General features: G+C 33.4%; 2 protein-coding genes across 2 annotated transcripts; one reads left to right on the forward strand and one right to left on the reverse strand.

Moving 5' to 3' along the window:
• Window positions 1-13,798: 13,798 nt before the first annotated feature.
• On the reverse strand, window positions 13,799-22,490 carry LOC127711662 (uncharacterized). Its single transcript, XM_052217777.1, has 9 exons — window positions 22,433-22,490; window positions 21,365-21,457; window positions 18,935-19,081; window positions 18,204-18,392; window positions 17,168-17,314; window positions 16,120-16,181; window positions 15,804-15,900; window positions 14,414-14,752; window positions 13,799-13,886 (listed from the first exon to the last, which is right to left on the reverse strand). Exons 1-9 carry the CDS (start codon window positions 22,446-22,448, stop codon window positions 13,816-13,818), a joined length of 1,161 nt encoding a protein of 386 aa, XP_052073737.1. The 5' UTR covers window positions 22,449-22,490; the 3' UTR covers window positions 13,799-13,815.
• A 3,431-nt stretch (window positions 22,491-25,921) lies between these two features.
• On the forward strand, window positions 25,922-42,762 carry LOC127711664 (ketohexokinase-like). The gene is made up of 8 exons (XM_052217779.1): window positions 25,922-26,048; window positions 28,674-28,786; window positions 29,713-29,829; window positions 34,377-34,514; window positions 35,368-35,440; window positions 39,253-39,379; window positions 40,347-40,461; window positions 41,552-42,762. The coding sequence occupies exons 2-8, from the start codon at window positions 28,698-28,700 to the stop codon at window positions 41,817-41,819; spliced, it is 927 nt and encodes a 308-aa protein (XP_052073739.1). The 5' UTR covers window positions 25,922-26,048; window positions 28,674-28,697; the 3' UTR covers window positions 41,820-42,762.
• Window positions 42,763-65,233: the final 22,471 nt, after the last annotated feature.

The following is a 65,233-nucleotide window of genomic DNA, read 5'->3' on the forward strand; positions in this document are numbered from 1 at the left end:
AAAGTCAAATGTTTTAATACTATTGCAAGATGAGAGAGTCTTAGATTGTATGTACTCTAAAAGATCTTTGGAATTTTTTAGTATCCACATCTGATTCACGCCACCTCTAGAATAGGCAGTTTCACAATAACTTTGGAGCCCGGCTTTGATTGCTGATAAAATAGATGTTAATAATTTAGAAAGAGGTTTCGTGGAGCACTTGGAAGACCCAGCAATATACCGTTGTTTGTAAGGACACTTATGTAGTTTAGGTATCCAATACAGTGATGGAAGATCCAGTTCTTCATCTTTGGTTGAAATTCCAAAGGAACATAGAACAGACCTATGACTATCCAGGATTTCATCTTTGGTAATTGTCGTGAGGGTATATGTTGAGTTTCCAAATGAATTGTCAATACCTAATTCATTTATCAAGCAGTTTATGTAATGATATTTACACACAAAAACGATGTTGTTTGGGGCTTTATCTGCGGGGACAACAACATATTTGTCATGGAGGTAGGACACGTGTTTTGCAACATTTCGGTCTTTAAAAATTGACGTAGCGTGGGTATTGGTAGACCCATTTAGTTTCTTAATTCGGATTTGTATCAACGACCTCACAGCCTTAATCCATTCCGAAAGAGTATCTACGTCTTCTTTCTCGCGTTTAGCCCATTGCCTGGCATAATCCTCGACTGAATCCATCAGTATTTTGAAGTTGTATTTCCAATTGATGGATTTAGGCTCACGATATTTCGAACCTTTGGATAACAAATTTCGCAGGGAAGTGTTATTGACAATGTTGAGGTCTCCGGTAATAACGTGGCCAGCCGGATTATATGTGAATTGGGAACTAGCACAGGTGCAATCAGGAGGTTTAGACTTGAAGTCGTCCATGTTGAGATCCTGCAAAACGTGTTTGTAATTGAAAATTTTAGTTGCAATTGGTTTGGTATAGGTATAAGAAATTATTGGTACAGACTCATCTTTAAAAATAAGTAGGTATTTTCGACTGAACTAATTTATGATGTCAGAAGGATATTGCCTTAGTTGACGCCATCGAGACCTTTGTAACTGTTAATGTAATTTAAAGGACCAATGAAAACACTTCATTTATCTAATCATCCAAGGAAGTTTTTTTTTTACATTCCAGACAAATCTAATTCGATTATTTGTGTAAACTTTATTATAAAATTTAATGATAAGTTCTTCAACAGTTATCACGGACGCAACTATTCAAAAAGATGGAAATATTAGTTACAACAATATTGTATTTGTATTGCCGACCGGTACGAACACATAACGAGTTCTCTATTAAACGAGTTCTGAAAGTTTATTTTTTAACCCTAGAAAAATGGTAGTAATTTCAAAGTTAATTATTTTCGTAATGAAATATGAGTACATTGGCATTAATATTATGCATTCATTTGTTGAAATTAGAATCAAGTGAATTCATTAATTTATTAAAATGAAAAATGTGATAAGTTTAATTAGATTTATCCCGTTTATAATAGAATGACAGAGCAATAGAATGACAGAGCATATATCCTACGAATTCATTTTCGATGGTAGGCGATCTTTTAGTCCTTTTTTATTACCCAAACAGCCTATTCATTTCTACCAGTCATTGTTAGAAAATTTTCTGTCAAGGCATTTCAAGATTTTGGGAACAAAATTTGATACAAAAAAATAGGGGATTACCGACTTCGTTTCGTCACTATAGCAACCTCAGTTGCGGGTTTTCCCGAAAAATAAACTTCAAATAGTCCAATAATATAGAACCAACAACCACAATTCTGTTTCCACATTAAACATAAGATTTGAATCTTTCAATCAAACAATCTAGAGTGTAAGTTCGTAAGAGTTGTGAGATTAAATTTATAGTAAGATTTATTTCATTCCTGCCACAAATCTATTCTATTAATATTAATTATATACCATTAAATTTGTAGTCCAAAATTTTTTATCCGGTTTGTCTCCGAGCCGACGATCGTCTGAAGTATTATAGAATAATAAATAGTTAGTGTATGTAATGTACTTTATAACTTCATATAGTTATTGCTTTAATTAGCGTAGCTTAATTAATTAAACCCCAAATAAAGTCCCGTAGCTGGTTCCTTACCGTCTACGTTTTGAAAGCAGGCGGAAATGGTTTTGTAAATTGTATGCAATTTGCAGGTGGATAAAAGGTCCGCTGATGTAGGACCTCAGGTAATAGCTACCCCAGGTAACCGGGGGAATTTGTCATCGATTAATTCGCACGAAAATATAGTTCCCTATTTGGATCGATGTTAATACCAAATTTTAATGTGACCAAATACCAGAGATGTTAACCAACTTGCCAGGTGATTTAATTATTTTCATACCTAATGCACCGAGCATTCATCTTATGTGTGCGTGTTGACTGGGGGTGGATGGTAAAATTAAATCTGATTTTCAGGAAAAATAAAATTGTTAAAATGACCTGACCGATTAGGTAATGCAGTGGTGACCTGAGGTAACCTGACCATGTACAGTAATAGAGTGGTGACAGTGGCGGATCCAGAACTGTCAGCTTTAGTGATTCCCAATATGATCAACCAAATTTTTCCCACGAAAGGGGGTGCCCGGGCCCCCCTGAATCCGCCTATGGGTGACCTGAGGTAACCTGACCATGTACAGTAATGCAATGGTGACCTGGGTTAACCTGACCATGCACCGTAAAACAATGCTGACCTGAGGTAACCTGAAAATATTAGTGTTTTTGTAAAGCTGACCTGGTGTATTATGACTATGTTCAGTAATACAGTGGTGACCTGAGGTAACCTGACCATGTACAGTAATGCAATGGTGACCTGAGGTAACCTGAAAACATATGTGTTTTTGTAAAGCTGACCTGGGGTAACATGACTATGTACAGTAATACAATTATTTTTCATACCTAAGGCATCGATCATTCATCTTATGTGTGCGTATTGGATGGGGTGGATGGTCAAATTTAAATCTGATTTTCCGGAATAATAAAATAATTATTGTTAAAATGACTTTACCGTGTAAGGTAATGCAGTGGTGACCTGAGGTAACCTGACCATGTAAAGTAATACAATGGTGACCTGAGGTAACCTGACCATGCACCGTAACACAATGCTGACCTGAGGTAACCTGACCATGCGGATCCAGAACAGTCATGCTTTAGTGATTCCCAATATGATCAGCCAAATTTTTCCCACGAAAGGGGGGTGCCCGGGCCCCCCTGAATCCGCCTATGGGTGACCTGAGGTAACCTGACCATGTACAGTAATGCAATGGTGACCTGGGTTAACCTGACCATGCACCGTAATACAATGCTGACCTGAGGTAACCTGAAAATATTAGTGTTTTTTGTAAAGCTGACCTGGTGTATTATGACTATGTTCAGTAATACAGTGGTGACCTGAGGTAACCTGACCATGTACAGTAATGCAATGGTGACCTGAGGTAACTTGAAAACATATGTGTTTTTGTAAAGCTGACCTGGGGTAACATGACTATGTACAGAAATACAATTATTTTTCATACCTAAGGCATCGAACATTCATCTTATGTGTGCGTATTGGATGGGGTGGATGGTCAAATTTAAATCTGATTTTCCGGAAAAATAAAATAATTATTGTTAAAATGACTTTACCGTGTAAGGTAATGCAGTGGTGACCTGAGTTAACCTGATCATGCAGTAATACAGTGGTGACCTGAGGTAACCTGACCATGTAAAGTAATACAATGGTGACCTGAGGTAACCTGACCATGCACCGTAACACAATGCTGACCTGAGGTAACCTGACCATGCGGATCCAGAACAGTCATGCTTTAGTGATTCCCAATATGATCAGTCAAATTTTTCCCACGAAAGGGGGGGGGGGGTGCCCGGGCCCCCCTGAATCCGCCTATGGGTGACCAGAGGTAACCTGACCATGTACAGTAATACAATGGTGACCTGAGGTAACCTGACCATGCACAGTAATGCAATGGTGACCTGAGATAACCTGACCATGCACCGTAATACAATGCTTACCTGAGGTAACCTGAAAGTATTAGTGTTTTGTAAAGCTGACCTGGTGTATTTTGACTATGTACAGTAATGCAGTGGTGACCTGAGGTAACCTGACCATGTACAGTAATGCAATGGTGACCTGAGGTAACCTGACCATGTACAGTAATACAGTGGTGACCTGAGGTAACCTGAAATTATTTGTGTTTTGTAAAGCTGACCTGGGGTTACATGACCATGTACAGTATTGTAGTGGTGACCTGAGGTAACATGAACATTTACAGTAATGCAATATTGACCTGAGGTAATCTGAAAAAGTTAGTGTTTTGTAAAGCTGACCTGGGGTATCATGACCATGTACAGTAATACGAAGGTGACCTGAGGTAACCTGACCATGTTTAGTCATACAGAGGTGGCATGAGGTAACCTGTCCATGTACAGTAATACAGAGGTGACTTGAGGTTAGCTGGAAATGTCAATGCTTTGTAAAGCTGACCTAGGGTAACCTGAGCATGTATGGTATTGCTGATTTGCAGTAGTGACCTGGGGTAACATGAATATATATGTGTATTCAGATTACAAAATGTTACCTTAGCAATACGCATATATATTCAGGTTACCCCAGGCCATCACTGCAATACCATACATGCTCAGGTTACCCCAGGTCATCACTGCAATACCATACATGGTCAGGTTACCACAGGTCATCACTGCAATACCATACATGGTCAGGTAACCCCAGATCAGCTTTACAAAGCATAGATATTTCCAGCTATTTCCACCATTGCAATACTGTACATTGTTAGGTTACCTTAGGTCACCATTGCAATACTGTACATGGTCAGGTTACCTCAGGTCACCACTACAATACTGTACACGGTCATGTTACCCCAGGTCAGCTTTACAAAACACAAATATTTTCAGGTTACCTCAGGTCACCATTGTATTACTGTACATAGTCATGTTACGCCAGGTCAGCTTTACAAACACTAATATTTTTAGGTTACCTCAGGTCCCCATTACATTACTGTACATGGTCATCTTACCTCAGGTCACCACTGTATTACTGAACATGGTCATAATATCCCAGGTCAGCTTTACAAAACACAAATATTTTCAGGTTACCCCAGGTCACCATTGTATTACTGTACATGGTCATGTTACCATTGTATTAATGTACATGGTCAGGTTACCTCAGGTCACCATTGTATTAAGGCCGAGAAAAAAATCTGTGTTTCCGGTAACCCGACCGACCCTGTTTTTTAGCCCCGACCCTAATTTTTTTATTGGATCTTCGAAAAAAAAAGGTATCAACCGACCCTGTTTTTGACACAGGCTTCTGTTAATCGACATAATTATTTATCTAACTTGCTTCTACTAGCACAGAAAGCCAGTAAAACATTTTATTTATGTCAAAAGGTATTCCAAATAGGTTAAAAGAAATTTGCACAGCAGGTGCTTCAAAAACATTGCAAATGGCCGCACTTCCGGTATTTGAAACTAATTACGGACCCGGACTTGGAAAAACCATGATAATTTTCCGGATTTCATTTACAATGTCAAAAAAAAAAAAAAAAAAAAAAAAATCCTACCTACCGACCCTATTTTTCAAAATGATGTTACCGGAAACACAGATTTTTTTTTTAGGCCTAATGTACATGGTCAGGTTACCTCAGGTCACCACTGTGTTACTGTACATAGTCATGTTACCCCAGGTCAGCTTTACAAAACACTAATATGTTCAGGTTACCTCAGGTCACACTTATATTACTGTACATAGTCAGGTTACCTTAGGTCATAACTGTTTTACTGTACATAGTCATGTTACCCCAGGTTAGCTTTACAAAACACTAATATTTTCAGGTTACCCCAGGTCAGTATTGCATTACTGTACATGGTCAGGATACCTCAGGTCAGCTTTGTATTACTGTGCATGGTCAGATCACCTCAGGTCACCATTGTTTTACTGTACATGGTCAGGTTACCTCAGGTCACCCATGGGCGGACCCCCCCCCCCTTTCGTGGGAAAAATTTGGTTGATTATATTGGGAATCACTGAAGCATGACTGTAGCGGGCCTCTTATGGAAGTCAGTCGGCCCCCCTTTTCTACACTTTACACAAGTATTCCCCATTCCAAACTAAAAGACAAATTGAAAGAGTTGGTATTACTTAGTTTCATTAAAAAGAATGGCGAACGTAGATACAAGTATCTTGTCTTGGGGAGGGATAAATCCTACTTTTTAAAGAATCACTCTGATTCAAACAAAAAATTCTCTGAAACTGACATTATCAAGATGCTTGATTTCTTGATTGACAACATATTTGTTACGTTTGGAGGACGTGTTTTTCAACAGACTGTCGGAATTCCAATGGGAACCAATTGTGCCCCTCTTCTTGCCGACTTGTTTCTTTATTATTATGAGGCTGACTTCATACAGGAACTTCTTAGGAAGAAAGATAAGAAGTTAGCAATATCCTTTAACTTTACGTTCCGCTATATAGATGATGTTCTCTCACTAAATAATACAAAATTTGGTGACTATGTTGAACGAATCTATCCCATCGAACTAGAGATAAAGGATACTACAGATACAGTTAAGTCTGCCTCATATCTTGACTTACATCTAGAAATTGACAATGAGGGTCGGTTGAAAACAAAACTGTACGACAAAAGAGATGATTCCAGCTTCCCAATTGTGAACTTTCCATTTCTATGTAGCAACATTCCAGCAGCGCCTGCATACGGAGTATATATCTCCCAATTGATACGATATTCCCGGGCTTGTATTTCCTATCATGATTTCCTTGATAGAGGATTGCTGCTCACAAGGAAGCTATTAAACCAAGAGTTCCAAATGGTGAAGTTGAAATCATTCTTTTCGTAAATTTTACGGACGCCATCACGAGTTGGTTGACCGTTATCACTACAAAAGTCTAAAAGTCTGAAAAGACCAGTTTTTGTCTTAATTTGCATGAACTTTTACTCGACATTCTCCAAAAGTATGACTTGTGTCTTAATTTTCTTGACAAATTCTCATTTATATTAAATTTGTATGAAATTTACTCGACATATTCTCGACATTCTGAATATGGTCTTAAAATTTCTTGACAAATTCTTGACATTTGAATACTGTCTTGAAATTTCTCGACATATTCTCGACATTCTTATTTTTTCTCAGTATGGCTTGATATATTCTGAACATTTTGAATCGTGTCTTAAATTTACTTGACAGTTCTGAGTTTTACAAATCATGACCAATATTCATGATATAACTTTAATCTTTATTTCTCTTTATATGATATACTGTTGTTTCAAGTTACACTTCTTTACAACAAAAATAAAAGTTGGGCATGTGAAATAATTGAAAATTTGGGTATATAAATATTTTTACAAATGCAAATATGGCTATGAAATCTAAAGTATAAAATAATTCAAATGTGGGTGTGTTGATATAAAACAATTTCAATGTGGGTTTTTAAATAATTACAAATTTTGATTCTTAAATCTTATAAATTAAATGATTCAAACCAATCATACTGTAGACATATTTCATTCTACATTCATAATATTCAATGTTGATATGGTAAATAATTATTATACCAAAATGTGGTTTATATAAATAGCAAATTATGATGATATACAAATCATTCATTTAACAGAAGAAAAATTTGTGTAATGTCATCTGTTGGAATATATTAAGTATTACACATGGACAGGATGTTCCCCATAAAATTAAGGTATTCCACACCCCAGAGTACACGCAACTTTCAAATAGAAGTTATTGCTTTACCTGTAATCAGCCATATAACTTATCAGTTGACCGACCATGCCACTACAATTTAAAAAGTTTGTTGATAGATGAAAATGAAAATCATCATTTTGATGAAAAAAAATTGAATTGAAATGGATTTTCTTCATCAAAATTATGAAGTTAATTATTTTAACATAAAAACAAATTGAATAATTCCCAAAGATTAAAAGAAAATTATTATCTACTCCAGGAATAATTTTGATGAAAAATTATAAAATTCAACACTCAAATTTGAATAAAAAATGTTTTTGGGTTGTTCTAAAAAATGAATAAGGTTTTTGAATCAAGATGAGAACAAATTCTTTGACCTTAACGTGTGCCCCCCCCCCCCCCCCTCTTTTTTTAGCCACACAAACCCAAAAGATGAACTGTGGGGTCCAAAAGAGATACAAGACACCTATTTTAGTAAAGCAAATTTGACTGGCAGTTTTGCGAACGGCAAAAATCTAAATGCAGTTTGTCAATACCTTCGACTTATATTCCAAGTGAAAACAATTACTTAAATGTTTAATAAAAATAAATCAAAATTAAACTACATGGGGGATTATTCAGGGTATTCCAACTTTGTTGCACCAAAAGGGTATCTTACTATACCAAATTAATCCTTGATTCTTCAAAGTTTAGTTAAGCCATAATAAAAAGGAGTATATAACAGCAATAGAATGTCATAAACAGTGCAGAATAAGTCTGTTCACATTTCAGGCCAAATTTATACTGTTGAGATAGTGTCAAGACATATTTAAGACTGTCAAGAATGTGTCGAGACATATTCAGACATTATTTAGAATGTCAAGAATATGTCGAGACATATTTAGACATTATTAAGAATGTCAAGAATATGTCAAGACAGATCGAGACATATTTAGACATTATTAAGAATGTCAAGAATATGTCAAGACAGATCGAGACAAATTTAAGACAGTCAAGAATTGGTCGAGACTAATCCAGACTCTTATCAGATGATACAGGAAGTGTCGAGAAATTTTAAGACAATGTTCATACTGTCAAGACACTTGTCAAGAAAAATCAAGAACCTAATTAGACAAATTCATACTATGTCAAGAATTTTTAAAAATTATTCAGACAAATTAAGAATGTCGAGTAAAAATTCATGCAAATTCAGACAAAAACTGGTCTTTTCAGACTTTTTGACTTTTGTAGTGTATGGAATAACCGTTTCACAGATGATATCGGATATGTTCCTTATGTCGTAACTACAATACCCTTTCCTTTTCACGAATGTGACCTACCGAATTAGACTATTTACCGGATTTGTAATAACATACGCAACACGACGGGTGCCACATGTGGAGCAGGATCTGCTTACCCTTCCGGAGCACCTGAGATCACCCCCAGTTTTTGGTGGGGTTCGTGTTGCTTAGACTTTAGTTTTCTATGTTGTGTCATCTGTACTATTATTTGTCTGTTTGTCTTTTTATTTTCGTCATTGCGTTGTCAGTTTGTTTTCGATCTATGAGTTTGAATGTCCCTCTGGTATCTTTCGTCCCTTTTTTATAAAAAATTCTGGATCCGCCACTGTCACCACTATATTACTGTACATGGTCAGGTTACCTCAGGTCACCACTGCATTACCTAAACGGCGGTCAGGTCATTTTAACAATTTTATTTTTCCTGAAAATCAGATTTAATTTGACCATCCACCCCCAGTCAACACGCACACATAAGATGAATGATCGGTGGTTTAGGTATGAAAATAATTAAATCACCTGGCAATTTGGTTAACATCTTTGGTATTTATTCACATTAAAATTTGGTATTAAGATCGATCCAAATAGGGGACTATATTAGCGTGCGAATTAATCGATGACAAATTCCCCCGGTTACCTGGGGTAGCTATTACTTGAGGTCCCACATCAGCGGACCTTTTATCCACCTTCATTCAATTTGATTTGAATTTATGACAACTCATCCCATGGCCAACTCGCACCACTCAAATACTCTCACTAATTATTACAACTTGCATCATTTTTAGTCTAAATTTATCAAACTCGCACCACTCAAAAAAAGAAATATAACAAACTCGGAAGAAATGTGTTTAAACATTAGATTGTTTTCTTCTTCTCTTAGTAAATTCCTCCTTTCTTGGAGCACCCGTGTCACACAGAGACAGAACTCGCCCCACTCAAAAAAAAAAAAAAAAAATACTACAAATTCGCACCACATCATCAGAGAGTTCTAGATTGTCTTCTCTTAGTTATTGCCTCCGTTCTTGGAGCACCAGTATCACACAGAGACAGAACTTGGCTCGCACCTTTCGAAAAAAAAAAAAGAAATACTAAAAACTAGCACTACTGAGAAATGTTTTAATCATCACTGTTCTAGGTTGTCTTCTTCTTCTCTGAATAATTTACTCCGTTCTAGGAGCTCCTGTGTAACACCGAGACAGAAGCTACTAATTGGACATTCAAACTCCTATGGAAGAAGAACTGACAAAGTAATCAAAACTACAACATAATGCATCAGTGCATAAAACAGTTTGAGAAACACGAACCCAAGCTGTGTATCACCATAAACATTTCAAGAAGGCTTCAAGACGCGCTCGTGCGGGTTTTTTCTAGTAATATATAAGAATGAAAAACTTTTCCAGTATTACAAACATCTACTAGTGATTTCTCCACAAGGTAAGTGCTCTGTGTATTCAGGCAAATATAGCCAAAAAGTACATTACAACGCATGTATCGCAAATTGGACTTTTGAAACACACATTCAAAGTTTCAATTAAAACAACAATATACCTCTACCGTGTTACTTTTATGTAATAGTTATACACCGAGGGATAGGTCCAGACACGCCTATCCAGACACGCCGTATCCCGAAGTGTATAACTAAGTTACACCCGATGCTAAACTCTATATTTGTTTACAATGAATATTAAATGAAAAGGAACGGATAGCATTTTTATTGACAAAATCAAACCATGATCAATAAGAATTTATTTTTATATGAAACCCCACTAGTAACCTTACTTTGACGATCTTCATTCAAATGTCAAAGTTGCCATTTGCATATTCCCGTTAAATCCATGTCCTAATATGGATCAGCAGGTCAAGGTTGACCTTATCGTGCATTCTTATTACAAAATAACTACATCATGCCCCTTGTGTGCAGTTGTCAATATGGACGGGTATAAGACAGACGACATTTTGAGTCTGGCATTTTATTATTTGGTAGAAGAGACTATAAAGATAAAGGCAATATTAATAACCCAAAGTACTTACATGTATCAGTTTAATGAAGGTAATCAAAAATGTATTTTATATGTTACGGATTTATAAAAAAAAAAAAAAAGCCCCCCCCCCCCTCTTCTCAACATTAAACAAACATTCATATTCGAACATACTGAGGGATAGGTGTGTTTGGGTTAGAAACCCGACGACCGGACACGCTTGACATACAAAAATACAGATAGCATATTTAGGAACCCCCCTTTTTTACGATCAATGCTTTAGAATAGAGACATATGACTGGCGTAACAATAGATCTATTCAATTTATTCAATTTACACTTGTTTCAGAAATAGAAACTATGAAGTATAACAATAGAATTTGGGTTAATATTCTATAATAAATACATTTGTATTGTATGTGTCGAGTATTGTCACAAAATTAGCCTTTGGCTACACCATTGAATATAGAATTGATCGAATTAACCTACTACTCCGCTTTAAAAAGAAAATTTGTTTTGCTCCCCCTTCCCCCTTCATCTTCCCCAACTCTTTGGCAAAATTATTTAAAAAAAAAACGATAAAGAAAGGGGACACTGACTAAACTAACCTATAATTAGAATACAGATGTGTGTTTGTCCTGTTCGTCACTTACAGGATTTAAAAAAAAGGAAGATGTGAATGCGCTTAAAGGACGGACATTTTATATGTTGGGTCAGTAAGAGGATGTCGGGTAAGGGGATGGAAATTCATGTATTTCTACTAGGTAGCTTCACTGACTATATAAAAGGTAGAAGACTCAAGTTTTAACTTTTATAGGATACAAGAGACCTTTATAATATCTACCATAACCCGACAACAGGTTCACGTGTTTTGTCCAAGTCAGAAATCTGAATTGTCTTTAGTAATTGTCTGGGTAATAACCTAATGTTTTGTCCATTAAGAAATTGGGTGTTGATAATTCTTGATAAGTTGATTCACAACGTTCTATATAAAGTTTGACTTTATACTTTATTGACACTTTACTATTGTAAAAGAATGTACGTTGACTTCTTTGCAAGGGAGGGGGAGGGGGGCGCTGGCGGGACCGCCCCCCTTTTGTGGGAATAATTTGGTTGATTATATAGGGAATCACTGAAGGATGACTGGAGCGGGGCCCCCTTAGGTCAGTCAGCTGGGCCCCCTTATTAAAAGTTCTGGATCCGCCACTGACAGATATGTATATCTTATTTTGCTAATCGCGGGATTGCTAATCGCGGGATTACTAATCGCAGTTGCCAGTGCCCAGGCGGGGACTACCAGGCGGAGCAGATTAATCATAATGAATCATACATGAACACATTTCCTATAGATGCAAAAAAAGAAATTTTTATTTTTCTTGATAACAATAATAATGAAAATACTACTGATGATATCCCCGACCACAAAAAAGAAGCAAGACATTTGAAGTGTTTGTATCGTCGACAGTGGGCCGTTGGCGTTGCAAACGTGATTACCCTAAAGTGTTACAAGTATACAAATATAAAAATGAGAGAAAGAAGAAAAGAAAAAGCAAACAACTTAATTGTAAATCCTTCAGTGGATCTGCTAGGACCCTAATGCCCATGTAGAACTTACGTACAGATTAGTTACAGCTGCTGGCTGCTGCAAAAGGCAGACGACTAAGTTCCAGGTGCTCTCTATCGCGTCCGCTTCGTTTGATAAAGGTAAAATATGTCCAACAAAATTTCGATATAATTTAGCCATATTAGTATTTGAAAATATTTGAAAATGATCTCAAATCTAAACTTGGCAGAGTACGCCACGAACTCAAAACTGATAGATGAACTTAAAAATGTATAGGGGTCAAAAGAATCGTTTTGCTGTCTAAAAAGTTTTAGCAGAGACATATAATATCGGACCTACTCATTTGTTGGTGTTCAAGATTGCCTTTGCTAGTCTTGTATTTTTTTTAATTTTAGTTCATTTATATGTTTCAGAGTTTAGTGTGAAGTCCATTTTTACTCTGAACTAGTACACATGTGTGTTTAGGGGCCAGCTGAAGCCCGCTTCCGGGTGCGGGATTTTCTCGCTGTGTTGAAGACCCATTGGTGGCCTTGGGCTGTTTTCTGCTCTTTTGGTCGGGTTGTTGTCTCTTTGACACATTCCCCATTTCCATTCTCAATTTTAAGATATGTTTCAACTAATTGCAATTTGTATTTTGTGTCACCTTGGTATATAAATCTGACTTTCAACTTACTATTAAATCCACCGCCGTGTGATCCCAGCTGTACACTGTTGATGGCAACGTGTATAGACCTGAATGTTTTGAACCTAAATTAAGTCATTGAAATGTGTAAAATAAGGCAACCGTGGTTTCCCGATGTTCAAATCTGGTAAACCGATTAGGAAGGGACATATCAGGGTAACAAACAGAAGCTGAGGGAACTGCATGTACATAAAAATAAGCGAGACCGGGTGCGTCGACAGGGTAAGCGTCTCCTGCAGTGCATGCATCACCCGCCATGCGAATTCACACTCGGTAAAAATGTCACAATCGGGAATAGAACCCAATCGGTAAAATTACAGATCAGACGACTATACTGGCATATAAAGATATAAGACCGCGAAACATGTCACTAGTGAGTTGAGATAGCGACACATCGCATCGCTCAACCAATTCGTGATGATGGTCGTAAAACTTCTGTACGTAGTACTTAGTGTCGATTTCACCCCATTCGCACACTAACATTGAGTTTGTTCGTCAGTATCACCAATATTCTTTCATGTAAATCAGTAAAATAAAAGTAGTAATGTAGAGGGAGTAAATATTACAAATTTATTATAAAAATCATGAAGATTCAAACATATCACTCATTGAAGAGGTATAACTGCAAAACTGTGACGTAACTGTTGTTGTATCTGAAAACAAAACCATATACAAATATAAGGTTCGACAATATCTTAAAAAGGAAACATGGTACACACGAAAAAATACCATAACTTGCTGCAATGTTAATGTCACGATTCGATTTTTTAGAGATAAAGTATGATATGAACAATTTAATAAAAAGAGTCAATACGTGGGCGTGACCACAAGAAAATTTTAATAGACGGAAAACTTTCTCATGTTTAACTCATTTTTTCATCCTTTAATATGCTTAAAAGAGGCGAAAGATACCAAAGGAACATTCAAACTCATAAGTCGAAAATAACCTGACAACGCCATGGCAAAAAACGAAAAAGACCAAAAGACAAACAACATTATACAAAACGCAAAACAGAAAACTAAAGACTGACCAACACGAGCCCCACCAGAAACCGTGGGTGATCTCAGGTGACCCGGAAGGGTAAGCAGATCATGTTCCACATGTGGTAACCGTCGTGTTGCTCACGTAAGTACATGTACAGAGGATAAATCCCATGAGGTATGTTTTAAGTGGTTTTACCTGAGGCCGTTGTTGTATTTGAAGGTGATGTACTTGGTTCAGTATCGATGTCTGGAATTATAACTGCTGACCAGTTCTCATCTAGGTATGCTACCATACTGATATCCTGTCCCAAACTAAATGACTTGTCGTGTTGTTTTACTTTGTCTACCAGCTTCTCTATCAGTTTGTCTCGGCGATACAGCTGAAGTTCTAATTGTAAGACTTTCGTCTTCTGGTGCTCGAGCTCGCGTTTGTCCCAGTCAGTAACATTATTTGCTTTAGGAAAGGTTCCATTGTTTAACATCGTTGGTTGCTGTGGTGCTGCAGTGATAGACAATTTTCCACTAGGTTCTTTATCTAAATAGATGAAAATTTAATTACAGGCTACTTCCGTATGTGTTGTTAGACCTCCATCTCTTAAATCGTGATCAATTTCCCAAAGAAACTGTGAAAATCTTCAACCCTTTTTACACCCATGAAGGCTTGGAAAATAGGTAATAATTACATTTGAACCACCTGACCGGTGTATTTTGCCTATTCAGACAACCAGGGGGTTAAAATGGAAGTCTCTCTAAATGATATTTATTCAATTGTAAAAGGGGTCTGGATGAAAACATTAATTTCAATTTTTGCCTAGACTTCTTTTATACGCACCTTGCACATGCCTTATACATGTTATAAACACCATGAAAGTTAGTCAGATGATTTAGGTTTAAAACAGAACAACCACACACGACTGTTTACGCCATCTGTTGTCCGTAATTAATGAACAGGTGTATTATCGCGAATCAATTTTGACGTTCATAACATGTGCTTTTCTGTAGAAAATATATCCGAAAAGATAAAAGAAACGCATTCATTCTTATGGGGAAGAAAGTTGCTAAAAGTACAATGTTGGAGGGTCTAGATTGGGCCTTCAATTCTGTATTCCTTAATTTTTTAACCAACTTTTCTCTCTTCATCATAATTTTGGCCCATTATTCTCTATTCTTTATATTTTAACACCCCATTATTTTCTATTATTTTTGGGGGTCCATTTGTCTCTTTTCAATTCTTTTTGTCCTTATTTTCTGCACTCTTTGTCCATTATTCTTTATTCTTTAAACACCATCTAGACCCTCATGTTGTTTTCTATACTCTATTATAAACACTCATTGGGAAATGTAGACCTCATGTATGTGACTGTATGTAATTTGTCGTGTACTTTTGAACCTTTCAGTTTTAAGAGCTTTTGCTGTTTTGTTTATTTGTTGTTGTTTGATTATTATTAGGATTTGTTTTTGTGTTTGTTTGTTTTTGTTTCGTTTATTTTTCTGCTTTGCTCTGTTTGTTTGTGCATTTTTTTTGTTTTTGTTTTGGGAGGTGGTTGTATGTTTTTTTTTAAATTATTTACGGGTATTATTTCTACCTTTAATTTGATCCCTTTCCTTCTTTAGACCATTAATATGTAAAAAGCAGATCTTGAGTTTGTCTTCGTATACTTGTGATTTATATCGTATATGTTCCTAATCAAATAAAAGACAGATACATAACCTATAACTTTTAAAAATACACGTCAGACATTTGAATTATCAAAACCTATATTTAAACATCAATTCATATACACCATTTAACCGACATTTAATTCATATATTTAGTCTTTAGCTAATCTTGTTTGACTACCCAAATCGTACATAATTTGAAGTTTGAATTAAATGATTTTAAAGTGTTAGAATATTTATTACCAAAAGATGTGCCCGTTCTTCTTTCATATTCTCGATCCTGTTTTCTCCATCTTCAATTTCACCTAAGAAAAAATAATTGTGTAACTACAGCAACCGAATGAGGATCTTCGTGACTTTTAAGATCGTGTATAGATTGCTGATTTATATTAAAATTGTTTGCTTTCCAAATTTTTGGTCACGAGGGAACATGATGAAGATAATTCCAAAGACACGTGTTGTGCATGCGCAAGGAATTCATGTTTTTTTTTACGACGATGCATTTGTTACATTCACATATTTTTTTAAAAAAATGGGCTTCAGTAAAACCAATTTTACTCTTTCAGAAAGGCCTCGAAACCAAAAACTAATAAAAGGCTTAGTGAAAAAAAAAACAAACTTTGAAGTCAATATTGGAATTACTCAATACTGCATACTGCTGATCATGCATTTTAAGAAACTTGTATAATCTTATCATGGTACAAGTAGATAATTGAATACAAAATTATATCAACTCAAACATACAAATACGTCGGCAAGTATGTTACTTAAAAGATATGAAATTTTGATTTATGATATTGTTTATTTCCATATTTACCAAAGCTATTAATGCTAAATTTTGCCGTTATTTCGTAGTGCATTTCTTTTAGACAATACATTCAAATTTAAAAAATCGCACCTGCTCTATCTCAAAAAGATTTCTACAGTGTAGTGTACTACTTTTGGGACAAATAACTTATAGAAAAGTCTACCAGCTCTAACTCAAAATATGGACAATGCTATGTTGAGGGGGTCTATTATTCAGTTTGACAGCTTCAGACATACTAATTTTTGACCTTTTTTAACTGGACTAAATCACAGTAAGGCACTACTTCTCACAAAAATTCAGCATCCGAATTTTTTTAACATATAATTTCATCCCCATACTTAATATTTCATGCATAGAAAATAAAGAAATGAATTTGGAAAGTATGAAAAAAATATGCAAGTTATACACTGTCCACACTAGGGGCTATATGTATGTCCTCGGACCATATAAAATCGTATCAATGTGTCCATAAAATGATGATACCTTGAAGACCAGTTATTTTTTCCTTTAATAGTTGCACGTCGACAGATAATTCTCGGATGACATCTTCTTGTCTCTGTATCTCTAGATGTAAATCCATTTTTCCATCCTTCATGTTGTTAATGTTGTTCTTAGACTTAATCAGTAGATCTGAAATGTAATTTTAGATTGGTCACTTAAAATGTTTTGCTAGTATTCAAAACTGAAGACTTTCTATCAATTACATTGGCTGGTCCCATGTTCGAGGAAAAGGGTGTAAAATTCGGAAAAATTTAAAATAGGAGCAATCACAGCGATCATTTCAAATTGACGATTTCATTCCAAAACAAGAATGTGTCCATAGTACACGGATGCCCTACTCGCAGTATTATTTTCTATGTTCAGTGGAACGTGAAATTGGGTTCAAAACACTCATTTGGCATTAAAAGTAGAAATCATACCATAGGGAACATGTGTACTAAGTTACAAGTTGATTGGACTTCAACTTCATCAAAAACTACCTAGACCAAAAACTTTAACCTGAAGCGGGACAGACGGACGGTCGGACGGACGAACGGACGGACGCACAGACCGAAAAGCATACTGCCCCTCTACTATCGTAGGTGAGGAATAAAAATATTATTTTCCGATCGATGGGGTAGGTTCGGGTGCCCCCTACGATCCCGGTTGAATACACCGCTGACTAAAATCCCGATCTAAATTCTCCATTTTAGCACTGTATTAGTCCCAGATTACCAAATGATTCCAGAGATCCTCAAATTTGCATTGTCATAACTGAATATAAAAATAAGGAGATGAGGTATGATTGCCAATGAGACAACTATCCACCAAAGTTCAAATAAAGTGGATGTAAGCAATTATAGGCAACCGTACGGCCTTTAACAATGAGAAAAACCCATACCGTATAGTCGGCTATAACAGTCTAGTTTTGAATACCTGAAAGGTATGAGGTAATTTGAAATCATAAAGATGTATGCACACATCTTATTATGACGATAAAAACGATAAAAACGATAAAAAAAACATACAAATTATATACCTTCGGCTCTGTCTAGTTTTCTATTTGCTTGCTCTAAATCCGATGTCATTTTCTGAGTGTGAGCTTGAAACTTGCATAGTTCTAGCTCGACGGTCTGTTTTTCTTTGTACGTCTGTTTTAGTTCATCTGCCAGTGCAGTTTGTTCTTTTCGTCCATCACTAAGCTGCCGCTTCAAATCCTCGTCGAATTCTGTAAATGTATACTTAATTAGCATTTGATGACATACACACTTCCCTTACTTTCTCTTTTATTGTATTATTAATTGTTGAGTTTTTTGTTTTTGTTTTTTTGTTTTATTTATATTCCTTTTTTTTACCTTTAGTCTTCTTTCTTTCTTTGTTATGTTTGTTTGGTTGGTTGGTTGTTTAGTTTATTTTATATATTAACGAGGTTTTTTATCACAAGAAACACAACCACAATCTATGCATAAAATAATCAAATATGCAAAATATTTGCAGAAACACATCAGTCATGGTATTTTTTCAAGTTTTCCTCCGGAAGTATCTGTATTTCTTTTTCAATGTAAACAGTGTCAACTTTCGCCCACCAGACAGCACAACAGGATGTTAAGATTTTCGAGTGGCATATGCGCCTTCTTGCACCCAGCAGAATGCCCCCCTCCCACCCCCAGCACAAGTCATTATCAAAATTTGCCTAATCAGACAATGTCTGTGGCTTCACTTGTAATAATAACAAATTTAAAGGTGTACATTTTACTTTTATATTTCTACCTTTTCTAAAATCGCTTATAGAAACAAGATCAGCGATATTTCTTGTCAAATCAGCTATGCATTTATTTGTAACACCGAGCTCCTCGAGTACACCTTTTCTGTCATCTGTGAGCGATGTTATTTTACTACTGAGGACCTCTTGTTTCTCTGTTGTAAAAAATAAAATCAGTGTAATGGTTGAGCGTTAGTACATTAGGAAATATGTGTTTGTGTCATTCATTCTTTCAATGCGGATTCTTTTTCATATAGATCATATAATTTCGAGTGTGATACATATATATGAAGTTAGTATATCGATGCCGTTGAAGGATTATTTTTTTAAAAGTATTAGTCATTTTTTGTTAAAGTTTTGATTTTTTTACTCATCAAACTGTAATGATTTTCATCCTCAACTGTATTACAGGATGAACGTACATAGTCGTTTTTCTCCAGAAATTTTTATAAATAGCTTCCTTTTTCTATCAATATTCATTGTGACCGCTAATTTTCATTTTCGTAATACTACATCTTTTTTTAAACAGTTATAACTTAAGTAATTTTCCATTTATAATTTTTGCTTACTTTACATGTACAACGCCTCACATAATTTTAAGAGGCCTTTGTTCTGCCATATCAGGTGGCAAAATTGTTATTAGTCGAAACAAAGTACTGAAGACTGAACATCGGATGACCGCAAGTTCTGGTGGATGGTCTCAGAGAAAAAAAATCATATCTCTATACCTGAAAGTTAGGTTATGGTACATAGATATATTTTTTTCTGAGACAAGTTCCTGTGTGGATGATGAATAAATGACAGGGAATTTAACCTCTCTGTGATAATTATTATATTGTAGCGATATAATCATTTGTTATCAGTATAATCTGGTTTGTTGTTATATATTATATGAATAATTGTATAACAGTTATATATATAGCAGATCATCTCTCGAGATATTCTTTTATATGCGTTAACACAAATTTTCGGTATTCATGATTTGTTACTGATATATATATTTCTCACGACAAAACATTTTCATATCATTTATCTATGTTCTTAAAAAATATTTGCATGAGTATTCATTGAACAAATGAATTTATAACAAGCGATAAGGAATGTTATTTTGCACTCGATAATATCCGCGTATTTATACGAAATACGTTCGGTTATCAGCCAAAAGCGCAAGGGACGTGTGCAGACATTTCTGCGGCAACATAACACCGATATGACCTCTCAAGTTCACATCCGATGTAAAAATGATCTACGACTGATATGAAGATGGACTTGTTTGAGAAATTAAACATTTATTTGTGTAGTCTAAGCTTTGACATGACTGAAAGGAATAATAAATGAAGTGTTTTCACAAAACTACTACATGTACATTTCACTTTTGAAAATAAACCCCTGCATTAACCCTTAACCCTGAAACACATATGAATTTGATACTTACATTGTTAAAAATATACTCTCCGTTTTCCTTTTTTCTTTGTTATTTTTTAACTTTGGATTTTTTTTTATTGAGATGATCTCTTTTCTCTTTTCTTTCAATGAAAAATTATTTTTCTGCTGGCGTCAGTGAAATAATTTCTTCATGCATATTGTATAAGTTAATACAAAAATCAATAAATAATACTTTACTTGGATTTATTTGCATGCATCGAATGCTAAATAAATATATATATAATTTGTTTAAATATACTTTTTCACTTTTTTGGTCTTTTGGAAAATGTTGTTTGTGTTGTATTTAGACCCCTCTACCACGAAATTTGTTTTTGCATGCACACGTATAAAAATTGCGGTTTTTATCCAACGCAATCATAGGTTTGAACGTTGTTTTCAATTTAGACTTATTTATATTTTTTCGTTTGGGCTTGTATTATATTTGCCTTCGGGTTTATATGATCCGTTCATCCTATCTCGACTCTTCAAAATTCAAGAGTCTACCCGAAATTGAGGTAAATTATATGGCCTTCCAAATACCGTTTCGATTCCTAACATCACTGAAGAGACATTAATTGTCGAAATCCGGATATGGTGTACAAATTTTTGCACCTCATGTTAGCGGTATACCATCTTTTCCGCAAGTTTATTGTTTTCTGTTTGGTATTAAATTAATAGTAAAGATCCATTTTGTTACACCGTGTGATCCGTTTATTTGGCAATCGCCAATGGCAGTCAGCAAGGTTTAAGAACATCCGTTGTTCGACCTGTTAGTCAAATGAGTTTTGTTTAAATATACTTTTACACTTTTTTGGTCTTTTGGAAAAATTGTTTAATGTTGTTTGTGCTGTATTTAGACCCCTCTACCACGAAATTTGTTTTGCATGCACACGTATAAAAATTGCGGTTTTTATCCAACGCAATCATAGGTTTGAACGTTGTTTTCAATTTAGACTTTTATATATATAAATTAGTTGCATCGTCTTAACTTCGTTTTTTAAAGGTGAACAAACCAAGAATATTTTTGATAAGTTTCTTCTTTCCGCTTGGTCCACGCTTTAGACTAAACCATTTTCGTCTTCCTGGTGCATCCCCTACGTGACTATCTAAAAAAATATATAAAAAATTTACTAAATATGTATATTGAAAATCGGAATGAATATTTTTGGCCGTGATTCAGAATCGTACAAATGCGATTCAATTACTATCACAGACAATACGGTGTAATTTAAGTAGCCTAAGACATATATGCATGGAACAGAGCGACTCTCGACCATCTACCCTAAACGATGTCATCGATGTTTTATTTTAACCACATGCTTTACTTGATGCTTTGATCCTTGGGTATATAATTTTGAGGATTGTGCATGTACATCACTATTTAAAGGTTTGTTAAAGTTCAATATTAGGCACTATTACAATGAATAATAGACAAATGAAATAAGGAATAGACTAAGAGGAAAATAGAGTTTGAAAATATAAAGAAAAGAGAATAATGGGTAAAATATTAATTGATATAGAATAATCGCCTGAAAAATTGAAACAATGGAAAAGTTAGATACCCCCACCCCACCCCCCGGTTTCCATCCAAAAAGGCCTTATAGACATCGCATGTAATTGTCCTGAAAGTAGGCTGCCAAAAAAATTGGGGCGGAAGATACAAAGGTGACATTTAAAACTCATAAACGAAGAAAAACTGACAATGAACGCAATCTAAAGAACAACAAAAACGGAATCGATGAAACACCAACATGTCTATCCGCAAAACACTACAGAGAAAACTAAAGACTATCCAACACGAACCCCACAAAAAAAAGGTGGTGATTTCTGGTGCTCCGGAAGGGTAAGAAAAAACTGCTCCACATGTGGTAACAATCATGTTGCAGCCACGAATGCCATAAAATCTGGATAAGACTATCTCCTTCTTGTGTACCAAGTCAGCTTTTAAAAATCTTCCTATAATGACGCATATTTACAATAAGGCTGAAACTTGCTACATAGAAGAAACTGTGCCCTGAAATACAAACAATCCGGTTACACGACCTCAGTCTGACTATTCATATAATTGTTACAATACTAACCATCTAACGAGCCCATATCTGTGATGTTCGTCGTTTACTCAGTGAAGACTTACGTGACGTAATTAATCGGCGGGAAGAGGTTAATGTCCAACTGGTACACTTTTTTTTCCAGAATGTGGTAACGTTGTTGTAATTTACGATTTTCTCACCCAAATACCACCCACATAGCGAAGAATTAAAAAAAGACCTACCACAGATTTACCGAACAGATATAATTACTTCTTTAAGAGTAAGTTTTATAGACCACTCTTTATAGTTTACAGTTATACTTATACATGGTAATTCGCGTTTTATTTTTTTCTGATTTGCTTTGAATGGATTTCCCCCATTAATTTTGTATTTTATGATATAAAACATAATGAGGTGCAAAACGACGAAGGCTCATCATGCATCTTTTCAATTTTTATAACATAAATTTAAAGGATTTGTGCTGTAGCTGAAAATAACGTTTTTTAAACTATAATTATTATTATCAGGAACAAACTTAAAGTAAAATATAATGGACGAGACTTGGCGAATGTAGGGTTACATTGGAGAGTGGCTGATAAGGAAAGAATGGTTGCATTATCGCTTGTTCTAGTTACAGTTATCATATTTATGAAGATAAACATAATATATATTATATAAAAACTGGGACCAATAGAGAAATGTTTTAGTCCCAAATCAAAAATAAAAACAAAGAGAAAAGAGTGATGTCCTTTTTTTTGTGGCCTTTAGTAAATGACTTTTTTCATTAGTCGTATAGGAGATATATGAACACTGTAACGTGATCGAGTGAAGAACGACTACGACACAGATAGACGGACATAACCATACTATGACTCGACAATGTATCCTGTAATAAATTCCATTAACTAAATAATACGGATTAATTTTAACATGTTTATTCACAGATGTACATTACGTCGGACTTATGGACAAAGTTAGCCTTACAATGTTGTATATGCAATTCCTCCAAAATATTTATCGATTCAAGACTTAAGGTGGTATGGGAGTATAAACGAAAAACGATAGATTTTTTTCATACTTTGCCAAAATGTAGTATATGTTGTGGTATGCTAAAAAAATATGATAAAAATGATAGGCCACCGAGCTTTTTTCCAAACTGCAGGATTTGAAAAATGTGTAAGGATTATACATAAAAAAAACATTATTATGTGAATAAAAGGCAAACTAGGTGATAGTATTGTAAAATAAAATACGCGATGATATCTCATAAAAAATGTTTTGAGAATATCAAAACAAAAGATAGGGTCTACGTACGTTTTTTCCCCTGCTATAACCTGGGAATATCAGGGGCGGATCCAGGATTTTAGGTTAAAGGGGCGCAAACTTAATTTTTTTTTAGGTAAAATTATCGAAATATTCTTTATTAAGCTGAGGAAAACCAATGCTTTGCAAATTTAAGGGGAGCGCACGCCCGCCACTCCCCCGCCTGAATCCGCCCCTGACTGTTATACTTACGTCAATATATTATGTCCCAGCTATAACATAAAATAGAAAAAAATCATTCATGTAATCTTCTTTAGAAATTATACTATTTCAGAGTTACCTTTCCTTATTCCGCTAATTTATGAAAATTGAAATCAAGCCAAAATAATCTACGTTTTTCAAAATACTAGTTATTATAAGTTGAAATCTCATGATTTGATCATCTAACTGAAAATTCACATGAGTAAATTGAATTCCTACATCAAATTTTGCTGACTTGATTGAAAATCAGTTGTGCTAGCTATTTTAAAATCCAATAAAGCAGGCGAAAGACACCCATACTACCTTAAACAAGGAAATTCACATCCTTGTAGTATCACAGGTGATACACGGACTGACTATAGAATAGAATAGAATAGAATAGAATATTTTATTTCCCAAATTACAGGGCCCATAAAGGGCATAAAATCAGATACAATTGATTTACATAATTGGTAACAACAACAATAATAGTCACTTGAAAATATATATTTAGTATATTAGCATTGGTCAGAATCAGAGCCAAAAACCACATATATATTGTGAATAAAAGAATAAAATTACATTATATGCATTCATTCTCAAATCATTTACTTGACTTAGTGTCAATATGCATACCTGATCTCCTTAATTCAAAACAGTCACAAATATAACAGCCCAGTTTTTCCATAAGAGTTACATTTTCTTGAGTCAAGAGCCATAAAAATTTAGAAGATTTATTTAAATTTTTAAAATTATAACAATTGTCAGATATGTATTGAAAAAGTCTTCCCTTTGAGTATCATAAAGAGGACATTCTAACAAAAAATGAAGCTCATCTTCAACTTTACCAAGTGAGCAATTTGAACAAAGACGCTCAGATCTTTCTATATATTTTTTTGAATATCTGTCTGTCTCAATTTTTAAAGAGTGAGCACTTATTCTTAATTTACAAATTGACTGTCTTTTTTTAAAATCCTGTAGTTCTGAATATTTTTCTTTTTTAAAACAATTTTTTATAGAAAAATGAGTACCAAGCTTCCCTTTTTCAGAGTTAATTGTTTGATACTTCAGTCTATTCCATATATATAGCTACCAGTTTATTTTGAGCAGCTGACCTTATTCGGACCTTCACTGCAGACTAAACATGTATTAAGAATATAACTAAATTGTATTACCCTACTGTACACCTGAGACTACTCTCAGTGTACACCAATGACTTCCGAATCGATTATATGTTTTAATTACATTTGACATTTCAACTTTATGTGCAGATAATAAAAAAGCATTTCTCAAATAAGCCTTGCGTCATTATTTTATCTGTGCAAAAATACACGAAGTTATAGCCATCATACCGCCACAAAATAGCCATTAGTGCTGACTGGGCAGGGGCGGAACCAGCCATTTTTAAAAGGGGGGTTCCCAACCCAGGATAAAGGGGGGGGGGGGGGGGGGTTGGAATTCTAGTCAAATCGGCACCTGGTCAAATCGGCACCCGGTATAGTCAAATCGGTACCTGGTTAAATCGGCACCTAATGTAGTAATTTCGGCACCCATGTAAAATATGTGGAATATGCCTATTTTTTTCAGTAAAATGACTTTTTCTTTAGGTGCCGATTTGACCGGGTGCCGATTTGACTTGTACCCGGGGGTTGGGTTCCGACAACTATATGTCCCCATTCAAATGCATTGACCGTCAAGAAAAATGGGGGGGGGGGGTTCCAACCCCCGGAACCCCCCCCCCCCCCCCCCCTCTGGATCCGCCACTGCTGGGACTATTATACTATAAAAGTCCCAGGTGCTGAAAGTGGTTCTAAAACTCCAATCACTCAATCAATCAACATTGATCAATAAGATGTGACTGTCAATATTTACTAAACATTAAAATATACAATAATTTTGTATTATATGCCTCTTATCGTACTTAAAAATCAAAGAATAGTATTACAAAATGGATAAAACTGAGCAGGAAATAATACGACATAAAAGTACAGACGACCTTTTTTGATATCGGGACCGTTACAACTAATTTATCTTCAAGGGACACAACACTGCTGGGAAAAGAAACAGCTGCAAAGTTTTCATCGTCAAAACTTGCGATAAGAAGCTCTTTGCTTACATTTTAGTGTACTACTAAATCTTGAATATTATAATTGCTAATATAAATGTATGTATAATATTTAATCGTTATGACAATACAAAATAATTGAGCCAGACGCGGAAAGGAAAAAAGGTGGAGGGGTGTTTCTCCCACATATTGTTGCCAAGTTACACATCAATAACCTGTAGAATACTGTTTAATCCTTCTAATTCTCAACCCAAACGATTTCATTTTTTATTTACAATTATGTTATTGGCATCTATTACAGTCTAATCCGCAGTTGATATGTTGTAATAAGGAATTAACTGCCCTATTGACCTTCTGAAATCCTAGTCCAAATAATTATGACGTCTTGAAAGGCTATTATATTTTTTTTCTTTGACGCCTTACGTAAGGCGTCAAAGAAATAAAATATAATAGCCTTTCAAGACGTCATAATTATTTGGACTACTGAAATCCATATTAAATGTTCGATTAATACAGTACAATCGTTTAAAAAAACAGCACTTCTTCAAAAACTCCATTGTTATGCGATATTATCAGAGTTTGAAGCGTTCAAGTAAAGTAACTGTCATGGAATAGAAGTTTCTTCATAATATAAGTTCCAAATGGAAGAAATATTCTGTAATATTATTTCCACTGGAATAAATATTACAGTATATGTTCCTAACGGAATAAATGGTATAGAATATTTGTTTCATCAGGAACAGATATTATGACATTGTTTATGACAAAGTTTCCAGTGGAACTTCTGTTAGGTGGAACAAATAGACGTTGACATAACAACCTTCAGCTTGAGCGTGTGACATTTGTATGACGTCATGTTTCGCCATGACATAAATGCTCCAAGATCATTCATGAAATTTCACAGAATTTTATTTAAATTTTATACATTTTTCCAAACTCTATTGGTCGAGAACCTGTTACTGTCAGAAATTCACAGCTTTTCTCAAATACTTTTTTACAGGAACTCTGGGAAATTTTATATTCTTAACATTCAAAGTGTTACCAAAAGTTAGGGCTAACACTATAGATTCCGACTTTTATTTGTTATAAACAAAGAAAAGCCAGGTTACTACTTTGCCGATTTTTGCATGAAATTTTATAGGTACCATGACCAGTATATTTTGAATCTTGTCATTAAATGATAGAATTTACATTTAATTGGGACATTAATTATGTATTTTGCTTTCGTGTAGCAAGAAGAGAAAAGGGTGCATCAATTAAACCAGATACATCACCATTCTGACCATTAATTTATAAAATTTTGAAGGTCCTCTTCCTGTTCAGAATATATTAACTTTTTGTCACTTGAAATCAACGAATTACACTGTATTAAAGAGACTTATAAGACTTCAATTATGTAATTTTCAAATCTTTTCAAATTCTTTTGAAAGCTGGTGTTTACTATAAAGCAAGGTTAGATTTATTGGTTTGTCTTAAAAACAGTAAATGTTCCGATATCGAGGACATCATAAAGGGATAACGTTATGTCCCAACATGCGTCGTCTCTTCCTAAGACACGTTCAATTTACACAAAATTCAGTAATATCCTATCTAAATCAGATCAATCAAAACCAAGCTTTTACAAATGAAGTAAAAATATTTTTCTGAAGGCATCAGCAGTATGGTATTTTTATACAATGCCCCCATTAGTGAATAATAAGGCAGGTGACAGTAACTGGTAAATGACGATAAGTTGTCCTCGACAAGCAATGTATTATTTCTTTTTGTTATGCATTAGATTAGGAAAAACAATTCTCTGTAGTTTTTTTCTACAATTTCAATTTTTTGGAACCCCAGGATCCCATGCATGTGTATCACAGTTTAAATATGTTATGAAAATAGTGCTCTATCGAAGTGTAAACCTAGGGAAAATATTTTAATGCACCAATTCCCTTCAAGTATTTTTAAGTATGTAAATCATACATTTGTACAATGTCATAAAAGAATTATTTGGAAATAAAAACATATAAGTATATAATATGAATATTTAACCTCAGGTAGTTAATGCAGTCAACAATCATGGCAATATAGATGATCTATCTTACTAAAAAATACATCAGTCATGTCAAAGACGATTTTTTAACTCGAGATATCTTTTTTATTTTTTTTCAATATGCAAGCCTTAGCAAACTTGTGGAAATACTAAATTTAACTATGAAACCAGGAGATTCATTTTGTTACTCAAGAGAGAAAGGAATAACCTTTCTCGGAGGCGGTTTAGGGGGGGGGGGGGCAGGGTACCCGTTGATTATTTTGGGAATCACTGAAGCATGACTAAGTGGGCCCCCCTTATGAAAATTTCTGGATCCGCCACTGTTTCTTCTATATGTTTTGCAGTATTTCTTTATATGTATAACCTCATGGTTGTATGAATATGACAAATATAGCACTGTCCCAAAGAAGCTACTTATAATGTGACATCATAATGAATGATTAGCTCCTTGCTGTACAAATTTATTTTATAAAATACAGTAAGGTAAGAATGAATTATTTAAATGCCAAAAAAGGTGAAAGCCAGGGCTGACTATGTGAGACCCTCATGGGTATAGTCAAGGTCGTTAAACACTCCTGTAGAATAATTAGCTGACAATACAAATCACAACACACCAAAATACATCAACATTTTATCATTACACAAATTGTAAAAATATTCTATTAAAATAATTTACTTTTTACTTTTTTCAGTGACAGTAAAATGGAATAAAGAATATGAGTAAGAGAATCCTGGTAGTTGGTTTGGCATGTGCTGATATTATCAGTGTAGTTCAAGATTATCCAGAGGAGGATAGTGATCAGAGGTTCATACATCATATGAACTGTGGTGGATAGTTTTCTCAATTAGCAATCGTACCTTATCTCCTAATTTTTATGTAGTATACAATTACAGTTTCTGATAGCAGTAGACTGAAGTTTTTATGGATGTATTTAAATCAGTATTGACAGAGCCCAATTTATTTTGTGGATAATGACTCCTAAAGCATTGACCGAATAAGTTACTTTCATAATTTTATTTATTCCTAAATAAGTATACTGTGGATTCATTTATTTTCGTGGGTACCAATTTTCGTGGTTTGAAGAAAACTTGCATATTCGTGGACATTGAATTTCGTGGTTTGGCAAAGTCTGCATACATTCCTTTAGAAAATTTGCAATTCGTTGAACATTTAAATTCGTGGTTCCCCTGTACCCACGAAATCCACGAAAATTGGTATCCAACGAATATTTATGAACCCACACTATGTGATTTAAAAGTGAAAAGGAATCATTTTCAGATTTAAATACATTGTAACATAACATGTAACATAAAGTCCTGACTAAAAAAAATGCTATGTATAAATTTATGTTCGTTTATACTAACTTCTATGGAATGGGAGGAAATTGAATTTCTATGAGTACTTGATTTCATATAGTTTAAACAAATTCTGCAGGTATTGTATTTAGTTGAACACTTTAAAAATTTGGTGTTCACCTATGCCCACAATTTCACAGAGGGTAGGATATGTACAAAATAAAAATAGAAATCTGTATAGCTGTTTAAAAACTTGATCAAACAATTTAGTATAAAATCACTTGGTGTTTTGTGAAAACTATTTTAGATCTTTAACCCACATTAAATGCAACACATTAGGTCAACATCTATAAGGGCCTAATTATAATTAACAAAGTTCTTCCAGTTGAAAGTCAGAGGTTGTCAAATATGATTCATTCTTTACATTTTTTTCAGAGTGCTTGATTATTACTGGCAAAGGGGAGGTAATGCTGCCAATACAAGCTGTGTGCTCTCACTACTTGGAGCCAGGTCAGAGTTCCTTGGCACATTTGCTACTGACAGAGAGGCAGAGTAAGTCAGGTACTAGTCTATATATAAATGGTTTTTGGAAATGTTGATGAAGTTATAAAAACTCAATGTATTGTAAATTATATTCCTAAAAGGAAAGAAGAAGTTTAAATGTTGTATAATTACTAGTATTACTTTGGTATTACAGTTCACTTCAGTTTCCTGTATTGTCCTCCATTAATCGTGGAGCACTAGCATAGGGTATAGTTTTGGAGATTTGGATACTATTTAGGAAGCAGGACAAATCGCCCCACTGGCAAATCGCCCCACACCAAATCACCCCACTTTTTCACCAACTCGCCCCACTTTTAAAAAAATCGCCCCAAACTGGTTTACCAACTCGCCCCACTTTTTAAAAAATCGCCCCACTTGTGAAAAGGGTTAAATCCCGTTTATTTTTCTCCTGCTTACTCGCCCCACTTAATGAAAAAAGGTAAAATCTAGATGAATATATAATTTTCAGGTCTGCCAACTCGCCCCACTTAAATGAAAACTAATCTACACAGAATACAAAAAAAACGAAAATTTATTAAATTATTAATATTGAAATTAAATGATGTTTCACTTTCTTAAAATATAATTGTAAGTACATTATTTATTATCATGTAATTTTCGTATTATTGGAGAATACATTTATTCTTGTAAGCTTAGGAATCTGATTACAGTAGTTGTCGTCTGTTTATGTAGTTCATACGTGTTTCTCGTTTCTCGTTTTTATATAGATTAGACCTTTGGTTTTCCTGTTTGAATGGTTTTACACTAGTAATTTTTGGGGCCCTTTATAGCTTGCTGTTCGGTGTGAGCCAATGCTCCGTGTTGAAGGCCATACCTTGACCTATAACAGGGCTTCCAAAATTTTGTTGAGCCAGCCGGACATTTCATATCTTATCCCGATTTTAAATCCCCTTAGACTTAGTAAATTAGGCAACTATGATAATCAGTTGGCCATCATATATGAGGGGGGGTAGGAGGGGTCCTGATCCCGAAATCCCGGGCTTAAAAACATGGAATCCTGAGGTCCCGAATTTAAAAAAAATTAAATCCCGACATCCCGAAATTCGAAAAAGAATTCCCGGATCCCGAAAGGATCAATCCCGAAATCCCGAGCTTAAAAACACCCGATCCCGGAGTCCCGATAAAGGTCTTACCCCCCCCCCCCCCCTCATATATGATATAACCAATGATTGACATTAAAATGATGTTAAACTTTACTTTGATATAAATTCGATGTTCTGACGTAAAGTGTTAAATTGAAAGTGCAGCATTCGAAGTGTGCAACATCAGCGTACTAATTCCGCTTTAGACTCTTTATTTGTGCAAAATAACGCTGTCAAAAGCTTTACTTTTGTTTTTAAAATCACATTTTCCTTATGCCGGATGTTGACTTGACAATGGTAAATCATTGATCAGAGACGGATACGTAATATCCGTGTAAGTTTACGATTGAGTTAAGTAGCCTTTTCAAGTTATTTCTTCAAGAAAATACTCGAAATGAACGTTAGATAAAGGAATCAATGATAATTTTAGCATTATTGAAGAATTAGGATGCATAATTAAATTTCCCACCAGCGGACAATAGACACATGCGCACACGTGTACTAGTTCAAACAACGTGGTTCTGACGATTATTCGTTTAAAACCTTTTCAAATTTTTCATCAAATCATATTTATTAACGTATTTCTTATAATTTCAATCTTTTAGACTAAATTAATACCCTTTAGCGTACCCAAGTATTTAACACGATGTACAGTGTTTTTAAATATAATACTGAATATCATACATATTCGAATTCATTTATAAATATTCTTATTTGAAGAATTATTTTAAAATCTAAGGAAATTTTTTTAAAACTGAATGGTCATTTACAATAATATCTACAAAGCGTAATTAAATAGGATGTTGTTCCATACACGCTTACATGTTTGACCTCGTTTACCTGATCACCTTTATGTTCATTGTTATGCATCATCAATTCTATTGATTAAGACAAGCTAAGGTCTCTCATCAAAGATAATGACCTGTAATCAGTGAATGATTTATGGCTTCAATATTACTTATTGAAGGGATAATTGTTTGACAGCTTGTTGTTTTTTAAATAAAAGAACAAATTTTTTTTCCTACTTTTTATTGATGTACCAAGCCGTGCATTTGTGTACCCAGAGAATTAGACTAACTGAGACACTTCAAAGTATGAAATATGCTGCATCTGTTTAATAAAACCCAAATATGACAGAAATATCTTTGTGAAATAGATTGCCACAATTATAAACTATAATGCCCAAACGGACATTTTTACCGATCGATAGTTGGTAAAAAATGTGAAATGACCGTTTTATGAAAATGCCTTGAATAACAAAAAGTGGCAAACCTATGATATTTGACCGTTTGAGGCTGAGAGCAGCCGGACTTTTTATATAAATTTCGGTCAAGTCCGGAATATATGACCGTTTTGGAAGCCATGACCTATAATGGTTTACTTTTATAAATTGTTACTTGGATGGAGAGTTGTCTCATTGGCACTCATACCATATCTTCCTATATCTAATTAGTTATTTGCATAACAATTGAAAAGAAACCTGTTAATTGTATCGTAATCCGATATTTTATCATAACAATTGAAGGATTTCAATTAACAGCAATTTGTTTTTATAGCACTAAATGGATTGGTTACTTTTGTCTAATTAAACACTAACGAGCAATCAGTGAAAGGCAAATGTTACTTTCAAGTAAATATCAAAGAGAATGTCCATTCATTCTAGTCAAAGCAGGTTTTGTTGTTGTTGAAAAATTGGTTGGTAAGTTTTGTTTATGGTTTGAAAACAATAAAAATTGAGAAATTTATGGCTTGGTTTCAAAATTATAAAAATTAAAGTGGCCTTTGTCATGCATTTACTATGTCTACTGTGTATCCTTGTGCTGTATTGCAGTGGTTTATTCTCCCTTTTATTCTTCTAAGCATTATGTAAGCACTCTTTTAGCACATCAAACTCAAACTAACATTCTCAACCACTACGGTTGTATATTGTATTAGATTTTTCAAATATATAAGGGACTGGCCAGTTCACACCAATCTGAGTGTTGAGAAAGAAAAAAAAAAGTGCTGTATTGCAGGCAGCATATCTTCCATATGCCATATATGTGTATTCATGTTCATGTTTCTAGTACTGACATATAATACTTCGTTTTATGTTATCATGCCAGTGCTTGTCATAGTTGATTTAATGTATGTTTGTTTAAAATGATATTGTTATGCATACTTATGTAGATGTGCAAACCTGTCATCTGAGAGTAAAATTATGTAAACACACATGATTCTTGACTTATCATATGAAACATTGAATATATTTACCAGTAAAAAAACGTCACAGAAATGCTGATGCTTACTTCTTTCTGCTTTATTTCAACCAAAAGAAAATAACAAAAAAAACCTGATGCATTTCTAATGTTTTCACAAGTGGGGCGAATAGGCCTAAATTCATTACAGTTTAATTCTTTTATTCATAAGTGGGGCTAGTTGGTAGGCTTTAATTCTGTACATACTTTTATTTATCAGTGGGGTGAGTTGGCAGACATAAATTCAACGGCATTACTTCCTTTTTCATAAGAGGAGCGAGTTGGCATGACTCAATTCATCAGGATTTTTCTATTTTTCATAAGTGGGACTAGTTGGCATGACTCAATTCATCAGGATTTTTCTATTTTTCACAAGTGGGGCTAGTTGGCATACAAGTCGCAGAAATACTGATACTCAATTCTTTCTGCTTTATTTCAACAAAAAGAAAAGAACTACAAAAACATGTTTATCTAAGGTTTTTATAGGTATTGATTTTATTTATAAGTGGGGCAGGAACATAGATATACAACGGGATTGCATCTTTTTTCATAAGTGGGGCGAGTTGGCATTACTGAATTCATTGTGGTTTATCTATTTGTCATGAGTGGGGCGAGTTGGCAGACCTTATTTCAGCGGGATTTTCACCCTTTTCATAAGTGGGGCAAGTTATCCAACCTATTTTCAATGGGATTTTACCCTTTTTCATAAGTGGGGCGAGTTGGTGAAAAAGTGGGACGATTAGGTGTGGGGCGATTTGCCAGTGGGGCAATTTGTCATGGATTCTACTATTTACACCTGTTAAATATAATAGTAACAATAAAAATTCCAGAACCCAAATATACTTTAAAAGTTCAAATTGTGTCTAATGTTACAAAAATGTTGCATGATACACAAAAAAAAAAATGTGTACATGTATTACTTAATATTTTAAAATTAACTGTACAAGTTTGTATTTTACAGATTTTGAGAAGGAATAACATTTCTACAGCAATATATAATTAAAAATTGAAATAAATTAGTATTTAATCTGTTATATTCAAAAAACATTAACTGAAATATTAAGGAGTCTTCTTCAGAGTTGGAAACCAATCAGTTGAATATTTAATTAACTTTTAAAAGTTCTATAGATTTCCTTTTCTATTTTGAATAGTTCTTTCTTTTTATATTTAATTAAATTGTAATAGAATAGATATATATTATGCATTAATTTTACAGATTTCTGAAAGAAGTATTCCAGAAGTTCAATGTGATTACAGAAAATTGTGTTACTTGTACAGATGGTGTCAAAACACCAACATCCATTGTCATAACCAACAGCAAGAATGGATCCAGGACTATACTGCATCATGGGAAGTATGTAATACTATAATTTGTTATGGTTTCTTGTGTAAATGCGACAGCTGCTTGCCACTCCAATCTAGATAGACTAGGACTGCCAGTTTTCCTGCAGTAGGGTGTTAGATTCCTCCGGGCACTCTGGCTACCTCCACCAATAAAAACTGACCGCCACAATATAACCAATAGTGTATAAAGTGGCATTAAACATCAACAATCAATTAACCAATCAATGTAAACTTGGCAATTTATTAGAGTATGACAAATGGTATTCACTGGAATAATGTTATGCAGAAATATACAAAATTTTAGCAGCCATGGGTTACTGGGACATCAGAATTTCCATCTCTATATAAACATTTCTGTTAGATTCGTATGTTTCAATCTAGATATCTTATTTTTTTGCATGTTAGCATGGTTAGTGACCTTTTTGATTTATTATCTTCTAGTCCAAAAAATAAAATTTGGGATCCATTGACTTCAAGTTTTATTGCATGTTGATTTTCAGGGTTTATTTAATTTGATATGATGCATAAGTTAATAAATTTATAAGTATTAGAGCATTTTAGTTACAGAGTTTGACTTTTAAGAAATTGTCTAGTTGTAAGAATTGATTTTTCAAAATCCTCCACAACCAACATAAATTCTATGGGTAATTTTGCATACATCAAATGTACGTACAACAACAAATGAACAACAGTACAAGTCCAAAAATAGAACTCCCTTTCCCACCTTCCCACTTTCATTTTAAAGGAACAGCTCTAATTGATTATATTACAAAATCAGAAGAATTATTCTGTTCTGAGTGTTTTATTTGTGTCCAAGGTATATATCCAATTTAAACTCTCTAAATTTCAATAAATTATTTCAGAAATTGGCCAGAAATAAAACCAGAACATTTTAAAAATCTAGATCTGACTCAGTATAAATGGATTCACTTTGAGGTTAGTGTATTTTTTTTGTATAAATTAAATGGAGATGTACATCAATAGTGATCGAGACAGCTACTAAACAAAGCAAAAACTCAAACAACGTCTAGATGTGAAATTGCCGTTGTTAAAATACCTACACACAATGCACAATATGTGAAGCTCTTTTAACCCCTACTCTAGAAAAGTTAATAACTTTAAATAAAAAATATCACAAACTGCCATGTAACTACGAAATTACCCAAAGGAAAAAAAAATAAAGATAAAGACAACTAATGACAAGTTGTCCGACTTGGGACGGCCACATGAACATGAAACAGTTTTAAAACAACCCAGCTTCAGAGTAAGAGGGTACACTGGTTTACCTATGTTCATCCCTCACTCTGTTAATGTGTAACCATGATAACACTTGTCAGTTGCATTTTTTTCAACAAGTTTTTTTGAATGTTGGTGTGACTGATTGAGTTGATGCAAACCCAGTATATGTACTACAAATTATTATCAGCAACGGCAATAATTAACTTTTAATTATGATTTAAGAATATATTTGGATTGTAGAAATGCAGTTTTGATTAAAAGGGCCTTAAGGTCAAGTTACAGTAAATGGGCTATGTCACAGATTTTCCTAAAATTTTGCATACACCTTTGGCTCATTTAACTGTATCTGAAAATCGAAAAAATTATGCCTTTATCTCTTTTTTTCCCTTAAATATTACTGATTGAATTCTTTCAAAATAGGTGCCCATTTGTATAGAAAGCACATAAAATCAGCGAAAAAACGTTCTTAAATTTGTCTTTAAATCATCAAATTTCCAATTTTTACTCCATAGATTTTCTTAAAAAACTATATGTTCTTGATACAGAAATTTCAGTTTTATTGATGTAAAATAATAATAGGGTCACCAACTTCGTTTTTACGGAATACATCAAGCAAAGTGGTGTACTTGGTGAAAAAATACACAAAATGGTCAAAATAATCTTAAGGGCATCCGATACAGTTTCAAGGGAGTTAACTCTTGGCGCGACGTGAAGCGATTGAATTCCCGCAAAATGTCACTTTCTACGGGACATTATGCATGTAATTTTCCGTAATAAGAACAATATTTTGTATAATCAATGCTCCAATTTATGTTTCTCACACATGTTAACTTCTACACCATTAAGATTAGTGCATTTGATTCTAACAGGATAAAAGTCTAATAAAATTATAAGAAATTAAACACATATTACTGCTTCTGCTGTTCCTCGTTTTCAAGCTTCTGTGAGATCTTCAACAAAATATCGTATAGTGAGCAATCACAAGACAAGTGACCCTTTTGGTGTTACTAATATAATGCATGTTAATTATCATTTTTATTATCATTCATCATCCATGATCAAATTTTGATTTGGATCTGATTTTTCTGACATTTTATTACAGCACAGAAAAGCAAAGTTTTTTTTTAAATCTAATACCGAAATTTAGGTACATGAAGAAGTAAATTTCCTAACAGAACATTTTATTCCATTTATTTATGTGAAATAAAGGGCAATAACCAAAAACTTTAATTTTTTTTACAATTATCTTAGAGAAATGACAGATTGACAGCAAATACATTGCAATTTTCATTATAATTAATATTTTCAAGGGGCATAACACTTTTGAAAAATAGTTGATAGGCACTGATTTTCAAACGTGTCCATACGATATAAGTTTTATAATAAAAATCCGGCAAGAATTGTACACTTGAAAATCTAATAAAGCGGATGGACAGACAGAGGAACGGACGTGAGATATTTCTATGTACCCAGCAACGCATGGCGCGGGGGACAAAAATATATATAGTTATTTACCAATAAAATCACGCTTTAAGAGAAGTATTTGGATTTTAATCGCACCTTTACCCTCCCCCCATTAAAAAAACCTGCATTAAATACCGAGGAGAAAGTATGCGTCTGAACGTATACTACCAAGATTATAAATGCTCTAAGAAGTTACTTGCTTTAAAATCGTAATTTGGGACGATATATGTTGAAATTTTAGAGAGGAATTAAAAGGAACAAAAACAAAACCAAAGTTATGGGGGATGTATAGGTAACATGTACAGTCTTCTAGATATTAATTCAATCGTTTTTTGCCAAATCAAAAACTATGAAAAATTTCTAAATTTTGGTATAGTTTCTCTGTCTGGTAAAAGCCTCCTTTTACAAATTGAAGATTCTGCTTTATAAGATTTTTTTTGTTTTCTGACAAGTTCCGTTGGCAAGAAAAGACCTCATGTATAACTAACCTTTGTGATGACAGATGTGATCCAATGGAAATAAGTATATACAAGTGAACTTTAAAAACTGGATAAAACATTAGGACCCTCCAAGTTTTATTCAACTGTAATCATTGACCCGAATAACAGTTTGATTTTATGAATAAATGTGAAATTCTTAAAAGAGAATAAAATGTGAATAAAAGGATTTTAAGGTATATTGTAATGAAACTACAGCCCACCAACCAAAACAAAAAAAAGCATCAAGAGGTCAACATATGGTCTCAGACAATACATGAGTGTGTACTGTACCGGCATGTCTAGCTCTAAATTGCCACAAGTCTTTAGATTAAGCCGTAAAAAATACCAGCAGTCCACAATAACTATGCTTGATATGTTTCTCACTTGAGAAGTATTTATGATACACATGATTTTATTTCCGAAAACAATATTACCAATTTATAGGTAGCTCTTTATAAGCAATATTTATACATCTGAAAAATGTCGCCAATAACTTGCGGAGATAATTGGCAGGAGACGTTGAAATTGTCTGCCAGCGACGTCGTGCATTTTCGCGCTTACGTTGAGGTTATCAAGGGGGGGACGCAATTTTTTTTGTGGAATCCAACACGGTGACATATATTTTTTATTTCCTATATTGAGGAAGCATGACAAAAGGCAGTTAATGTAGAAAAATGAGAAAAATGACAATATGAGAACCTCTCGATTTCCACATTTTAAGGTAAAAAAATATCCTTCTTTGAGCATCTTATCCGTAATTTTAAGCATGGCTTAAATAACTAACTAGTCATTCTTGTAGGGATCTATTTTTCCCCTTATTTTAACTAATCACAGCATCAGATTGAATCCAATCTTATCAATTTATGACGAAGAATATATACTCCAAAATTTTTATAACTTTGCTTAACATTTTAACAAAAGTGCAAAATACCCCAATTTTCAACCTCAATTTTCTCGAAAACAAGCATGGTAACCTATGTTTTATTTGGTGATTTCTTTTATAACTCGCCCAGGCCTACAACATATTTCAAAATTATAAAAATGACAATATAACGTGAAACTGTATCGGATGCCATTTACGTCATCGCGTTGTAGACCCTAAATTGTCGATTTTTGACGTTTTTTACTACAGACAAGGTAATGGATTTGTTAATACACGAAAAACGAAGTCGGTGACCATATGATTATTTTATATCATTAAAACGGAAATGTATGTATCAACAACATATAGTTTTTTAAGAAAAATCTTTGGAGTAAAAATATAAAATTTGTTGATTTTAAGGTAAATTTATGAACTTTTTTCGTCGATTTCATGTGCTTCCTATACAAATAAATGTTCACCTATTTTGAACGAATTCAATCAGTTATATTTCAGAAAATAAAAGAAACAAATGTATTATTTTTTCGATTTTCAGATATAATTCAACGAGCCCAACTGATATGCAAAATTTTACCAAAATCTGTGACATAGCCCATTTACTGTTCCTTGACCTTAAGTGTCCAAATGTTAGGGGATGCATGTAGTTGTGATTATTATAAATTTAAATTTTTTCAAATATTTTTAAGGGAAGACCATCATGTGATGACATTAAAGACATGTTATCGTGGATAGATGAATACAATAAAACTGTCGATAAAGATGCAAGGATTCGTACATCATTAGAGATAGAAAAAACCACTAGAATTGGTCTAGGTAATTTAAAAACTCAATGTTTTTGTCATAAATTTTGTCACAGAAAGCATGTTGGCCAAAGCATATTTTGTGTATGACACTTAAAAGGAGGAGAGCATTGATTTGAAAATTTATTCCTGATCAGATGACCAAATCTTTAACAGCTACTAGTAACAGCAAAAAAAAACAAAACAAAAACAAACAAAAACAAATACTCCCCCACTTGAAATATTGTGCTTTTGAAGAGCAATTGTTTTTTCTTAAGTTTGTTTAAAAATTCTGAGGTTTATACAGAGGTCATAAGAGGTTCAAATTTGTTTTAAAGAAATAAAGGCAGAGGACTATGTGAATTTTCAAGTGATAGGCCCTCCCTGAGAAAGTCAAAAACCCTGTATAAAGCATCAGTGCAAACGATGGGTACTGGACTTTCTAATTAAAAATTAAAGGTTCCCACCCAAAAACACAGGTCTCGAACCTTGGACTTGCACTTATATTGTCTAATTTGAACCTCATACCTATATTTTAGTCTTTTTAAATTCATAAGGCCAGATATGGTACAGATTCCCGAAGTTTCCTAAACACTGACATGGTCACTGATGAAATTGATTAAAGGGGTTCTTTATATAATTAATAGATGTCAATGAATGGACTGTAATTGTTGTTATTACATTGTTTGCAATGAATTACATTGATTTCCTAGTGAAATAAAAATCAATAATTTCACGTGAAATAAACATGGTTTTGTTGTCAAGACGTCGATAACATCGGATCAAAACAAATTGTGAATGCGTAGAAAAAGATATAGTTCTTTACATTTTCTACATAAATTTCATGAAAAAAGTCATTTACCAATGTAATAAAAAGAATAACTACGCGCATTCATGAATTAATGTGGTGTTCGGTCACTCATTGAATATTTTTCTCTATTTGAATTCTTCGATTAGTTATTCTATAATTATTACTTTTTGTCTTTTTTATATTTTGTTAGATAACCTGTTCAATACAGCAGACACATTATTTGTAAGCAAGGATTATGTCAAAAGTAGAGGTTATAACACTAAGGAAGAAGGTGTTCAGAAATTGTCTGTCAAGTGCAGAGAAGGGTAAGATATAATTACTGTTTATCAGGTTTCTGCATATTGATAACGTAAAATATCAGCTCTGATCCACAGCATGAAGCATTTTGTTTAGTGAGCACAGGAAACTAGTTAAAATTGGCTTAATTTTGAGTAGAGCAGCTGATATCTTAAACTATCAACATGATGAAAATTATTCTTTTTCAGATTGTTTTGGGTTATTTTTTTATGATAAAAACTAGTTTTTTTTCATTGTATAACAAGAAAAAATATTTAATGTCAAAAGGTTCTGCTAAGAAGTTTTATACAAGGCTGAGTAATTTAGAGTGATACAGGGATGGGGAAGACTTACTAGTTCTTTGCAGATTTTCATGGAATGTATGTCAAAGGTTTACATCATCAATGTTTCTGTTAAGACTGAAAATCAGTTCCAAAAAGCTATTTTTTAAGGATTTATGCCTCTTAGAAATATAAGTTATTTAGAAAATTGCATTGTAAGCACTCTGAAGCCTACATTTCCTGTAGGATTGTTATGAAATTTATATCAAAGGTTGATATCAGAAATGTCTAAGACCAGTAAATCAACCATTTTTACAATTTAGTTATGTCTCTAAGAAATGTAATTGCATTGTAAGTGCTCTTTAGTGTACAATTATTTCCAAATACTTAAGAACTTGAGGGCATGCAAGCAAACTATTTTTACAGGAGTTACATGAAATAAAAAAGACCTAGAAAAATCCAATTGCACAAGTTTGCTATCTATTTATATCTATATTTATGTTTATATCAAGTTATTTGACTGTCAGCAGTCATCAGAGGTCACTTCAATGGTTAATTAGATGGTGTCTAAACTTAAATTAACACAAAATGCTGATACATATTATTGAGCCCATGCATTGTAAATTGTTTATTTTAGACTTTTCATAACTTGGATATACCTTTTAGTATGTTTTAAATCAAAAATTAGAATTTGAGTCAAATCAGTGAGAATGAATTTGAAAGCTAATGCCCCTTTAACAAAGACAAATACTAAAAAGGGTTTGAATTCTAGTTTATCCCATATTGGTCAAAATTTGTATATTTTGTTTGTTATGAATTGTATTTCAATTACTTCCAGATCTGAAATTATTTGCCCTTGGGGTGAAGAAGGAGCTGTTGCCAAGGGAACAGACAGACTGTTACATTCTTCTCCAGCTTTTCCTCCGAAACTTACACCAGGACAGAATATGGAAACTTTAGCAGCTGGTGATACATTTAATGCTGCCTTTATTTTGTCAAGGTCAAAAGGTCAAAGTTTAAATGAAGCTCTGACATTTGGTTGTCAGGTGGCTGGTGCTAAATGTGGAATGAAGGGTATTGATGGGTTAGATACATTTAAATCATGATGAAAGGCTACATATTTGTTACATGATATATAAATGATAATTGAATAAAGTATTTTGAGGGTTTGATGGATTACTGGAAAAGAGCTTTTTCAGGTGAAATGATATTTAAAAAAAGTATGAGATGTATTTTATAAACTTTATTGCCTTTAAAGAAAATAAGTAAAACATTCTTACACTTTGAAAAAACGTTTTTCTAATAATGATGCATTATTGCTTCTGTCTCCCATCAGAGATGATTGAAGCATTGAAAATCATGATATTAAGGTTGTTTTTTAATTCATGCCTTGTATGAAAGCTAAGATAAACACACTTTGAAGCATTGGGTCTACTTTATTTTGGGAATATGTATTTTTGGGGCCCTTTATAGCTTACTGTTCAGTGTGAGCCAAGGCTCAGTGTTGAAGACCGTACTTTGACCTATTATGGTTTACTTTTATAAATTTTGACTTGGATGGAGAGTTGTCTCATTGGCACTCATACCACATCTTCTTATATCTATGTAGAAAATGTAATAGTGTATAGACTAACGTTTGAAAAGAAATATTATTTGAGTATTTTTTCTTACATTGCTTCTTTATTCAAAATTACTTGTAATTTAGCGAAATATTTATGATGAAACTATTTTCAGGAATAAATTTCTGTCAATCCACCTATATATCACAAAGAAACCAGTTTTATGCAAAATGAGTGAAACCGGTTCAATGTATGTAACCAGATTAAAAAAACATTTTTTAATGAAAGTACATGATAAATTCTATCATAGAATGTCTTGCACTTTATGAAATATTGGTGCAGGTGCACTACTGATTAAAGTTCTCAAGAATTATATTGAAATACATTTTATTAAAAGATTATTGTTATTTTATTCATGATAATTGTTATTTCTTTTATGTTAAGTATTATAATCATGAAAACAAACGTTAAATAAAAGAATATGAATATAGCTATTATCTGATTTTGCCTTAAGATGTCTTCACTCCTTGGACTCTTTCTATCAGCTTTCATTTGAAACTACATGATCCAATTTATGGACCGTTTGGGTCTTTTGCTTATACATGTCTGTTGAGAATGCACCAGAGGATGGATTCCATATTGGATACATATTAGATATATATAATTATAGTCCTTTAACGATGACCTTTTTTAATGCTAATGTTTAACCATAGGGACCATTGAGAGCTTTTGTCTTGACTGTTCATACCACATGCCCAGTTTAGACCATGGTGAGCTTTTGTCCTGACTTTTTATACCACATGCTAAATTTAGACCGTAGTGAGCTTTTGTTCTGACTAATCATACCATATGCTCAATTTAGACAATAGTGAGCTTTTGTTCTGACTTTTCATACCACATGCCCAATTTAGACCATAGTGAGCTTTTGTCCTGATTTTTCATACCACATGCCCAATTTTGATCATTGATGAGCTGAATTATCCTTAGTGTGTATGTGATAAAGTTTGTGCATTTCATTAACTCTGACTTCATGGTAAAACTAACTCTGAGAGGCACTAACACAATCATAAATCAACTTCTTATAGGAGTTGCTGCCTTCAAAAGATTTTGTCCTTATAGATAGAGAAACTGTAAGCAACAAAAATGATCTTCACATAAGTCAATATTACTGAAATGTATGATTGACCCATGATAGGAATGATTATCTTTTTTTTTGAGTGGGCATCTACATGTATATTTAAAACCATGATAAATATATAGACTGTAAAGAACAAATGAACAGCATTCCAAGATCTACATATTATTATACACAATATAACTGAAATCTACAGTTGATTCATTAATAATTTCCTTAAATTGCCACTTCTGACACATTATCTTTATGAATTGGCTATAACCTTTACCACTGTAAAACAAAGAGAAATTGTTAACAGGTAAAATTATAAGCAAGACAATATACAACACGAACTTATATCTAAAATATATTGTCTCAACCTTTTGGGGCATTTGTCATTGAAAGACGTAGCCATAACCTTTTTTTAAATGTTTTACACGAGAATCTTGCCAATTCTAACATAGTCACAATTTTTGTTAATGACATGAAAGATGGCTGACTCTGTTGCTTATCGTTTTGCTGAATTATAGTTTTGTATAGGACAGGAGTCTGGTCCAATTTATCTTACTTTAATATTATATGGTAGATATAATTAATTATTCGAGCATATTACAGTATCCTGTTATAAAAACAATATCATTTGGACTATTTCAATTGTGAAATTTTTACTGCAGTCGTGATTTTATCATGATAAAAACTTTACTATTTATTAGACAAAGGAATGTTTTATTTTCTTCAACTGTAAATAAATTATGTAACAATTTTTCACAAATTATTTACCAAAACTCACATTTATTTATCAATTGTCTTTTGTTATTGAATAGTTAAAGATGACTTTAGAGTGTTGCTGAGAGACATGATCAATCTCTCCTCAATTTATTCACACTAGGGTCAATTTCCAAGGATTTTATTCCTTTCAGTGCAAATTTCCAAAAGCATTATTGCTTAACCCTCATTTTCAGTGGCAGTAGAAATTCTCGCCTTCATCTCGGTCGATCACCTTTGCAGAACCTACCTATTGCATAAGTTATTAATTTGTTCTAGCCTGGGACTATTATACTAATATACTAGTATGATAGTCCCAGTTCTAGCATATGTTTTGACTATTTGCCACTTAACGTAAAACAATCTTTGCTAATACACAGTTACATAGGTTCATACTACTATGTTCAATTTAAGGCTAAAACAATTTTTTGATGTCTTTCGGGATATGTGTACAAATTATACATGCCCAAAATTGCTTGGGGCTTCAATTGCTGAGAGTGAATATTGTTCATTCCCATCTGTTCATACATTTTTAGGCCATGTCGATCTTGCTATTAGTAACTTGCCAGTATTTCTTTGATTACTTTTAACTCAAAAGCTACTTTTGCTGTCGTTTGATTAGTTCATCAATAACACAAATATCTTTAACAACAGACACTGCTCTGTCAACATCATACTTTATGACTACTACAGCCTCTCGTTACAGAAAACATGTGCATATCAACCGACAAGGAAAAATACACTGTAATTTCATAAATACATGAAACTTATTGCTTTAGTTATTGCCCTGAAATGTCTAGTTTTAGAAATCTTTGATGTTATTATAGTTATCAAAGGTACCAGGTTTATAATTTGAAACGCCAGACGCGCGTTTCGTCTACACAAGACTCGTCAGTGACGCTCAAATAAAAATAGTTAGAAAGCCAAACAAGTACAAAGTTGAAGAGCATTGAGGACCCCAAATTCCAAAAGTTATATTATTTGAAAACTACTTATGACTTTAAAATCATTTGGAACACTAATATTTGTTTTACCAACTGACAAAGATGACTGTGGCAAAATTTGTACCACTACATGTATTTGTAATTTTTGGTTTACAATTAACGCTTCAACTTCTTAATTGATCCGGCATTAAAGTGTTTCGACTTGTGTACCATTGTGACAAAATAATGATTTGTACATTGTTTTGCCATTATCTTGAAAAACTGACAAATAGTCTGAAATATAAACCAGCAAAAACATTTAGATTATGACCAAAATGGTCAGTCAACTCCTTATAAAAGTTATTAGCCTTCAATGATGATTTTTCACTATTTTTGTAATTTTGGCGAATACCATTAGACAGAAACTGTCAGCAGGAAAAGTTTTCAGCAAAATAAGTTAACTGAATCGACAATCGACTCGGTGACATTGAAAGAAATGTCTACCCGTTTATCTGGTTTTGGCTTTCCCTTTCAAAACTATACAAATTAGAAAGAAATAGGAACTGGAAACGTGAGCAAACATATTTAAGGTTTACGACCCCTTCTGTGGCCTGTCAATTACGAAATTTTCAAACTGCAATAGTATCAAAACAGCAAAGACCATGGATAATAGAGATGGACCATTTTGTACATATATTAAGGGGAAACTTCGTGCAAAGCATTATTATTCATAGTTTAATTGTATTTAGTAGAAAAAGAGAATTTGGTGAAAATAAAACCAAGATTTGTGTAGAAAATCCACAGACTTTAATACAGAGATTTTTGTTATAAAATTTTAAACACAGATTACTCACTTGTTTTTCATGATCAGCTAGCGTTTATTGTTTACAAAAAGTCCTAAACAACCTTTGAATTCCAAAACACCTAGTGCTGAGTCACCAAAGTCGAGCGCACCCTAAAAGGTGTACTTTAATTGGTCCATATTTATATTTGTTTTAACCAATATCTAAATTTATAAACTTGTTTTAAGGAAATCATCGCTAGCACTGCATGCAATAATCCTCTATCTATCAAGCATCGAATCGCCAAATATAAGTGTACAAGGGGAAAGGCTGTGGATTTTCTATAAACTTTCCATATGTTTAGCATTGAATCAACACAAGGGTACATAATCTTAAACTTACAATAAGTCAGCAAAACCAAAATATACAAACCGACTCACTGTAGGAGTTAGTGCTCTTTTTACCGTTTTTTTTTTTGTGGTTTTAACTGTTTCACTGAAATCTATAAAAAATTGAAAACAACACGTTTAATAATTGCATGCGTCCGAAGCGCTTTTCTGGATTTACCTTCTATAACATATAGAGAGAAACTAAACTGCAAAATAAAAAATCAACAAAATAAAATCAAGTATATTTTTAAAAAGTCCAATTACTCCTTGAATGCGTTATTGGGCTATTCCAGAAATAATCCATACCCCCTATAGAAGGTTAAGGATTTCCAGAAAAAAAATCAGTAAAAAACTCTGATTTTCCAGAAAATATTCTCTTAGTCGCCAATAATTTCCAGAATATTTCATAAATTCTAAAAAAATATTCCAGGAAAAAAATGAGAATAATAATAAAAGTTCCTAGAAAATATCCCTTGGAAATAAATATTTCCACACAAATTTAACTTCCAACACAAAATTTCGAGATAAAACATTTTCATGAAACATATAAGTTTTAATATTGTTTATATTGCGTCATACATGTAGATGATTAGATTAAACTCATTCATTCAGTGTATATTTACTTGATTTTGTTTAAATGTCTTTTTGATCAAGTTCAGCCATTTCAATTGATATTTTATAGTGGGTCTTTTTATATTGTAATGTCACACTACGGTCTCAGGTTAGGGTTAAGGTTGGCTCCTGTTATAATTTTTAAAACTGCTGCATTTTTATGCACTTGTCCTATGTCAGGTGCAGTTGTTCAGAGGTTGTCGTTTGTTGGTGTGGTAACTGGTTCATAAGTGTTTCTGGTTTTTCATATAGATTAGACTGTTGGTTTTTCAGTTAATTTTGGGGTCCTTTATAACTTGTTATTTGGTGTGAGCCAAGGCTCCATGTTTTTGACCTATAATTGTTAACTTTTTATTCACTGTGATTTGGATGGAGAGTTGTCTCATTGGCACTCATACCACATCTTCTTATTTATATCAACTCATTCATTACATTGTTTTAAAGTTATAAGATGACTTAAAAGCTCATTAGAGCTTGTGTTTTTGTATGCTTACAATACCGTGTATGATCATCTAAAACAGTTATTAATGATTATATATCTTTAACAGTCAATAGACCTTAATATTATTTGGGAATCTGCAACAGTTGACCTGACAATTTGCGGTACTTGAACTTTTAATCATCATGATCATACAACAATCACTTTTCCTTTTTGGCATCAGAAATTTTTTCTTGCGACGTCAAAACTTCTTCTGTGATTTCCAGTTATGGTAGACAAATAAAAGTATAGAAAACAAACAACAGTTAACAGATAAAAACATACAACTAAAGGACAAATGCTAGATTATAGTTTCATCAACCAAATAACCAGAAAATTACCCAATTAACATCTTATATTGATAAATCATTTAGTCAAACACTTGTTTATCTATCTTCACAGTAGGAAGTTGTCCAGTGACCATAATCTTGTAGATAACTGATAGTGATAAGACATGTAAGAAATGTCAGACCAGTTATGTTCTGTTCATCATGTTCATAACACAAAATAGATTGGCAAGAATCAGTGGCAAGCTGTCTGCTGATGTTTTGAGTTTACAAACACAATTGGTTTATTACTACAAGGGAATTCATAAAGTAAAAAAAATATAGGTAGTTTGTTTCCCATTTTAGTGTAATTTTAAAGGATAATACAAAATTTTTTGAGATATAAATTAATCAGGAATATGACCATACATGTAATAACTGATTTTGACAAATTTTCAAAATTTTTAATTAATTTTATTGTCAAATGATTGTGAACTGGATTCAAAAAGAAAGAATATATCAAATTTGTTGTTTTCGTAACAAACATATTTTGAAAATTTATTCTTTAACAATGGTTTCCAATTTCCCAAATCAGATTTTTGAAATGCAAATGTATACAAACTTGACTTCATAAACGAAAAAAAAACTTTTCCAAGAATAAGACAAGACCTTTTAAAAATTGAAAAGGTATTTACAACTCAAAACATTATGACCAAATATTTACAGTGGCTGCTCAAAATAAGGAAGTATTTTTTCTTAGTATAGTTTTATTGTGACTATCATATTTATTCATGATGATCCAAATCATGATAATTGATAAAATTGAGAATGGAAATGGGGAATGTGTCAAAGAGACAACAACCCGACCATAGGACAGACAACAGCAGAAGGTCACCAACAGGTCTTCAATGCAGCGAGAAATTCCCGCACCCGCAGGCGTCCTTCAGCTGGCCCCTAAACAAATATATATACTAGTTCAGTGATAATGAACGCCATACTAAACTCCAAATTGTACACAAGAAACTAAAATTAAAAATAATACAAGACTAACAAAGGCTAGAGGCTCCTGACTTGGGACAGGCGCAAAAATGCGGCGGGGTTAAACATGTTTATGAGATCTCAACCCTCCCCCTATACCTCTAGCCAATGTAGAAAAGTAAACGCATAACAATACGCACATTAAAATTCAGTTCAAGAGAAGTCCGAGTCTGATGTCAGAAGATGTAACCAAAGAAAATAAACAAAATGACAATAATACATAAATAACAACAGACTACTAGCAGTTAACTGACATGCCAGCTCCAGACTTCAATTAAACTGATTGAAAGATTATGTCTTCATCATATAAATATCAGGCACAATCCTTCCCGTTAGGGGTTTAGTATCATACCATCATAACATATATGAGAAGAACATAACCCGTGTCATGCCAACAACTGGTTTTTAAATAAATGTGTTTAGTGCCGATGCAAAGACCCTATAAGTGAATCAATATTAACGCCAAAATATGCAATCTTTAATGACCTGACAACAGTATCGTACCTATATCCCTTCTTAATAAGTCTATTTAAAGGTTTTGTTAGCTTCAGAGGTGAATACTGACATTTTTGTGCTTTATAAAGAATATTTCTTGTGCTTTATAATGATGCCTATAATAACATTAAACTTATTATTTTCTGATATTGATTGTTGGGACAAAAAAAAACTATCTGCTCTGATTTTCAAGCTACATGTTATAATTTCCTAAAACATTATGAAATTAAAATAAAAACACCAAACTTTTAAACAATTGTTAAACTCTAAATTTATATAATATGATTTACATTTTCAATGTATATATACATGTTTATAGTTAAAATAAGTTATGGAACCGAAAGACATGAAAGATGATACTTTATGTATTTATTCAAAACATATTCATATTAAATATAATCATGTTAATCCACTTGGACAAATTGTAAAGATCATCGATAGAGTCAATTAATTATAATGATAAATGAATGAAAAAAAAAAATTAACGATTTAAATAATAAACAAATAAAATGTTCCAATCTTAAACCCGAGACTAAACATTTATTGCAGCAGAGAAAGGGATTGTGGATACATAAATCCTAGTTTTAATCTCCTTTGTCTTCTGTAACATGTATAAATATCTGCGTGTAGTACAAGTAATTAGTTATTATTAATATCCACAGAAATGACCATGTGTTCACAGTGGGACTTCTTTAAAGCTTTAATTACTGATTGTTTGTCAACTGAATGGCTAGATAAAATAATAACAACTATGAAAAGCAGTAAGTCCTGGTGTGTGGTTTCTCACAATTAGTTTGATTTAGGTCCAAACAAATTTCATTACAAACATACTTGTAGAGAATGTACATAAAACCCTGTAAATCCAGATAGTGAACTATGTTTTGTTTTTTTTAAACACTGACTTGTAAATAGTTGTAAAAATCTTGGTTACCAACATCTGATATATTTACTATGTCATTTCTTTTGATTCTTTATTTCTAAGTATGGATGTTTTGCATTTTTTATCATAAACCTTATAGCTGGATTACATTATGACTCCTTCAAAATATTGATAAATAAACAAACTTGAAAGGAAAAAATAACTATAGGTCTACGAGCAAGTTTGTTTACAAAATCAAAAGTTTTAGTACTATTAGTGAAATTTGCACATCAGAACCATATTTATAAAGCTTTTTTTTAAATTTTTTTTGTCATGAATAAATTATAAAATACACAGTATTCATATACAACTAAATTTCACTTAGTTCTAGAAATGTAAGTTTCAAAATAAGATTTTGAATATAATCATCTTTCCAATTGCAGGATTTTAAATTTTGTCTGCTATTCATGATCAGGTCACTTTTGCCAAATTTTTTCCACAAAAATTTGCATGGAATCAATTTATAAATCATAATAAATTAATAGTTCACTAGGCTTTTTTCTTATCAACTATTTAAATTAATGACTAATAAAGAATTGATATTCAAGTTAGTATTAAGACTAGTATACATGTACATATATTAATTTATATGTTCCCTTCCCACAATTAGTCCTGCCTATTACATATAAAATTAATGTGAGTCTTCAAATAACAACATTTACTTGAAGTCTATTTCAATGAGAAAACTTCATGCTCTATATTGAGTTTCCCTATTTATGAAAATGCAAAAAAGAAAAAAAGTTCTATAATGCCAATAAACTGATATACATGCATGTAACTTCCATGGTAAAAGAAAGACATGAACATATTGTTATCTCTCCAATAAGTAGTTGTGAAATGCCCCAATAAGCTTAATACCAAACATGTCATGTGGGGTTGGAAGTAGGCATCTCTTTGAAGTATTATCACTATCAACATCTACATGTATATCCCCTGATCGTATTAATGTTGGTAGCTGAAGTACACATGTACATATTTTACTAGTTTTTAGGTCCTATTGCAAATTATTTCAAATTTATAGGTAAAATTTCTACAAATCTCAGGCTGAAGTTCAGTACTGTCTACTCTGGCTTTCAACATGTACAATGTATGGACACACTTTGTACATGTATGAAAATAAGTAAGATGTGGTATCATTTCAAAATTGCAAATAAGACAACTCTCTGCTAGTCCAGATAATCATGCTGTCTGCTGTGGGTATTTTTTTTATTTTGACTTTTTTTATCCCACATTGATGCAGGAAGGCTGTGTCAAAGCAAAAATTTAGAATAGCCTTCCTAGACGTCATAATTATTTGGACTAACTCTCCACCAGAGATCAAACATTACAAAATTAGCAAATAAAGAATACATGTACCTTACAAACTTCAACAATGAGCAAAACCCCAAACCACATTCTGGTGCATAGTTTGTAAAGATATATTTGGCTTTAGCACTGCCAAATGAACTGTCAGTATACATAAAAGCTCAAATCTTAGATTTACTGAAAGCGACTGCAATCCAGATTTTCCATGGAATTTTTATATTTTATATTTGCCTTCTATTGGATGGCTCTGGATTTCCAGAAATTTTTCTTAAAACAAGAGCATGATCATGATAATTTTTCCATGGAACATTTTTTTTTATCTATTTGCCTTCTATAGGACCGACATGGAATTCCAGATTTTTTTCTGAACCACATCCAAAATTTTCCATTGATTTTTTCCCAAACAACATGTACCTTCTATAGGGGGGTATGGATTATTTCTGGAATAGCCCATTGCCATCAACAGGGTATTTACCGACTATAACAGCGGCTAACTGTTTCTCTTTTAACCAAGATAACATGACTAAAATTGTAAATTAATTCCTCATTCGAGTTATTGTCCTTTAAAGTCCCTTTTCCCATTTTGTTTTGTTTTCGGGTATTTACCTGAAAACTGTAATAGATTGAGATAATAAAAAAAGAGAATCTGTAAATACCAAGACAGGACATATAAGCTGAAGTATATCATAAAATGATTTGCGTTTATTTTCATTAAAGACGTGCTCATTTAAAAATTATCCGATTGACAGTTGTATTCCACTCGTTTGATGTGTTAGAGCTATTGATTTTGACATTTGATATTGGAATTTCTGTTTTGAATTTTCTTTAGAGTTTTAAATAACTTATAGACATAGCCTATCGTTGTGAATGTTTAATATTGCATATTTGTATCAGATGTGCTTAGCAGGATTCTTGAGCCTGTAATTTTTTCCATGGAGCTTTGCGGGTCATTACGTACTAAAATCGACCCCACAGTTTTCAATAAACAGTAGAGCTGGTACGTGGTAATATATACAATTCAGTTAAATGCATGTACAAAAAGTCGACCAAAAACAACAATCAGTTATATTTCTTTTCATGTCACAGTCAACGATCTATTAAATTTCAATGATTTTGAACAATAAAATCGTTTTACCGAAATTTTATTTTGTATAGATCACGACAATCAATAGTTTAGGGTTGTCTTTTGATATGTTTCTAAATAAAAACGTTTTGTTTTGCATTCATATATATGAAGAGAAATATTACATTTCTAGTATAAGTGTGATATTAAGGAGAATAATGGCACAAAACTTACTAAAATGTCAATTCTGTAAGATATCGTCCAACGTTAAATGGAAGTGCGAGACTTGTGATGTATTATTCTGTGACCCGTGTAGAATAAATAATCACGCCTTACTTAAAAACTCACACGAACATGATGTTACTGATTACAAAGATATTGATACGGAATGCAGTGATAAAGTGAATCTAAAAAGTATTCCATGTTCCACACATCATGAACATAGCTGTTTAGTTTACTGTCGAAACTGTGAAAAATCCCTTTGCCATTCTTGTTTAATAAATCCATCCGACCAAGTAGAACTGAAAAGGATTTTCGATGTAAAGCTTGAAAGTCTTAGAAAGTTAAGGCATCAGATTGAGAAGGTTTTACCCTTCTTTGAAGGGAAGGCTGCAGATTTCATGATTCTAGAATCGAATACGCTATCGCAGTACCAACATATAAAGAAAAAAATATCCGAAAGGCAAGGTGAACTGACACAAGAAGCTTAAGAACTTTGCAGGACATTAGACGGCATATGGAATCCGCTCATACAAGAAAAAGAAAGGATAACGGAAAAAGAAAAGGATTTGAAACAAAGAAAGATTGAACTTGACAATGCATTAGAGGTGTCATCGCCCTCTAATATTTTTCCAGTACTAGTATATGAAAAGATCAGCAAAGAATTGCCAGATCAAATGGCGGTCAATGTCAAAATTCCTAACCTAACTTACATTGAATCAAGATCAAGTGACTCCAACTTTGGATCAATAATTCAAGTACCTGAGTTGAAGTTGGTCAATACATTCACTATTGCATTACCAGATATTTCGGCCATCGTTACTATCAATACTGAAATCAGCGTCCTTTACAGTTCGAATATATCTTGTTATCAACATTTTACCATTTCTAATTCGGAAATAGTCAAGTGTTTAGATTACAAAAGTAGACAAAATAAAACTTGTTCAACGTGATCGGATTCCTCAACTCGAGTAGTAGACATGACAGAGTACCATGGAAACATTTTAATTTCTGATGAGTGGCTTGGCGATGAAATAATGCACATTTGTAATAGTGTCAGTCAGACAAAATTCACATCAACCGGTGATTTACACCCTTGTGGTGTTCATACCTCCAAAAATACCATTCATGTGGGATACTGCCACAATCGTGAATATACTGGATGCTCGTCTGGAATTTTAACACTTAATTTGAATGGGAGCGAAATCAGACGATTTGAATGTAATTCAGGTATGGGTGACACAAGGTTATTTATTTTACCTGCAAAAATAACAACTAATATAAACAATGACATTTGCATAATTGATAACGACTCATTCTATTCCGAAAAATGTGCAAAAGGTTATTGCAGAGACTATACATTTGAACCAAGGAATGGACGAATAGTCACCTTAGGAGAATGGGGCCAACCGAAGTGGACATACAAGGGACATCCACGGGTCAACAGCGACAATAAATTCACACCGCATGACATTGTTACAACGATGCATGGTCATATTCTAATTGCAGACAGAGACTCTAGTGCTATTCATATACTGTCAAAGGATGGACAATTTATCACTCACTTTTGTCACAAACAGATTGTGCAACCTGTTAGTTTGAATATTGATAAGACGGGAAGATTATTGATTGGTTGTTCAAGCGACGGGGATGGGGACAAGCCTAAAGATGATGAAAGTAAAACTTCTTATCTTCATATAGCTGAATTGTTTTTATAGATATCTGTAAAATGTATCTGCTATAGACTTTAATATGTTTAAGATGTATATTTTAAGTTAAGACATTGAATGAAATGTAAATTTTACTGACATACTTGCTATTTAATAACCTGCCAAAGTTCCGTAAATCAAAGGCGTGATATATCGTTCCATTTTTAGCTCACCAGGCCCCTAGGGCTAAGTGAGATGTCCGTAACTTTTACGAAAATCTTCTCCTCTGAAACTACTGGGCCAAATTTAACTAAACTTGGACACAATCACCATTGGGGTATCTAGTTAATACAAATGTGTCCGATGACCCCGCCTATCAACCAACATTGCCGACATGGCTAAAAATATAACATAGGGATAAACCGAATGTGACTACCGCATTAGACTTATTACCGGGTTTGTACTAACATGGGCAACACGACGGGTGCCACATGAGGAGCAGGATCTTCTTACCCTTCCGGAGCACCAGAGATCACCACCCAGTTTTTGATGGGGTTCGTGTTGCTCAGTCTTTAGTTTTTTATGTTGTGTTTTGTGTACTATTGTTTGTCTGTTTGTCTGTTTCTTTTTAGGCCATGGCGTTTTCAGTTTATTTTCGACTTATGTATTTGAATGTCCCTTTGGTACCTTTCGCCTCTCTTTTCTCTTTTTTCTCTGACGAATAATTGCTGTTGATTTGGTATCACATAAGTGAAGAAATAAACATTTTCGGCGACACAATTTAATAGAAGTTTGCAGAATATTCTCAATGCATGTGTTTTTGAATATTCTGATGTTGATTCTTACACAATTATTTAACTAACTGATTGGATATTGAATATTTACTTGGCTGGTGATACACTCGAGGAAACAACGTCTCATTGGTTGAAAACAATCATCAAATATACAAAGAATACACTTTCATACGCCAGACACGCGTTTCGGCTACTTAAGCTCACCAGTGACGCTCGAATCAAAATGTTGGAAGGTCAACCTATGTCCGAAGATGAGGAGCATTTAAATTCGAATATTTCGAAAGTTGTGCCAAATACCGCTAAGATCATGAATGCCTGGGGATAGAAACTCCTCAGTGTTCCGAATGATTCTAAATTTATCAAATGGTAAATTTACAATAAATAGCGTATCGATGGTTTTTGTCGAGCCTGCGACTTTTGTCGCAGAAAGCTCGACATAGGGATAGTGAGCCGGCGGCGGCGGCGGCGGCGGCGGCGCTAGCTAACTTCTTAAAAGCTTTATATTTTAGAAGCTAGAAGACCTGGATACTTCATACTTTGTATATATATGCCTTATGTTATGAAGTTTCCGTCTGTCATATGTCCATTGTCCTTGACCTCATTTTCATGGTTCAGTGACTACTTGAAAAAAAAGTCAACATTTTATGTAATGTTAATTTCTTTCTTATTATGAGTAATAGGATAACTATATTTAGTATGTGCGTACCTTGCAAGGTCTTCATGCCCGTCAGACAATATTCATTTGACCTCCACCTCATTTCATGGATCAGTGAACAAGGTTAAGTTTTCGTGGTCAAGTCCATATATCAGATACTGTAAGCAGTAGGTCTACTATATTTGGTATATAGAATGATTGTAAGGTGTACATGTCTAACTGGGAGGTGTCATCTGACCTTGACCTCATTTTCATGGTTCAGTGGTCAAAGTTAAGTTTTTGAGTTTTGGTCTTTTTATTCTAATAATATATGCAATAGGACAACTATATTTGGTGTATGGAAATATTTAATGATGTACATGTCAGTCTCGCAGGTTTTATTTGACCTTGACCTTATTTTCACGGTTCATTTCTCAGTGTTAAGTTTTTGTGTTTTGGTCTGTTTTTCTTCTACTATAAGCAATATATCAACTATATTTGTTGTATGGAAGGATTGTAAGGTGTATATGTCTGTCTGGCAGGTATCATCTGACCTTGACCTCATTTTCATGGTTCATTGGTCAATGTTAAGTTTTCATGGTTGAGTTTGTTTCTTAGATACTATAAGCAATAGGTCAACTATATTTTATGCATAAATTGATTGTAAGGTGTACATGTCTGTCTGGCATGGTTCATCTGACCTTGACCTCATTTTCATGGTTCATTGGTCAATGTTAGGTTTTCTTGGTTAAGACTGTTTGTTAGAAACTATAAGCAATAGGTCAGCTATTTTTGTTTTATTGAATGATTGTAAGGTGTACATGTATTTCTCGTTTGGTTTAACTGACCTTGACCTCATTTTCTTGGACCATGTTAAGTTTATGTGTTACTTGTAGTAAAGCTTTATATTTAGGACTATCAACATAAAATCAATGGTTAGTGAAGAAGGCGAGACATTTCAGCGTGTGCACTCTTGTTCATATTAACTTTAACACGGTGGGCCATGGATACAGAGAGGGATCGGAGCACATCATGATAATGTTTATAATAAGTGACCTGACAGTGACTTATTTTTATATATTGAATGACCTTAGAATAGTAATTGACTGATATAGGTCTGTTTCACTTCTGATGCCCTAATAATTTCAGTAATGTTTCACTGATGTTAATACTATATACTACGACGAGGGTTTTTTAACGACCTTGACTACTCATCAGGGTCTTGCACGGTCGACACTATATACTATATATAAAGATTCTGGTCGGGGAGGTTTATAAGGCATAGTATTCTATCATGTTTTTAACTGCGTTATTAAAGTAGTAAACAACGATGTCCATATAAGCCTTCTCTTACTAGATATGTTCACCTGTCAAAAATTTTAAAGTTTATTACATGTATATGTAGCTTTGAACTTTTTGATTGATAAATGATTAGCTGGTGAGTTTTGAATAAGGAAAAAAATGTTCTATGCTTTTGGAATTGCAACATTCCATGTTAATTGTCCAAACTAGTTTTATCTTGATTTCAACCGCGATATTGAAAATACAGTAGCTAGACAAAGCTTCGGAATTGAGATTTTAGATAGAAAATTTTTCATTCTGAATTCGAACTTGTACTTTATGATTTGCCATTGTGAACCTCGTCAATGTTATTCATCCAAATCATGAATCGACGAATACCCCAAATCTCCACGAAAGGACTTGGAGGGAGTATGTGTGTTTGGTGCCATTGGCCAGGATTCGCACAACTTTTGAAAGGGGGAGCGGATACACCCAAGTTGAAACAGTGGACAAATAATATTGAACGCAATGCTCAAATGGCTAACCTGATGACGATGATATCCAAAAATAAGGACTGGTAGCAGATTATTCAAACGCTACGCTACCTCAACGAAGTTTCGGCTGCAGGTCAACTGCAATAAAAGCAAGATCTCAAGTTCCTATTGCAAAGACGATTAACAGTGACCGTATGTCAGCAGCAGTCAAGAACTATTTAAAAGGCTGCTTCGCATAGCAGGGGATGCATATTGCTATACTGTCCAAACCGACGGTGATACCCGTACATAAATTTAAGACCAAATGGCAGTCTCATTCTGTAATGCATTATACTACGACTTCTAACGAATGAAGGTTATGAGGGAAGAAGCTAAAAAATTTGATACGGAGATACAGAATGCAATGAAAGAACAAAATTTAAGAAAACGCGAAGTACGAGATATATCTGATCCTGCGTTTGTAAAAATTGAAACTAAAATTTCGAGATTAGAACGTAAGCTAATCAATAGTAAAAATTTGCAAAACACATGCCGTTTGGAACAACGGTAAACAAAGAAAATAGAGACATGGTATCAATTGACATACTAGTAGGGCATTTATGAAACCACGATTATACAAGCACCTGAATAGATAAGGGAAGCTGAAAGCTAGATTTGCTACATGATATTCCTTTTAAAAAGAAACTGTCTTGACCGTAGATATTGTATAAGATGTGTATAACTTTATATATATCAAACTAAGTACTTTTGCGTATACTATACAGGTCGGCTTTAGGTGCTATTTGAATGATCTTTATTTCACCTGGCTTTAGTGCCGTTCATGTGTGGTATATCGCTTCAATTAATAATTTATTTGCCCTCAACTAAGAAAAAAAATAAGGCGGTAACAAGGGACAATAAAACTCGAAGTCAAAGAAAGACATAAAAGCACGACCAACAAAAGAAAGTTAAACACAAACTGTGCCACACAGAACCGTTAAAAATAGTATTATTAAAATTACAAATTAACCGGAATGAACTCGGGTGCTCTAAAAGGGTGATTAATTCCTCACCGTTAGTAACAGCCGTCATATTGCGCGAGTTGGTAAGTCACATTTGGTGATGTCATTTACAGAAAGCATTGGTGAATATTGTTGCGATAAATGAAACGTTTTAGTTTAAATTTGCTGTGGTTCCAATGTTTTATAACCTTTTACGGTAAATCAAATCATGATTAAGTCCAATTCAAAAGTTTAAAACAATTGGAAAAAAAAGTTCATCTCTTTTGTCGTAAAGTTTAGTTCTGAACTGACTCTTTCTGGATGCAAGTCAACAAATGAAGCAGATATAAGTATAACAGGATCCGTATAATTCTTGATTAGTTTTGCATTACATTATTATATATGTCATTTATAGTTTGCATTGAGCGTGTTAAGTTAGTAAGATTTTTCTTTGGGTTACTTGCGGACCTTTGTGGCATCATTAATACCTTGTTAATTTGTGACCTAATTGTTGAAGATAAAATTAATAGACATATCATTTGTATTTGCATGTTTTTTTTTTCTTTGACGGACCAATTTATTGCTGCTTGAGGTCCAGAGGCAAATAGTACATATACATTCAGGATGAGATTATTGCTATGTGATAAATGAACCTTCCGTTGTGGAAAACTGCCACACTGAATCGTATTGATATTGAAAATGTGCCAATCTACAAGGTAAACTCAGCAGATAGACATAGTACCCTGTATGAAGTCAGCGAGCCGACATAGCATTTCTGTTGATTTTTTTAATTGCTAATAGCAGCGGGCTTTTCGAAGAAGCAGGAAATATCACACTTCAAAAGGAGAGGCGAAAGATACCAAAGCGACATTCAAACTCATAAGTCAAAACCAAAATGACAATGACATGGTAAAAAAAATGAACGAAAAACGACGAAAAGACGAACAACAGAACACAGAACACAACATAAAAAATAGATACTGAGCAACACAAACCCCATCAAAAACCGGGGTTTTCAAGTTCTGGTTTGACTCGGACAGAGAAAGGCGAGTACAACAGAACACAAAACACAACATGAAAAATAGATACTGAGCAACACGAACTCCATCAAAAACCGGGGTTTTCAAGTTCTGGTTTGACTCGGACAGAGAAAGGCGAGTACAACAGAACACAAAACACAACATAAAAAATAGATGCTGAGCAACACGAACACCATCAAAAACCGGGATTTTCAAGTTCTGGTTTGACTCGGACAGAGAAAGGCGAGTACGCTACCACGATACCACTAATTATAAGGCGATGCATTGGCGTTTCACATGATTCACTTTAATTAGACATAAAATGGCAGTTAAAGAGACTCCAAAAGTTAAGACCGTTTTAGTAGCATTATTCAAATATCTCGTCCATACACAAACTTTTTTCAAATCAAACGTAGTATTTGTAAGTATTATCGGTCAGACACATAATAATTAGTCTAATATCTTATAAGCTCATGTACATAGAATCATCGTTGATTTGTTATCTTCTCAGTGCCATGTATAAAGTGAATAAGTTCTTGCGTAATTCAAATCATATATTGTGATTGTAAATTTGTTTTGAAAATCATCTTGTGACTAAGGTCTACTAAGTAATTGAGTACTTCACGAGCTAAAATAAGGGTGACTAATTGTAACGGTAAATATATGTTTAATTATGTGTCATTCGACGCTTGCCTTCGGACAGTTCAGTCCGGTCAATATTGATCGTCCCGACCATCCATTTATACTTTGTTGAAGTTGAAGTTTATTTGATGTATTCATACTTGTAATTCTAATAGAAGTGGACATTTTTTTTAAAGATTTTACATGCTTGAATTGATTGGTAACACACATTAGATCTTTTGTAGATTGTGTATTGATTAATGATATTTTGAGGCAGCGGCTAAGGACATGCAGATAAATACGAACATTAGCGCACTGTGATAACATAATATAGATGCTTAACTTTAATGTCCAGGCGAGCTGATACCCCAAATAGTGTTTGATTTTTTTTATAAATATTCTATGTTCGTTCGAGTAGACGAAAAGGAACATAATTATATATTTAACGTCAACCCAGAGGTGTTGTCTACTGGTATCTTCGTGTTTTACGTCCGAAAGCAATGGTATTAACCCATGTGTTGTGAAAACAAACCATTCTGTAGATACCAGGCCTTTAATAGACGCGCTTTTCGTCTACATAAAACGTATCACCGGCGAAGACGTAGACCATTGAAAACCGAAAATTCCGAAAAATTGTGCCGTATAACGTTTTAGTTCAATTATGCCTGTGTGTAGAAAAACAAATTTTTAGTGTTTCAAACATTTCAACATTTTAAAAGCCATAAAAGAGAGGCGAAAGGGATACCGAAGGGACATTCAGAAAATTACCGTTTCATGATTGTTCATGTCAACACGGAAGTGCTAAAGGTAGCATTCATAGTTAGAAATTTAGTTTCGCATTTTGGCCATGGTGAATTTTTTTATTATGAAAATTTTTGTACAATAACACTGAATTTTAGAAAGCTGAAGAATAATATAGCCTTCCGGGTGGGTTTATATGGCCATCACGACTGTTTTTGCGTGTTTTATAGGCAATTTGTCTGATGTTGGTCTGTATTTTCACATCCGTACCGTCCATAGGTCCAGAAATTATTGTAGTGTTTTTCAACAAAAATTTAACCCTCGAACTTTTCAATTCAATTTCTTGGAAAATCAGGTGAAATGCATATGATTTGTTTATGACTACTTGATAGATAAATGTCTATAGTTTCAGAAAAGGTATCACTCTAATGGATTGAAATTCTCCTTTTGACTTAATTTTGGGGACTTTTGAGACATTTTCACCCCCATTTTGCAATATTTGGTATCAAATAAATGCAGATTGTTGCCATGGTTACATCAAAAAGAGATTATATTTTACCATTTTAACTATTGTAAACAAATTTATGGAAAATGCTGTATCCATATACATGCACATGTGTAACACAAACTTTAAGCCTTATTTGTTAGAAAGCAAGGAAAGAGGATGGTTAAAAATTATGAGTGTCATTTATAAGATTTTTTCCTAACTGTGTATTGCTACCAAATACCGTGCTGGCGATACTTTCGCTAAAGCGTTGCGTCTGTTTGTCTGTTTGATATGTTTACGTTTACAGCCACATCTGTTCGGAAAGGGGACGTTTAATCCAATGTTTCTTGTTAGGAAAGTATCACACTATCATCCTCTGCACATTATAGAACAATTACAGCTAACATGGGGGGCTTTTTTCAAGGCAACATTTCTGTCCTATCCAACACATTTTTGGATTAATTCTTTACTTGTATATTTGCTTTTGGTCGTTAATCAAACCCATTCAATCAATGCATCATTGTCAGATTTTCACAAAACGTAGAACGTTAAGAACATATATAACACTAAATTTTGTCTTAGTACAAGATTATTAGAAATGTCATAGAAACTGCCATTCAAACAGTACATAAATTATAAGTAACTGTCAAATAACGTTGTTGTGTAAAAATAATTTTAATTGTTAAAACTCGTAAATGGCATGTTTTTAATTTCAGTTGTTATCTGAGCTATTTGATACTTTCAGTAGTTGTGGACATTTTATTTTGCATTTGTAAAAAACTTTGCAATTTTTCAAACATTTTATAAAATGATCACTTTATATAAAGCCTGAATCTGAGAGACATTTTAGAAGATGTCAAAACTTAGAAAATGTCTAATATACGCAATTATATTCAATATTTATATAATTGATTGCGTAATACTAGTATGTAGATTTATTTATTGAACAGTATAAATCGCACAACTTTTTAACTCGATTTATTAACCACCTCGAAACATATGATTTCATGCTTTTAAAAATCAACATTCTTATGAATATCATATAAAAACTACTCTTTCATAAAATTTCGTACTATTCCGAAAATTAGACAGTTTTTAGAATCCAGATGATAATCCAGTTACACAACAGAAAGAGAAATTAGAAACTATAGAAGAAGATCTAAATAAAAGAAGGAGTGACCTTGAAGATGCATTAAAGGTATCATCGCCATCTTATATTTTCCCAGTATTTGAAAAGATCAACAAAGTTTTACCATCTCCAATGAATAAACAAGTAGAAACTCCTAGTCGTATTTACATTGCATCAAGTTCAAGTGATTTTTACTTTGGGTCAGAAATTGAAATTCTTATGTTGAATGTGGCACACACATTCACCACTGTTTTGCCAGATATCTCTGCCATTGTAACTCTCAATGAGGACACACGCGTTCTTTACAGTGCGAAAAAGAAAGTTTTTCAGCATATAACTATTTCTAGTCTTAGCATGGTGAAACTAATCATTTATTACAGTAAGACAAGAAGAAATCAGAAATTTGAAACATATACTCGAGTGGTAGACAGGACAGCGTACCATTGGAACATTTTAATTTCTAATGAGTCGATTGACAATGAAATAATGCATATTTTACGTCTATCCATAATTCAGACTTAACTTGAAACCCGTGTATTGTTCATACCAGTAAAAATGTTATTCTTGTGGGATACTATAGTTGTCATCGTCGCAATAAAATATCTGGAATTATAATACTTGATTCAATTGGAAAGGACATCAAGCGATTTGAAAGTACTGCAAGAAATGGGCGGAGATTATGCACCTCTCCCGAAAAAATTACAACAAATATTAACAAGGACATTTGCATAATTGACAACCAGTCATTTTATTTTAAAAAAAATCCAAAATATGGTACACGTTATACGTATCAACCAAGGAATGGAAGAGTAGTTACCTTAGGATAGTGGGGTCAACCCAAATAGACATATAGTGGCCAGTCTTGTGTCAACCTTTACGATACATTCACACCGCATGCCATAGTTACATCGATGCATGGTCACATCTTAATTGCAAACAAAGACTCTAGCATCATTCATATCGTGTCAAAAAAGTGACAGTTTGTCACTAAGTTTTCTCATGGTTATATTGTTCACCCTGATAGTCTTAATATTGACAAAATGGGGAGATTATTGATTGGCTGTTCAAGTGACTGGGATGGGGGCAATCATGAAGATGATGCAAGACGTTGTAAAACTTCAAAACTTCATGTAGTTGAGTTTGTTTTATAGATAAATGTAAATATATCTGAGAGAAAATATAATTTGTTTTAGATGTATAGTCTTATTAGGTGCATTTCAAAGTGTAACTTGTAACTTTACCAACTCTTCTATAGATCTAGCAACTCTTACTCCGTTGTTGCTTCTTCGTCTATGTATATTCAACATTTCTCAATAAATAAATACTCGTTCATATGGATTCTATTCTGATTAACTGTAATTTTAATAGCCTTCTTTGATATTGTTTCAAACTGCTGGTTTAGTCTTTCACTTACCTTGGTCGCGTACTTCTTCCAAGCCAGGGGTTAAGATCTTCGTTTACTTCTGTTACTTTGTGTTAAAGAATTTAACTTTGATTTTGACTTCTCCCGTTTCAAGGTGTGTTCTGTCGAGTATCTCGTCGTTTCTTCTTATCATGAATGCATTGCTGGATATACTTACAGGAACTGTGATGAGATGATTAATGCTGTAATTCTTCTCCTTAATATGTACGTTTTGGCAACAAATTTATCGAAAGTTGTATGTATTCCTATGGGCAACGACTGCGTCCCTTTAATACCAGACATATGCCTGTCTCGTTTTTATGAATTATAGTTTATGGTCAAACTCAGCAAAGATCCGTCTAAATTCCATCATGTTAATAAATCTAAAAGCACTTAGCATTACTTATGATATATTTTATTAGAAAAGAGTTATCTACTAATACCGCAGAAATTAAACCAAGGGAACTTACAAAAAAATAAATCTTTTATTTACATCAATAGTTGTATTTTTCATGATTTGTGAAAAAAGCTACGAGTTTCGTAAATTATTTAGCCAGGGATAATACTACTATAAATGGCTTAAAACTCCTACAATATTCATTTATAGATACAACTAGTTAGTTTGGAAGTTTGGCTGTACCCATGGAATTCTTATTAGAAGCTGAGTATCACATCCTAATATTAACTGTAATGCTGTTTATAAAGCCCGTAAATTAAGATACAATCCACCTAAACTAATGGCTCCTTTGATAAATTATTCTTAAAGGCTTTCAATGTAATATTGTCATTGCATTATTGCAACAAATACTGTACAATTTTTTTTAACAGAATATTGATAACTGGTTCCTTTCCGGTGGAATAAGTCTTCCAATGAATAAATTAAACTTTCTTTTTGGAGACTTATCCAGGATATTCCCCAACAAGCCATACAACATGATTTTTCTTTATATTAAACAATATATGTATAGTGCTAGATGCTTAAAAAAGCAATTGTAGTAAAGTTGAAAGAAATGTATCAACTAGATAGTATGATAGCTGTAAAAAATAAAAAAATAACTGAATTTGACAATGTAGGGAAAGTTTTTGAAACCCTGTTATTGAATACCTGCAAATGAATATTTTTGTTATAATACTTATGACTATTTACCAATAATTTATTTTAAAGAAAATATTATTGTCATGTTATGTCTTTGATCTGTGTTGCTGGCTGTTACGAAAGAAATATGTATAGTTAACTTTTCAAATAGTTTTCATCATGAATATGTTACATTAAAAAATGAAAAAAAAAAATATAGGTAGGGATGTAACTGGATAATTGTTTTGGTCTTTTTTTTAAATCTTTTTTTTTCCTTCTTTTTCCTT

Source organism: Mytilus californianus, unplaced genomic scaffold (assembly GCF_021869535.1).
Source record: "Mytilus californianus isolate M0D057914Y unplaced genomic scaffold, xbMytCali1.0.p SCAF_8, whole genome shotgun sequence".
NCBI lineage: Eukaryota > Metazoa > Mollusca > Bivalvia > Mytilida > Mytilidae > Mytilus > Mytilus californianus.

Excerpts from the sequence above, each read along its gene's own strand:
- LOC127711662 (XM_052217777.1), bottom strand. Across the intron at positions 15,901-16,119 it reads AAGAACGGGCACATCTTTTG|GAACATATACGATATAAATC; the intron begins GTAATAAATATT and ends TTATTTGATTAG. Across the intron at positions 14,753-15,803 it reads GGAAAGGGATCAAATTAAAG|ATAAAGAACCTAGTGGAAAA; the intron begins GTAGAAATAATA and ends TCATCTATTTAG.
- LOC127711664 (XM_052217779.1), top strand. The coding sequence starts at position 28,698 with ATGAGTAAGAGAATCCTGGTAGTTGGTTTGGCATGTGCTGATATTATC. Across the intron at positions 29,830-34,376 it reads GCTACTGACAGAGAGGCAGA|ATTTCTGAAAGAAGTATTCC; the intron begins GTAAGTCAGGTA and ends TTAATTTTACAG. Across the intron at positions 35,441-39,252 it reads ATAAATGGATTCACTTTGAG|GGAAGACCATCATGTGATGA; the intron begins GTTAGTGTATTT and ends AATATTTTTAAG.